Source organism: Bos javanicus, chromosome 13 (genome assembly GCF_032452875.1).
Source record: "Bos javanicus breed banteng chromosome 13, ARS-OSU_banteng_1.0, whole genome shotgun sequence".
NCBI lineage: Eukaryota > Metazoa > Chordata > Mammalia > Artiodactyla > Bovidae > Bos > Bos javanicus.
The window spans coordinates 24,659,775-24,731,863 of record NC_083880.1 but is presented as its reverse complement, the minus strand read 5'-3'; the positions used below and the strand labels follow the sequence as shown (position 1 = coordinate 24,731,863).

The window sequence follows — 72,089 nt, the reverse complement described above, 5'->3', positions numbered from 1 at the left end:
CTACTGGCATCAAGTATTGTGGAACCTCCAACTGTCAATGACATAAATACTTTACAACCTGCTTGGCGAGCCAGCTTAGAAATTATATAATTCAAATGATTTTAAAATTTGGTATATTTGACTTTTTCAAATTTTACATATAAAGTGAGATTCTGCTAATATATACTAACATTTGAGTCATACTTTTTAAAAGTATATGAATTTTAAATTCACATAGTTTAACATTCATAAAATTTGACAGTGTGGTGTATTTTTAGATGCTTTCAAAAAAATTTTCAACATGTGGGCCATATCGCCAAACTTCATGTTTGTTGTTGTTTAGTCACTAAGTCATGTCTGATTCTTTGTGACCCCAGGGACTATAGCCTGCCAGGATCCTATGCCCATGGAATTCTCCAGGCAAGAATACTCTGGGATGGGTTGCCATTTCCTTCTCTAGGGGATCTATCTTCCCAACCCAGGGATTGAACCCGGGTCTCCTGCATGGGCGAGCAGGTTCTTTACCACTGAGCCACCTGGGAAGCTCTAAACTTTATGTTGCAGAAGTGAAAAAAGACAAATGGCAAAAGAATGGAGAGGGCATGAAGGAAAAGACAGAACACAACTGTGATGGAACTGGGCTAGCCGCAGACCACAGCTGTGTCCTCTTCCCGCTGGGCACTAAGCTGAACCCATCTCAATCTTCTCTCATGTGACTGAACTGTGCCTAAGAAGACGTGAGTCAGAGCAATGCGTGCCATGGTCCTTAAACATAATCAATCCTTCATGCCCTTTCTCCTTTCATGGTTTCTTGGAAACTTTGTATCAGAAATGCCAAAGCCACAAAATGAAAGAAAGCCAGTTCCAAATCATTCCTGGAAGAATGCCACTCACTAATTAGGAACACACATTATGCGACCAAGAAATAAACTTCTCTTGTGTTGAGCCCTTGAGATTTTTCAAGTGTATCTGTTGTACAGAGGCCAGGGTTATCATATACAATATAAATTCCATAAAATATAATCAAGAAGCACCAGTATCTTGATTGGATTGGAGTAATATGTTTGAGGGGATTTGGTGGCAAAAAAACATACTTTTTCATTTCTATCTTACTCATGTTAATATTAAAAATTTGCCTGCATTTTCTAAATCAAAACCTATGGCACAAGGAAGTGATTCAAAAGTGTACCGTATGAGGAGGAAAAAACTAATATTCACTGCAGGAACTCCAAGTTGGGTGATTTATATTGGGAGAGAGAGCTTCATTCAACCTGAACCCCGTAGGAAACAAAGCCATGTCTCTGGAAACCATCTCTGCAGTGGCTCCAACCCCACCACAAGAAACACCATAACCAAACCTGGTGGCATCGTTTCAATGCTAGTTCTGATCTTACAAAGGACACTTCTTTAGAATTTCCTAGCACATGAAGGCTTCTATCAAGGTGACAAAAGGGGAGAAGAGTTGATTACAGAAAGAGTGCCAGGTTAAAAACATGCTACATTATGTTGTCACATTGAGGGGTGCCTCACACCTGACCAGATGTACCTTGAATGTACGGCACTACTATTACCCATCATAAAAAGGTGACTTGTATTCTGTATGCAATATATTACTTAACCCCATCAGGCTTCCCACTTCATAGAGTTTCCTGATACTGGAAAAACAGATGGGCTCTTGGGAGCCCCTGGAGATCCACAGTGGTCAATGTGTACACAGGACCTACCCCTGTGTCCTGCTTACTTTGGGGACACTGGGAAGATCTGGTACATCACGAAGACACCAGAGGACCAGACTGACTCAGGGGTGAATAAGAGCAAAACTAATATCACTCCTCAAAAATAAAATGGGAACTAATATAATAGTTACCACTGGCTATAGTATAATAAGTTGTGTCACAGAGTCTTCTCCATCCTTGGGGGCCAAGGTAGCAACATTTTGCTTTTGCTTTTGAAGTAGTAGGGCACAAATTCCTGTTTTACTTTTCTGTCACCACTAAACACAGTGAACTTTATCTACCAGTGAGGAGTTCATGAAAAGTGAGCTTAGGTTGAAAGTATCTTTTAACCAATAATAGATAATGTGCAACTAAACTACATAGATGCAACTCTACTGAAGCCTAAACAAGACATACAGCAAGAATCAGGGTTCATCCAGTGTGTAGCCACTTGAGAAATAGCATTTTCATTTTTTAGTACAGCCTCTAGCACAGAAGACATGAAAACCACTAAGCCAAACAGGAGAGGGCTGGAAGCACAGTGAGAGATATGGGCACATGCCCACCATACATCATTACCAAGAGGAGAAACCACATCCCCAGGTATGATGTCAGAATGGTTCACTCCAGCCTCCCAAGGGCTTCTAATCTTCTCAGATCCAAAACTATCTTACTTACTACTGTACACGGGGAAGGATAGGGAAAGAAAAGCAGCATTGATTGATTACCAGTTAATTAGGTCTGATTACCCATTTGGTTGCTGGAAATATAAATGCCTATAATTAATTTTGAGTTTAAAGGGAGCCAGTTCCCATGGCAGGCACTGATTGCACATGTCGAAGCCAAATGCGCTCCAGTGTTGGGAATAGAGCTTCTAAGACGCTAAGGTCGTTACAGCAAAGCCAATGAGAGATGAGGGGATGAAAGAATGGTGTAGCAGCAATCAATCCCACTTCTTTGATAAAGCACATTTGCTATCTCACCTCCTTCTGCATTACAAGAAGTCCTCACTAGACCTGAAATTCTGTGGGAATGAGGGCTGTGCACCATACGGATGAGGACTCCTGAGCCCCCAACAGTGGGAATAGCACAGTATAGGGATCAATGCTGACTTATGTGTCTGGGGTGGTTCTGGAAGGATGTCTGCTGGAGATCTGTGAGGCTCCACAAGACCCTGGCAAGCCTACACCACCCTTAGCTGCTTAGCTCCAAGCACCCTCATGAAGCAAGCTAAGTCCAAGATCCTTGAATTAACCCATTCCTGGGCTGCACTAAATGGTAAAGAACCACCTCTAGGGACTTGAGAGCACCTCATCTCTTGTAATAAAGAAATGATGTCCCTGCCCCCACTGTTCCACTGCCTCACTGTTTCTTCCCCAAAGGAAAAGCTACAAATCTTATTGGTCAGCTCTTGAAACATTCATGGAGCCCCATGTTAAGAACGGATGAGGTGACTGTTCTTTGGCGACAGAATGGGACTTCACCCACTTTGTTGTCGTTTGCTAATTCAGAGGTTACTTTTCTCCACAGTCTTGCCTTTCCAGAGGAAGAACTCTGGAGCAGGAACCAGCTTTGGATGGGGAAGGGGGCAAAAAACCCCCTCCTTCTGGCCTCCTGAGTTAGAGATCCTGGCATCTGCCTCCCAGGAGCAAAGGAGAAAGCGTGCTTGGATTCCTGGATTTAAGCCTCTCTGGGCTTGCTTTGTGGGGCAGGATGCTTGCCTGATTATCACTAAAGCAGTCTTTCTGTCTCAATAGTTTTTCTTACATATACACTTCTGCGCTAGGAAACTATGGAGGGGAAAGGGGCATTAAAATTCTGCCTTCCCAGGACTTCCCTGGTGGTCCAGGGATTAAGATGCTCCCTTCCAATGTAGGAGATGCACGTTTGATCGATCCCTGGTCAGGGAACTAAGTTCTCACATGCCGTGGGATGTGGCCAAAAAAAAATTTTTTTTTTCATCTTCTATCCCTGCCCTTTGTTTTCTTGGTGAGTGGCATCTCCCAACTGAACATCAACTGCCCAAGCTGAGTGGTCCTAGCGTCTTCCTTCTCCCTTATCCATGGTCAGCTACTTTGACTTTTCAATTATTTTTTTGGTTTATTTCCATCCCATTAGAATCTTTGTCTACATGAGAGCTGGCATTTATCATAGGCTTGCTCAGACCAATGTAGGATCTTCAGGTTCAAATGATTGCTAATTACTCCTGGCTGTTCTTACTCTAAAAAAAGATTTGAGCAGGAAAACTGTCCTTCCCATGTCTGCTTCCTCAGCGGGGGTTCCAGCAGCTCTCACTCGGAGTGTTAGAAGCTCCAGCAGCCGTCCTTCCTCCAGCCCAGCCCACCTCCAGTCCTCAGTCCACACTGATCTCTAAATGAAAACTTTATTACATTACTCTCCTGCTTGAAATTCTGTCTCCCCAAAGCTTCCAGAGCAAAGCCCAGCTCCTCCACGACACACACCTCTAGTCTCAGCTCCTCCCACCCTCAAGTGTACTTTTCAGTGTGTACTACACACCGTTCATCTCTCTACATCATCATACTCATTCCCTTGATTGTGTGTCTTTGTGGAAACCATTTCTGACCACCCTCTCCAACTACTTACCTAATTATTCACTGTTCCTATGTTTCCATAGCACCCTGAATAACCCCAGTGTCTCCCAGCTAATCCATGGGGCCCCCAGGAGGGAGGGCTCTGTGTTCCTATCTCTGTTTCTCTTGGGCTTAGTGCAAGAGATGAATATTTGCTGAATGAATAACTAAACAGAGGCCAGAGTAAGAATGCCATGTTCCCGAAGAAGCAATTTGAGCATATAGTGATAACCACAGCTCTGGAGTCAAATGGCTTCTGTGAATCTAAATGTTGGTTGAATGAACTTCCAGTTAACACTGGGGTTGAAGAATAAATGATTGTTCTTTGCTGTTAAGTGGTGCCTAGAGGAAACTATATGGTGATAAACTTGATCAAACTATTAGCTGTTTATTTATACGTCAAGATCATTCAAGAATAAAAGCTACCATTTAAATATCACAAAAGCAAAATCAATATTTGCTACATTCACTCTTTCACACCACTAGTTACAACTGCCAGGCATGAAACCACACTTGATTTAAAAGCCAGAAAAATCTCTTCAGGAAGGACCCAGTTTTCTTTTAGAATACATGATTTTCAATTTGTCATCTGACTCAAACTCCTACAGAGTAAAAGAATACTGAAATCATTGCTAATTAAAGAAATTTAACCACTGTCTACCTTCTTATCAGCCACATTTTCCTCTGCAAGTCACCTTCAAATTACTCCTTACTGTGATAATACAAAAAAATTAAAATTACCAAGTAAACCTGATAAGACTTGGAAATTGGAAAGCAGCAAGTATTAGGTAGGATAGCAAATGAACACTTTTTCCTTGATGTTTCATACATGTTGCTGGGGTAGGAAAAGGGTGGTAAAGAAGAGAAGGAAAAGGAAAAACAAAGGAAAGAGTTGTCCGTCCAACTGTCCTACAGTGTTTATCGTAACTAACACTGTGTTTAATTTAAATGCCCAGTTAATTTTTTTTTAATCAATATTTAAGATTTAGTGACTGAATTTGGGACTAGACAAGCCTTTGAGTGGATACTCATTCAACTCTCTGAACTCTTTTAATAGCTGGTAAACTGTGCCACCTCAAGCGAAGAGTTGACTCACTGGAAAAGCCTCTGATGCTGGGAGGGATTGGGGGCAGGAGGAGAAGGGGACGACAGAGGATGAGATGGCTGGATGGCATCACCGACTCGATGGACATGAGTTTGGGTGAACTCCGGGAGTTGGTGATGGACAGGGAGGCCTGGCGTGCTGCGATTCATGGGGTCACAAAGAGTCGGACATGACTGAGCAACTGAACTGAACTGAACTGAACTGAAACTGTCTCAACATAAGCATTTCCAGAACCTTGGTCTTATTAACCTTTTGACTTTTTTTCATCCTCCCATGCTGCTACCTCCTTTTGCCTTTACTGTTATTCTCCTTGTTATTGGTAAAAGGTTAAAAAAAGTTTAGGGTGCTAATAGAGATGCCCCATTGTGACTGCTAGAATTCAACTTCTGTCCCATTGTCCATTCCAGACCCTTCTGCTTTGCTTATTCCTAAATGTTTCCATTTCAGTGTGTACTGATGCAACCTTATTTTTTAAAAAAGTATATTTATTTATTTGGCTGCATTGGGTCTTAGTCACAGTGTGCAGGCTGCTGGCAACATGTGGGATCTTAGTTCCCAACTAGGGATCAAACCATGTCCCCTGCATTAGAAGGAGGATTCTTAACCACTGGGCCACCAGGGAAGTCCCCTGATGCCATTTTATAATGCAAATACTTGACTAACTTCACTTTCAGTCGTATTCAGACGGAGTGGTAACATCAAGGACTAGCCAATTAGCAGCCCAGTGAAAAGAGTTACTTTCATCTGCCTTGGTCATGCACTGTAGTGAGTACAGCACTGTGACCAGCGCCTCACACACTCCTCACACTCCATGCTGGCGCAAAAGGGAGCTGACAGGGCTTAGCAAGTACATGATGGGAAGGGCGCACACGGAGTGGTAAGGGAAAAAGGGGACACCCGGGTCAGCCAGATCAACCTTGGAGACCAATGGGTGACAGATGTCACAGCCCAATCGCCCTCACATCCAAATGGTGGGGTGCACCTCCAGCTCTGAGAACTTAAATGCTGGTTGAATGGACTTCCAGTTAACACTGGGGTTGAAGAATAAATGACCGTTCCCTATGTGCATGTATAATTCGAGGTGAATGGAAGAAGTGAGCTAAGTGGGGATACAGTATTAAGGAAATCCTTTCTCCCTCTACCGCAAAGAATACAGAAAAGTAGTGTACTCTTCATACACACAATGCAGGTGTGGACACAAATGCACTTGAAATTTTTAAAGCATGCATACAACTTTCTGAGGGCAATTTCACGGACAGGAAACTGGTGACTCATACAAGTGAAGCACCTTGTTCAAATCCAATAACCATAAAACTGAAGAGTTGTGAATCAGCCCAAGATCTTTTAGATATAATGATTTTCTCTCTACACCATCACCTGATCATTATGAGCATGGCTGTTGTTCCTGTCGTTGCCTTTTACACAATAAAACTACCTATCCTGAAATCAGGCCTTTAGAAAAACTATAGTTTAAAAATTAAACACTGATATACCTCAACAAAATAAAAGAAATATATGAAAACCCACAGCATGCATCACACTAATGGGGACAGACAGAAAACTTTCCTCTAAGATCAAGAGTAAGACAAGGATGCCCACTGTTGCCACTTCTAGTCAATATAGTAGTGATGTTTTGTTATTGAGTTGTATAAATTCTTCATTTGACTATTACCCCCTTATCAGATATATGGTTTGCAAATATTTTTCCCACTCCTTAGGTATTCTTTTCACTCTGTTGATTGTTTCTTTGGCTGTGCAGAGGCTTTCTTTGTTTGCTGTAGCCCCACTTGTCTATTTTTAACTTTGTTGTTTGTGCTTTTGGTGTTAAGTTCACATGTCAAGGAGCTTTTTTTCCTATGTTTTCCTCCAGGAGTCTCATGGGTTCAGGTCTTAAATTTCAGTCTTTAATCCATTTTGAGTTAATTTCTGTGAGTGGAAAAGGTATAAAACTCCAGTTATAAATAACTCCAAGGTATATAATGTATAACACAATGACTATAAATAACCGTATGATATATAAGAAAGCTGTTAAGAGAGGAGAGCCTAAGAATTCTCATCACAAGAAGACATTTTTTTCTTTTCTTTTTATTGTATTTGTATGAGATGATAAATATTAACTAACCCTATTGTCATCATTTCACAATATATGTAAATCAAACCATCCTGTTTACATCTTAAATATACAGTGGCATGGGGGCTTCTCTGGTGGCTCTGTGGTAAAGAATCTGGCTGCTAATGCAGGAGACATGGGTTTGATTCCTGGGTGGGGAAGATCGCCTGGAGAAGGAAATGGCAGCCTACTCCAGAATTCTTGCCTGGGAAATCCCATGGACAGAGGAGCCTGGTGGTCTGTAGTTCATGGGGTTGCAAAGAGTAGGACACAGCTTAGTGATATATCAATTATTTCTCAATAAAACTGGGAGTAAAAGGAATAAAACATAGTACTGGAAGTCCTATCAGACAAATTAGGCAAGAAAAGAAAATAAAAGGTATCCAAATTAGAAAGGAAGCAGTGAAAAAAACCTCTATTCACAGATGATGTGATGTTATATGTGCATGCTAAGTCACTTCAGTCATGTCTGACTCTTTGCAACCCTATGGACTATAGCCCTCCAAGCTCCTCTGTCTGTGGGATTCTCCAGGCAAGAATACTGGGGTGGGTTGCCATGCCTTCCTCCAGGGGATCTTCCCAAACAAGGGATTGAACTCACATCTCTTACATCTCCTGCATTGGCAGGTGGATTCTTTACCACTAGCCCCACCTGGGAAGACCTAAAAATTCCATACGAAAATCTGTTATAACTTATAACTCAGCAAAGTAGCAGGATACAAAGTCAACACACAAAAATCAACTGAATTTCTAATCACTAACAATGAACAATCCAAAAGAAAAATTAAGTAAACAATTTCCATTTACAATAGCATCAAAAAGAATAAAACACTTAGGAATTAACTTGGCAAAGGAGGTGAAAGACTTGGTTCAATAAAAACTATAAAACATTTGTTAAAGAAAGTAATGGAAACATAAATCAATGGAAAAGTATCCCATGTACATGGATTAGAAGACTTAGTACTGTTAAGATATCAACACTATCCAAAGCAATCCATACATTTGGTATAATACTTATCAAAATCTCGGTGATACTTTTTTATAGAAATGGGAAAATCCACCCTAAACATCATATGGAATCTTGAGGAACCCAAAAAAGTCAAAACAATTCTGAAAGAACAAAACCAGAGTTCACACACTTTCTGATTTTATAAGTTAACTACAAAACTAGTTTGGAGAACTCCTAAAGTTCAACAACAACAAAACAAATAACCTGATTCAAAAATTACCAAAGAATTTGAAAAGACATTTCTCAAAAAACACAAACAGGAAACAAGCACATAAAAAGATGCTCAACATTACTAATGACTAGGGAAATGCAAACAAACCCACAATGAGAAACCACCTTACACCCAGTAGAATGGATATTATTTAAAAACAAAAACAAAAACACCAAACAAGTGAAAAAAACAAGTTTTGGCAAATGTGAAGAAATTAGAATCCTTATGCACTATTGAATAATTCTATTTAAAACTGAATTACCATATGAGCCAGCAATTCCACTTCTGGATATATACCAAAAAATGGAAAGCAGGCTTTTGCATCCATGTTCAATGTTGCATTCTTCACAATAGTTAAAATGTGGAAGTAACTCAAGTGTCCACTGATGGATCAATGGATAACCAAAATGTATATATGCATACAAAGAAATTCTATTCAGCCTTTAAAAAGAAGGAAATTCTGCTAAATGTTACAATATCAATGAAGCTTTAGGACATTATGCTTAGTGAAATAAGCCAGTTTTGTTTTTTTTTTTAAAGACAAATACTGTATGACTCCACTTATGTACTTGGTGGTGGTGGTGGTTGAGTTGCTAAGTTGTGTCCAACTCTTGCAACCCCATGGACTGTAGCCCCCCTATGCTCCTCTGTCCATGGGATTTCCCAGGGAAGAATACTGGAGTGGGTTGTCATTTTCTTCTCCAGGGGATCTTTTCAACCCAGGGATTGAACGTGAGTCTCCTGCATTGCAGGCAGATTCTTTACTGCTGAGTCATAGGGGAAGCCTGAAATGGGACTAACCCAAGATTCTCTGGATCTTGGCAAAAGATCTGGAATAACAGTATATACTAATTTTTTTTTTTTCCTTTGGGTTCCTAGGATTTTATCAAGATTTTAACTTCTCCTAGTAAGCTCCAAGGGTCTGAGCTATCTTCTCTACCAAACTTTTTCCTCTGTTTGCTCTACAGCTCAGGAAAGAATCTGGGCCACAGCCAGAGGCAGCTGAGCCCAGAAGAGTCAGCCGGGGTGGTACAGCTGCAGAACTCTGGATCAGGAGTGCCAGCCCTGATGGCTACACAGTCTGTGATTTGCCTACGTATTTGTACAATGAGGATAAAATTCAGTTTTTATTTAATTATTGTTTTGATAATTTGGTGGTTTTAAATCATCTGCCGATGGTATTTTAAAATTCCTTTTCTTTTGATTTTATCTTTCCTCTTAATGTAGCTATTAAATACCACTGATTAAGGCTCACAAATGGAAAAAATTAGCAATGCTTTAAAAAAAAAATACATTGTAGAAAATGGTACAATGGACGTAACAGCTCCTTCTCTCAGAAGATGCCCAGAGATGAAGGAGACATGAGAAAGCAAAAAAAGAGAGGCACATTTAGGAATTTCACAAGGTGCATGTCAAGAGTCAAGGGCCCCAAAGAGAAGCTGGAGGGCGTAACCAGAAGGGGGACACTTTCTGCTTGAGAGCAGGGGACATTAAGGATGAAAGGGGTAGAGAGCAGTGGAAAATGATATGGAGGCAGCAGCTATGACAGTTTTGTTAGTGTTTTTTTTGTTTTGTTTTGTTTTTAAGCAAACACTGCTTCCCAGGTAGCCCTAGTGGTAAAGAACCCACCTGCTTATGCAGGAGACATAAGAGAAGAGGGTTCTTCCAGCCGAGAAGATCCCTTGGAGAAGGGCATGGCAACCCACTCCAGTATTCTTGCCTGGAGAATTCTATGGACAGAGGAGCCTGGTGGGCTACAGTCCATAGGGTCACAAAGAGTTGGACATGACTGAAGTGACTTAGCATGCACACACAAGGATGAATCAGTCCACTCCTCCCTACGCTCTTGCAGCTCAGAGGACAGCCACAGAGAGGAGAGTCAGTAAGGTCAGCTATAATGGTGTACAGGAGACACAGGGGAGGGTTTAACTCTGATAGGCGCAGGGAAGAGGAACAGTGAGCAAGCAGTTAGGAGAGAATTTATAGATCAGGGCACTTTTGAGCTGGGTCTTACAAGTAAAAAACAAGTTTGTCAGAGAGACAAGAAGGATTAGAATAATTAAGCTGCAAAGGTGGAGTTGAGATGGAAAGTCTGAAAGTTTTAGATTTATGATTTCCTTTCTGTTGTTAAAAAAAAAAAAAGTAGATGGTTTAAAACTCAGATGGGTTGGTACATCAAAAGCCCTAATGATTTTTCATTGATTAACTGTTGAGATTAGTATGGATTTTGAACAAATGGTATTTTCAATCGTTAAAAAAGATTACTTGGCTTATTATGGAATATACTCCCATTCTGTTCTCTAAAATTCTTCCAGAATCTGGAAGTCCAGATAATGTTTGGTTCAATCAGAAGATTCCTGTTCCCAAATGTTCTCAGAGAGTGGGGTCAACCCAGTTACATGCAAGCTGCCAATTTCCAAATCCAAGTCCTAGCTTGAATCCTAAATTTTCCAAAATTATTATAGCTACTTCAACCAAAAAAAAAGGTGGGTGGCTACTGACTTTTGATTATGTTCACAAGCAGAACATAGAGATGAAGCAGGCATAACAGAAATAGCATGTTACAATACAGAACTCTCAAATTATTTCTATTAACAATTGTGAGCTTAGCAGGCAAGCTTCCTGGGGTGCAAATGGTCCCCTAATCCTTGTACTGAGAATGTTATCTTTTCATTCTATAAGGCTTCCAGAGTGTCCTCAGGGACACTCTAACTCTAACCCGAGCTGCTGGTGTTAGCCAGTTTTTCCTCTGTCTTTGTTAGACATCTATTAATACTTCATTGGCTCCACTGTCTATCAAATCTGGAATCTTTTTTCAACTAAGCACAGAATATTTTCTATGTAAAGACTGGAGCTCTCATTAAAAAAAGAAAATAAGAGGCATTAGACTGCAGAATCATTGTGCAGAGCATCTAATTTCAAAGATCTACAATCCTACATCCACCAACTGTTATTTATGTGGACCTGGGTTAAGGACTCAAATTTGTGCCTTAGCTTCCTTCTATGTAAAACTGGAGACATTAGGGGTCTTCTCTTCCCTTTTCCACTTTTCAGTGGTAAAGAATCTACCTTGCAATGTGGGGGACATAAGTTCAATCCCTGATCAGGGAACTAAGATCCCAAATGCCACAGAGCAACCAAGCCCACATGCCGAAACTAGAGAGTCTGTGGGATGCATCAAAAGATCCCACATAATGCAGTGATCACCTGTGCTGAAACTAATACCCAATGCAGCCAAAAGAAAAAATAATTTTTTTAAAAGCTGGAGATAATACTTTGTAGGACTCATATAGTTTAATTCAAGAACATATATAACACATGGTGCTGCAGTGCTCAGTCACTCAGTCATGTCCAACTCTTTGCAACCCCATGGATTGTAGCCATCAGGCTCCTCTGTCCATGGGATCCTCCAGGTGAGAATGTTGGAGTGAGTTGTCATACTCTCCTCCAGGGGATCTTCTCGACGCAGGGATAGAACTTGTGTCTCTTGCATCTCCTGCATTGGCAGGCGGATCCTTTACCACTGTGTCACCTGGGGAGTCTCTATATAACACATGCTGCTGTTGCTGTTGCTGCTGCTAAGTCACTTCAGTCGTGTCCAACTCTGTGTGACCCCACAGACGGCAGCCCACCAGGCTCCCCCGTCCCTGGGATTCTCCAGGCAAGAACACTGGAGTGGGCTATATAACACATAGCTTATTGCAAACCTGACCCATAGGAGACACTCAGTAAATGCCTATTTACTTTGGCTCATGATAGAACTTTTTAAAAAGCCAACCATCTAAAGACATGGAGTAAAATAATGCTAGGATTTAATTAAAATGTCTTTCCTTTATGCTTACATTCATTAGCAGGAAATCAGAACTAATGCTTTTGATACAAGAGAGAAAAGTCATTTCTAAATAAATATAATTAAATATAAAATACCTAAGGGAAATAGAAAAAGTACTAGATTGTGTGAATAGTGGAAAATTATATTTATAACATGCTTCTTAATTCTGAGTTAATGAAAATAAAAGTGAATGTCACAGGTGGCTATTTTAATGATATGGGAGCCTATATCAAGGTTGTTAAAAACAATCAAATTTTCAGAAACAATTCTTCTGCATTCAATTAACATTTGGATCAAAGTACAATTTTTTCCCATGCAACTCATGGCAATAAAATCAACCTATCTTAGGATCAAAGAAAGTTTTGTTCACTGACTTCCACTCTAAAAAAATGTTTGCTTAAACCCACTGTAAATGCCTTCGGAACCCAAAGAAAGGCAAAGTTACTACTGTTTCAGTTCATTAACTTGCTCCTGACACATAACACAACATGTCCACCTGCAAATTAATGACATTCTGAGATTATAGGAATTGATGAAAATGTTTACAGTGGAATTCAATCTGTTTCCTTATGAAAACTATTTTGGGCTTCACGTGCAACACAGGATAATTGAACAAAGACAGACACTGGTGTCCAACTGGCTCTACCCAAAACCGCTGTCTTCCCTGCAACCTAAGGGTGAATTTCAAAGGATGTGAGATACAGAATCCGCTGTCGGAAGCAAAACAAATGACAACACACCAGACCCACTCTGTGCCTCTAAAAACAATTTTCCAAGAAATGTATTTTAAAAGTAGACATCATGAAAGATGCCTGCTGATGTGCCCTCATTCCAATGTTTCTCAAAACCTATACTTGAACCACCTCTCCTCTAGGTTCAATTGCCCATAAATAGTTGCAAATATTTTCAAGACACATAATCTGACAAAGAGCCCGTGAAGATGTCTCAGAATACAGGAAAGGAAGCCATGAAGTTAAAACTTTCTCTTCACATTTTTTTTCTTCCACCAGATTTGCTAAACCACAGAAACTATTTTGATTTGCAAGACCATTAGCCACACAAACAAATTAAGTTCATCCATCATGGTAAAACGAGACAAAATTGAATGTTTTTTCGTATTGAGAGTAAATTCCAGGGCACAAAGGAAGAGATGGAGAAATGGGGTCCTAGCATCTGAAGGGGGCTTCCCTGGGGGCTCAGTGGTAAAGAATCTGCCTGCCAAGCAGGAGACACAGGTTCAATCTCTGGGTCAGGAAGATGTCCCCAGAGAAGGAAAAAGCAACCCACTCCAGTATTCTTGCCTGCAAAATCCCACAGACAGAGGAGCCTGGTGGGCTACAGTCCATGAGGTCACAAAGAGTCAGACATGATTTAGCAACTAACCAACAATACCCGAAGGACATTTTACCTCCTGTAAGGACTTCATGACTCATAATGGAGAAGTGAAAACTAGGAGACCCATTTTCAGCATAGATTTCAAAATGCTTCAGCACACATAACTCTCATTGGTTTCAATTATTAAAATCTAAGAATGAGTAAGCCTCCCAAACACATCTGTTCTTGGGTCCAGGATGTGAGACAGCATTCAGCCTATAATGAGTAGGAATGACAAGATGCATGCCTGCCAATGGACTATTAAAACTTCATCTCTTTCTAAACTAAGAAAGGACTTGAATATACTGATGACAATGCAAGACAGGACCAACAACTTCATTCTGCCAAGATGCTGCTACTGCAATTCTTCATTTATGTCAGCCTTAGTCGCAGACTCTCATTCAAACTCTTAAATTAGTCATTTATTAATTCAACAGTATATTCTGAGATAGAGACTGTCCTGGGCAGGGGAGAAGTGAAGCATGAACGTGATTTGAGAGGCTGCAGTCAAAGAGCACTCCATCTAGTGATGGAGACAAGAAAAGGAAACGGCAAATGTGACACACAGGGGCAATGCAGTGAGAGCAGATGCGCCAGGGCCACTGAGATGGGGAGCGTATGTAAGTGGAAACAAGACGAGGTTGGAAGAGAAGCAAAAGGAGGGCTGTTATCAGGCAACTGAAACAGACATGAATGAAACAGAGACCCACTCTTGCATTCTCAGGGCTGCCAACCACCCAGCAGGGCTGTAAGTTAGGGCTGAGTTGAGAAAGGAGTGGCTAGAAACCAAGCAGAAGAGGTGAGCCTGGGTTGGGCTTTTGAAGGGCTGTAGATGTCATGCCAAAAAAGTTTATAGACTTTCCTTAAGGGCAGTGTGGAAAAATTGAAGACTTTTGAGAGATAAAATGACATGAGCAGATTTTTATGTTATAAAGATGACAGTTTGAATCTGACACTGGATGGAGTTAGGAGTGGACAGCTGGAAAGCCGTTTAAAGAAAGGACTGCAATAACCCAGGCAATAAATGACAATGGCCAGAATAAAGCTGTGGGAGTGAAGTTGGAGAGTGTGAAAGAGCATCAAGATACATGTGGAAGGTTACAAAACAAAATAAAAGAAATTCAGGGGACAAAGCAAATTTGGAGAGATGGTTTGGAAACTACATTTTCAATTTATAACAGGCTGTATTTGAGGTCAACATTAGTTCTTTATGTATAATTAATCACTGCACAGCAGTGAGGTATCCACCTGGACCCCAAAGCTGGTGTGAGGAAGGTCTAAAGTTGGAGGAATCTCCAGCACAAGGAGTGGCCAAGACAGCACAGGTAGAATGCACAGAATTAAGAGGAAAAAGAGCAGAAGACAAAACACTAAGAACACCAACATTTTAGAAATGGGCATCAACGGAGGAGCATAAAGAAAGATGACCAAGGAGAGGCAGGAAGAAACTAAGAGAGTAACAGGAAGCCAAGGACAAACATTTCAAGAAGGCAGTTGTCTTCACAATTCGCAAATGCCGCCAAACTGTTAACTGAAACAAAGATAGGGAAATGCAGTGGATTTTTTTTTAAAGAGAGATGGATAGTAGATAAGCGGGATTCCTGGTTGTACAAATGCTTGACTGGACTGAGTTAGGGAGCACCTAGGAGATGAGGAATTGGAGATAAAAATGTAAAGAACATTTTCATGAACTCTGAAAGTCTGCTTCTGGAAATTTACATCCATGGGGAAAAAAAATGTTGGACATGACATCACTCCAAGTGGCAATGAGTTTCAGGATGAATCCAGGAGCACAGACAATTGCAGAAAAGTGAAGATGAGGGTCACTGGTATTGAAGAGGTCAAGGAACCAAAAAGCTAGAGTGCTGGGTGCATCATCTTTGTGGACACTGAAGTCACTCCAGACTTGGCATGGCAGAGAGGCAGGAGCCAGAGAGCAAAGCCTTAAGGACAAGGGAGACAGAAGTGAGGACAGCTGCTGGCAGTGATAGGGTAGTGGGTTTTAATCAGGTAGCATGAGCCTCAAAGTTAGTGGCACTGATAAGTGGAGGAAGAATCGTTATCTGTAAGATACTCAGGGGAACAAAAGGGTCTCAACACCAACTCCTGACTGACAACACAGGCTGTGGCAAATGAGCAAATCCTTCATTCACTCATCTCTTCATTGATTCAAGGATTTCTTGAGTACCTGAGGGCTGTGCTAGGTACTTGGAAGATTCCTGTGTGCTTCCTGCTCTCACAGAATCTACAGTAGGGAGGCTGTTGGAAATGTGGAAGCCTCGAGATGGAGGAGGTGTCACTGGAGAGCTAGGGGGGAAGACAACTTTCACTGAAGGGGAAGATAGGGGAAGGGACTGTTGTCCAGGAAGGAACCAGTATACCATAAGGCACAGAACACAGGTTTTGGAGAAAGGGCATGGCAGAGGCAGAGTCAGATGAGGAAGTACAGAGCAGGCTGGGCTCACAGAAGAGGGAACTCACCCTGAAAGCCTCATTGTGAGAAGCAGCTGATAATGTCAGGGGCCTGAAGCCTGGAGGAGCTAACTAATTAACAAGCCTTGAGGTTTCCAGGGGTATCAGGTCATCATTAATTGGGCTTCTCAGGGAATCCAAGCATAGGACACAGCAGAAGGTTCTGGGACCTAGCTCTCATTACGAAACCAGCTTAAGCCTGGTTAGACTGTGGACCCAGGGAATCTAAAAGCAGGACCATGGGAGGCCTGAGAATGTACTTTCCGATGTCAGTTACAGAAGCAGCCCCTAATGCTCAGGGAGAAAGCTGGACCTTTTGCAAAGGAGCCTGTCAGTTCTAGACCATGCTTTGGGAGGAATTCACTTCTGATCTAGGTCATCTGTGTCTTTCTAACCTTTGTATCTTCTTTGAATGCTCATCTTCATCATTTCCCTCACCACATGTGCATCTGCCTCTGAAATCTAGTCCCCATTTCTTTTCAGTAAGAAATAAGATGATTTCTGCCTTAATTATCTTGTTTACCATAGTCCTGCTGGGCTTCCCTGGTGGCTCAGATGGTAAAGAATCTGCCTGCAATGTGGGAGACCTGGGTTCGATCCCTGGGTTGGGAAGATCTTCTGGAGAAGGAAATGGTAACCCACTCCAGTATTCTTGCCTGAAGAATCCCATGGACAGAGGAGCCTGGCAGGCAACAGCCCATGGGGTCACAAAGAGTCAGACACGGCTGAGTGACTGACACACACACGGTCCTGATAGTCACTCCATCCAGATGTGTTTTGACCCAACCCAAGATGTTCACTTGCAGTTGTCTTGGCAATGTATTTTTCTGAACTCTTGGTTTTTTTTTTTTTGCCTGGACATACACTAAAGACCAGTCTTTATCTTCTGAAACCTACCACCATACTCATCTTCATAAAGACTCTGAGAACCCCGTTAGCCATCCAAGGTCAGAACACCAAGAAATAAACGGTACATCACCTTCTTGATCCAAATTCTAGAAGAAATAAAATGCCATGCTTCCTCCAACATCTTCATTACCTTCATTTACCTCTTATTCCTTAAGACAGACCTCTGGCTTTGCTGTCTCCTCATCAGCCTTCTTGGTTCTAGTAATTTCCTCTCCAGAGACTCAAAGAGGTCTTTTTTTCTTGCCAAATATTTGAGTCATGTTGTGTTCCTGTGAGCAAAGTGCTACACACAATACAAAGTGCTTTTCAGATGAGACATGCTCATGAGTCAGGATGGTCCTCTGGGTCTCACAGTCTCAGCTTCCTTCCTGGTGGTTTCAAGGCCTTCTGCCAGCCTTCTTGATTCCGTCTTTACCTCCTGAAATCTTTTATGTTCCCTCATTCCAACCAAACAAATATTCTTTTGCACCCCTCCCTTTTTTTTTTTTTCCCCCGTAAGTCTTAAGTTTTTAAAGAAAAAACTTTGGGAACCGGAAGTTTGTAAAACATCTTATAATATTTCCCCCTACCTGCCCATGATTTACTTTTTTTTTGGTGTGGATTTGTTCCCATAGGGTTTCCCTGGGGGCTCAGATGGTAAAGAATCTGCCTGCAGTGGGGGAGACCTGGGTTCCACCCTTGGAGGAGGGGAAATCCCCTGGAGGAGGAAGTGGCAACCCACTCCAGTATTCTTGCTTGGGAAATCCCCATGGACAGAGGAGCCTGATGGGCTACAGTCCATGGGGTTGCAAAGAGTTGGACATGACTGGTCGACAAACAGTGTTCCTATAGAGTTAATTAAAATTTTGATATGTTCACATTTATCATTATTTCCCCTAATGATTATGGTTTTTGTGCTGTCCTTAGAAATCTTTCCCACCCTAAGGTTATAATATTCTTTACTCATACATGTTCTTAATTCTTTTCTTTAAATGTTTTAATTTTGATTCATCTGGAAGGGTAAGAGGGAAACCAGTTTTGTTTTTCTCCAAATATACCCAGTTACATCAACAGTTTTTATTGAGTACATTTTTTCGGCAATGAATTCGAAATGCCCTCTTTATAATACAGTCCCATCTTGTTTTGTGTGTTTCTACCTTGGCACTTGGCACTTTATTTAATCCTTCTCTTCGCATCCCCATATCCCCTTCCCCACCACAGCTAGCAAAGAAAGACTCTTATCACTCATCACCATGGCCCCTCTGTTTCCTCATGTAAGTTCTTGCTCACATTCTAACTCACGCAAATGATTTTGCAGACTAGATAGAAAGGATGAACATGCCTCTGCCCCAAACATCTATCTGGGATGTAGGTTAATAGAGGGCAGGGAAGCTGCTGAATGAATGTTCACTGCAATCCACAGAATAATTTTTAAAAATTCAATGTTTACAAAGGGTGCAAAATTATCAGAAAAACCTGAACCATCAGAGACACAGAAGCATGGATTTATCATCTCTTCATTTGCTTGCTCTGATGTGCACCCACTGCCTGATGAACTTCCTTACACCAGTGCCGTCTCCCAGTGGTGAACCATCCATTCACTGGGCTGCATCTTATCACTCATTTTTCTGTGGGCTCTGGGCGAGCTTCCTTCACACTTGCCTCTCCTGTTTTCCAAGGCTACAAATTATCTGTGGGCTAAGTACGGTTACAAATAGCCTTCCCAAGTTTTGCTGGTAAAGAAAATAGATCATCTCTCTTTGTGTTTCAAAGCACTTGTGTTTATTTATATATATGCTTGTGCAGAGTCACTTCAGTTGTGTCTGACTCTTTGCGACCCCATGGACTGTAGCCTGCCGGGCTCCTCTGTCCATGGGGTTTCTCAGGCAAGAATACTGGAGTGGGTTGCCATTTCCTTCTTCAGGGAATTGTCCTAACTCAGGAATTGAACCCTCATCTCCTGCATCTCCTGCATTGGAGGCAGATTCTTTACCCACTGAGTCATCTGGGAAGCCCATTTAATATATTTACATATATTAAATATCTCCAAAACAGCTTCCCTGGTGGCTCAGAGGTTAAAGCATCTGCCTGTAATGGGGGAGACCTGGGTTCGATCCCTGGGTCAGGAAGATCCCCTGGAGGAGGAAATGGCAATCCACTCCAGTATTCTTGCCTGGAGAATCCCATGGATGGAGGAGCCTGGTGGGCTACAGTCCACGAGGTCACAAAGAGTTGGACACGACTGAGCAAGCAACTGAACTTAACTTAAATATATATATAATATATATGTAAATATATTATATGTATTATATATATATTTTTTATACAAATATTATATATCTCCAAAGCAGCTACAATTATTCAGACCATTCATTAGAGGTTCTCAGTAGGCCGAGAGGTGCTCATCAGGGCATGCTGAACCGTGATGCACTGAACTCTATTCCCAACACCTCCACAGTAATTGGCAATATGAAAAATTTAACAACCAATTTCCAAAGATGCCTAATTTCTGCTGGGAAGGCTCAGAAGCTCCAGCCAGATATACTGAGTGACTCAATGTAAACATGTTCTGTTAGCAAGCACTCTGGCCAGGATGGAAATAACTGGAGTGTCGGATGTGTTTCCAAATAATTAAAATCAAATATTTATTCTCTTTTCATTCATTTATACAACACTTCTTGAGCAACTACTACATGCCAGTTAATAGTATTGGTACTGAGGATATAGCAATATGGATAAAACAATCAAAAACCTTTGATGCTTTGTTGGCAAAAAGACAATGAACAGATATAGAATTCTAATTAGAGAATCTTTCTTCTACCTCAGTCTTTGGAGGTTGTGATGGTTAGTTTTATGTGCCAAACTGGCTGGGTAACAGTGCTTATACATGTTTAGTCAAACATTATTCTGGATGTTTTTGTGAGGGTGTTTACTAACATTTAAATTGCTGGGCTTTGAGGAAAGCAGATTATGCTTCATGATGTGGTGGGCCTTATCTAATCAGTTGAAGGTCTTAACAGAACAGACTTATCTCCCCTGGGCAATAAAAAATTCTACCTGTGATTAGCCTTTAGACTTGAACTGAACCGTACTACAGGCTCTCCCCTGGGTCTCCAGCCTGATATCCCACCCTGTGTGTGCATGTGTATCTATATTTGTATCTATCTATCTATCCATATGGGGAGTGAGTCACATGATGGACTCTGAGCATGGCTCCAACTGGGTTAACAGTATCAAAGAAAGCCTACTCCTTGAAAGCCCTCCCTTTGGCACCTTCCACTGGCATACCCCCAACTTCACTTGTTCTGGTATGTTCTCTGAGAAATCACCCAGTTCAGCTGGCTTTAGTCCATTTTCAGGTCGTAGCAACACCAGTTTGGATCTTCTGCTAGCATCGTGCCCATGTCAAAAGCAGCAAGAAAGTACCAGGTAAGAAATGGCAGTCAACCAGTAGGAATGTAAATAGGTGTAGCCACTAGGAAAAACAGTATGGAAGTTCCTCAAAAAGCAAAAAACAGAACTACTATATGATCAAGCAATCCCACTCCTGTGCATATGACCCAGAGGGATGGGATGGGGAGGGAGGTGGGAAGGGGGTTCAGAATGGGGAACACATATACACCCATGGATGATTTATGTCAATGTATGGCAAAAACCACTACAATATTATAAAGTAATTAGCCTCCAATTAAAATAAATTTAAAAAAAACTATAATTCAAAAAGATGCATGCACCCCTGTGTTCACAGCAGAACTATTCACAATAGCCAAGACATGGAAAAAACCTAAATGTTCATGGATAAAGAAAATGTGGTTTATATATACAATGGAATACTACTCAGCCATAAAAGTGAATGAAATAATGCCATTTGCACCAACATGGTTACAACTGAGACCACCACACTAAGTGAAGTAAGTGAGAAAGAGAAAGACAAATACCATATGATATCACTTCTATGCAGAATCTAAAATATGGCACAAATGAACATATTATAAATAGAAACAGACTCAAAACATAGGGGAAAGACTTGAGGTTGCCAAGGGGGAAGGGATTGGAGGAAGGAGGAATAGTTTGGGAGTTTGGGGTTAGCAGACGCAAACGATAACATTTCTGATGGATAAATGACAAGGTCATTCTACATAGCACAGGGAACTGTACTCAATATCCTGTAATGAACTATAATGGAAAAGAGTGTGTGTGTGTGTTTATATATATATATTTAACTGAATCACTTTGCTGTATAGAGAAATTAACACAACACTGTAAACCAACTAAACTTCAAAAAAAAAGGTTTTTAAGTGGCAAACTTCCCCAGGGACAACAGACCACCTAGTGGCTCATGCACTTGCTAACTGGAAACTTTATACATGGAAAAGTTCTACTCTTGTTTTGAAAGTCCTTAATTCAAGGTCATCCTCTTCCCATTGGATTCAACCTGGACTCAAGCACATCAGGCAGTTCCACTTGGTCTTGCCTTTGCTCATGCTCTCCCTCTGCATGGAATGCTTACTTCCCTTCTTCTACCAGAAAACTGTTCATCCTTGCAGCCTTGCCTCAAAAGTTACATTTTTTCTGGTGTTTCCTGACCCCAGCTAGAAAAAAATTAATTACTCTTTTAACAGTGTTCCTAGAAACATCTGTATGACTTCTGAAGATTAAAAAGGACACACAGAAACATGGTCATATTAGCCAAACATTCAAATACCAGCTCAATGAAAACTGTTCTAGAAAACTAGTCTAAATATGAGATGGTACAAGTTTTACTAGTTTTCTTCTGCTTGCATTTCCACGCTTTACAAATGCAATCTGTAAACAGAGCTTCACAGCACTGAATAACTCCAAACAACAGGATGCTTTTTAGAGATTATTTAACTCATAAATCAGACATAATCCTCAAATACAAGAACTTCCAGTTAGAAAAACTTATTGGTGCAGTGTTGGTGAGGTGGGTGCTGTGGGGGCTGGTCATTCTTCTCAAGACAGGAGGGTGTGCGCTCCATAATTAAATAGAGTATATTATTATCAAGTTAATTACTTCTCTGCTTTAGATCCTTCATCCATGAAAGTGAGTGGAATTGTACTGTCTTGAAACCAGCTCAAGCAGCTATCACTTTATTCCAGTGGAATGTCCGAATAAAATGTCCCCTCTTGCTGGGAATTTTCAAAACTAACACAGGTCAGATCCATTTAAATGCCAGAGAAGTTGTCCTCCCTCAGGCTGCTTTTAGCACATATCATGTGCTCAACTTAGAGGTGATTTGCACAAGAAATCATAAAACTGAGCTCATTCTGGAAAGAGATGCCCAATGGGATTACCAATAGGCTGTGGTAAGAACTACCATAAACACTGATTTTTGTAAAGCTCATCTGTTGCCTGAAACCCCCAGGGGACAGTTTCAGTTTTGCACATATTTTTAACTTTCAGGTTTCCTGTGCAGGTCATGTTCCAATATATCATAAAGGTGATTAAATAATCTTAAACTTACTGAAACTCCTGGCAATCTGTGTTTTCCTCCACCATATGTTAATGGTGCCATTTTGGCTTTTATTCCAAGTACCCAACTCATCACTTGATATTTCTGCAGAGGCAGGACTGGATTTGGGCAACTTTTGTGCATTCTGCTTTCTTTTACTGGCTAGTACATCAAAACAACTGCCCCTCCCACACTTGGTCAAGAATTAATTCCTAACTAGAGCCTCCTCCATCTCTCCAAACCCTGGCCTTGATTTACAAAGACGATGGCAAAGTCAACAATCATCTCTCACTCTCTGTTGTACCTGGATGCTCAGCAGTGTTTTATACAGTCAACATCCCTCTTCCTGTGGTCCCCACACTCCTCTAGTCTTCTGCTTTGAGGCAGCCCCCCCTACTCCAGTCCAGCACTTCATGGCAAATATATGGGGAAACAATGGAAACAGTGACAGATTTTATTTTCTTGGGCTCCAGAATCACTGTAGATGGTAACTGCAGCCATGAAATTAAAAGATGCTTGCTCCTTGGAAGAAAACTATGACAAACCTAGACAGCATATTAAAAAGCAGAGACACTGCTTTGCCAACAAAGGTCCGTATAGTCAAAGCTATGGTTTTTCCAGTAGTCATATATGTATGTGAGAGTTGGACCATAAAGAAGGCTGAGCATCAAAGAATTAATGCTTTTGAACTGTGGTGCTGAAGAAGACTCTTGAGAGTGCCTTGGACTGCAAGGAGATCAAACCAGTCAATCCTAAAGGAAATCAGTCCTGAATATTCATTGGAAGGACTGATGCTGAAGCTCCATTGGCCACCTGATGCAAAAAGCCAACTCATTAGTAAAGGCCCTGATTCTGAGAAAGATTGAAGGCAGGAGGAGAAGGGGATGACAGAGGATGAGATGGTTGGAAGGCATCTCTGACTCAATGGTCATGAGTTTGAGCAAGCTCTGGGAGATCATGAAGGACAAGGAAGCCTGGTGTGCTGTAGTCCATGGGGTTGCAAAGAGTCGGACACAACTGAGTGACTGAACAACAACTCCCAAATCCAACTCTCCTAGAAACTTCTTCTAGATCTTCTCATAGCTCAGGCCTCTAACTTCTCTTCTTTGCTCTCCACAAACACACACCCCAGGACCTCTCATCCCATCTGGTGGCCTTAAATCCATCTACTTGTCACTGATGTCTTCATGTGTATTCCATCCCTGGCCTGTTCTCAGACAAACCCACAGAGCAGACATCTCCTCCTGGATGGACAGTGGCATCGAAACACAACAGCTCTCCAATAGAACTTTTTCAGTCCTCTTCCAAAATCTACCCCTCACACTTTCCCATCAGTTCAATTCAGTCACTCAGTCGTGTCCGACTCTTTGTGACCCCATGGACTGCAGCACGCCAGGCCTCCCTATCCATCACCAACTCCCAGAGCTTACTCAAACTCATGTGCATCAAGTCGGTGATACCATCCAACCATCTCATCCTCTGTCGTCCCCTTCTCCTCCCACCTTCAATCTTTCCCAGCATCAGGTTTTTTTTTTCAAATGAGTCAGTTATTCACATCAGATGGCCAAAGTATTGGAGTTTCAGCTTAAACATCAGTCCTTCCAATGAATATTAGTATACTAACAGCATGACCAACCTAGATAGCATATTGAAAAGAAGAGACATTATTTTGCCAACAAAGGTCCGTCTAGTCGAGGCTATGGTTTTTCCAGTGGTCATGTATGGATGTGAGAGTTGGACTGTGAAGAAAGCTGAGTGCCAAAGAATTGATGCTTTTGAACTGTGGTGTCCGAGAAGACTCTTGAAAGTCCCTTGGACTGCAAGGAGATCCAACCAGTCCATTCTGAAGGAGATCAGCCCTGGGATTTCTTTGGAAGGAATGATGCTAAAGCTGAAACTCCAGTACTTTAGCCACCTCACGCAAAGAGTTGACTCATTGGAAAAGACTCTGATGCTGGGAGGGATTGGGGGCAGGAGGAGAAGGGGACAACAGAGGATGAGATGGCTGGATGGCATCACCGACTCGATGGACATGAGTCTGAGTGAACTCCGGGAGTTGGTGATGGACAGGGAGGCCTGGCGTGCTGCGATTCATGGGGTCACAAAGAGTTGGACACGACTGAGCGACTGAACTGAACTGAACTGAACTGAACAGCACGGTGATGCATTTATTCAGGTCAAAACCTTACACACAATACTTGATGTCTTTTATTACTGTTTGTGCTATACACGTTGTGTCATGTTCTCACAACGACTCCATCAGCAAATCCCATCACCTTTATCTTCCAATTTCTGTCTCTCTATTACCACCACTCTGGTCCAAATCACCCTATATTCTCACCTGGACCATTACATCAGCCCCTAACTGGTCTCCAAGGTGCCCCTACAGTAAGTGATCCACAGAACATTTACCATGGTCTTAAAACATAAATCAAACCACATCACTTCCCTGCTCAAAGCTACTCAAAAGCCCCGTGTTACAACTAAGAAGCTATCTTTCCTTTTGGATGGGGGAGGGGCAGCGAGTTAGAGTTTTATTTTTGCAGTTGACAATCTCAAATGTATTTTCAGGGGGAAAAATAACAAAGAGATTTCTACTATTTTACCCTTCCTTCCCAAAGACAGAAAACAACATGGTTATCAAAGGGAAAAGGTGGAGGGCGGGATACATTAGGTGTTTGGGATTAACATACACAAGCTACTATATATAGAATACATGACCAACAAGGACCTACTGGATAGCACAGGGAACTAATACTCAACATTTTGCAATTAGGGAACAAAATCTGAAAAATAATAGATATGTATGTATAACTAAATCACTTTGCTATACACCTGAAACAAGCACAACACTGTAAATCAGCTATACTTCATTTTTTAAAAAAATCACTGACTGAGCATAATGGGTTTGAGTCAAGTTAAAAAAAATAATAATACTCCACTATTCTGGTTCCAAGTACTGTATTGCAATGAAGATCCAACTAAGTCATATGGCAGCTTATGACAGTCATATGGCACCCTCCTATGGCTCCTCACTGCTCTTGAAAAAAACACCAAAATCCCAGATGGGCCTGCAGACCCTGGTCCACTCGCCCAGGCTGGAGAGTGGCAGAAAGAGGCTTGGATGGCGGCGGCGGGAGGTGGGGGGGAGGGGGGGGGTGGTGGGAAGAGACCAGGCTGTCATTTGTGACCCAGAAGGATTCCCACCTCCCTAGCCCTGCCCAACACACAGAACATTCCAAATCTTAGCCCTCAGGCCCCAAGGCTGCACAGGACCTGGTTCTGGTACAACCCTGACTGCTACTCTTTCCATCCTTCACTCGTTCCCCCATCCCAGTTTTCCAACAGTTACTCAAACACACAGGCTCATTCCTCCTCAGGGTCTTTACTGCCTCCTCTGCCTGGACTTCATTCCGCCAGACCCTCATACGTTCAGGCACTTACTCTGCTCTTGCGTCATTCAAAGTTCACCTCCGTTGACTGGCATTTCCTCTCCAGTCTGCCTGGCACTCAATATCCAAGAGACATCTCAATCCTGGGATGTACAAAGCGGAAACCCTCACCCTTCCCCAGATCTGATTCCCTCTCAGTCTTCTGCTCAGAGGAGAAGTCTACTCCGTTTCACTTCTAGGTAAACAGCCTTGAACCTATCCCTAATTGTTCTCTCACCTGCTAACCAATGCTTCAGCCAATCACAGTAGCTCTGCTTCAAAATATACCCGTGGGCAATTTCTCCACTGCGACCACCTGGGTCACTGGAGCAGCCTCCCAACTCTACTCTGGACTCACAGCAGCCCTGGCAATCCTATTAGAAAAAAAAAAAAAAAGTCACGCCTATGTTCCCAATCCTCTTTTGCCTTCCCACCTCAGGCAGTAAAAAGTGGAAGATAAGCACTGAGCCTGTGGTACCCGTGTCTCTGATGGCACTGCTGCTACTTGGCATGCTCCAAGTCGTAGTCTTGTGGTTCCTTGTACACACGAGGCGTGCTCCTGTTAACTGTTACTGGGCTAACAGTTTCTTCCACCTGGAATCCCCTTCCTCGGATATCTTTACCTTCCTAGATTAAAAGCAGTCCACACAACCCCATGCAACATTTCCTCTCTTCTTTCCAGATGTCATTTTTCTCTAGAGCACATCTGTCCACCTGATGTACAACTGCCTTCTTTATTTATTTGTTTATCCCCTGTGTCTCCCCAGCAGACTATAATCGCTGGAGTCGGGATTTGGGGGAGGGGCTGTTTTGTTTACGGCTACCTCCCCACTGCCTGGAATTGTATCTGGCACCTGGTAGGTTTTTCAGTAAACACATGTTGAATTAATAAATCAACTATCTCTTCATAAATTTCTCCGGTCCAAGAAAAGAAAGTATAATGGCTTAAAGGTAAATCTTATTGCCTTCTCACCATCCTCCCCCTCCCACAGATTTTAAGAAACAGAACATTGTTATCTACTTTTTCAGCCCAATATGCTAAAAGAATGTATTAAACAAGAACTCAGTGAAATAAGATACAAGTGTAGAAAAATGAAATTATGACTGGAATAAAATCAGTAAATAATAGAGAAAACCCATTCATAATTATAAACTTGAGAAGAAAGGCCAAATGGATAAAGCTGTGGAAATGTGCACAAAGCGAATGGCAAACTGGAAGAACAAATCTTAGAAAACCCTGCAGTAAAAGAACAGGCATCCAGATGAGAAGCAATAATATGAAGTGGGAGAAAAATAAGGATTCCAGACCTAAAAAAGCAAATTTGAGATTAGAAATAAATACTTGAACATCTTTCAGAGAAACTTAATGGCAGATATAAATATTCTGACAGTTTCACATAAAGTTTCAACTGAAAGAATTTTTCAAGAGTCCTAAAATCAACTGAGGGACAAAAAAAATCAACTAGTGTCTTTTCCAGTATCGCCTCTATAACAACAGACACCAGAAAACAAGGCAGTTTATAGCACACAGAGCAGAAAAGCTTGTGAGTCAAAGATTTTATAAATATCCATGTGCTTTTCATATGCCACAACAACATATGTTAAATAACGACACCTGCAAATGAAGAATGCTATAAGGAAAATCAGCTCGGAGATGAAAAACTCTGATGAATTTACCACCCAATGAGTTTTCTATAAAAGTTGACTGAATAGATTCCAGACCACCAACAGGTTAATGAAACTATAATTTCCAAAAAATGGAGACATGTAATAGAAAATAACCACCAGTAGGCATCGAAACTGGTTAACTGCTTATCATAATTCAATAAATATATTGGTTTTTACTTAAAAAATAATGTACTCTAACAAATATAATTTTAGTTATTACAATTACAGTACCTAGAACAGAATACAAAACATACATTTATTGAAAAAGAGGACATTTTGCTTAAAAGATTTGTTCATTAAATTTCAGGTGAAACTGATGCAAGAGTGATAAATCTGTGCGCAGTGAGGGGAGAGGTGATGGAAGTAAAAATTGGAAAAGCAAGAGACTAAACTCCTCTTAAAGCACTAATGTAAGTATTGGTGGAATTTAAGAAACTGTCTCCCTTCAGCATATGAAATTGGAATAAATCTAACAAGTGATATGTAAGACACTCGTGGAAACATTTATAAGAACTCTTGAAAAACTTTAAAGAAAAATTAATGGAAAGAAATGCCATGTTCATGGATCAGAATACTCAATTTTGTAAAGATTTCAATTCTTCTCAAAGTGATCTTTGAATTAAATGCAGTTTAATCAAAATCCTAGAAATGTTTTTTATGGAACTTGGCACATTGATTCTAAAATGTATATGAAAGAACAAAGGGCAAGAATAGCTAAGAAACTTGCAAGGAAAAAGTGAAGAGATTTACACAGTCAGATCTTAAGACCTATTATAAAACTGCAGTGATTAATTACCATAGTGTGGCACTGACTCAGAAAATACATGAACAAAACAGAATAGAGGTATCACCTGAAGCCTTTCACATATGGAAATATGATGGATGGCAGGGTGGCATTGAAGATCAGAAGAGAAAGGACAGATATTTGATATGTGGCATTTAGACAACTGTCCACATGGAAAAAATAAAATTAGGTTCCACATCACACCACACTCACCACTACAAAGAATTAAGAATTTGAAAGTAAAAGTCAAAACCTAAAATACTTAAACATATAGGAGAACATCATTATGGAATCATGTAGGGAAGAACTGACATACCATTAAAAAAAGAGGTAATGAAATAAATGATTAATGTTTAACTTCCTTAAAATTAAGAACTTCCTTTCACACAAAGATAGCATGGAAAAAACACGAGTACACCATAGATTTATAAAAATTTTAGAGCCTCACAGTATAAAGTGTAGGCTATGTTGCAGGTCAGTAGGAACTCATACATAACACTGGAGAAAGTTAAAATGGTATCCCATGCCACTTCAAAACACAATGCAGCCATATACATTAAAATTGAACCCCATAATTCTGTTCTCGGGAACACACATTAAAGAATTCCTGTGTACCTCACTAGACACCAACAGCAACGTTCATAGCAGCATTATTTATAACAACAACAAACTGGAAAAACTTCAAATGCTCATTAAGGAGGGACAAGATGAATATATTGTGGTATATTCTCTCAACAGAATATTTATCCAGGTAAATATGGATTATATCTAAATGCGACAACACAGATGATTCATAGAAATATCATGCTAGAGAAGTAGCAATTTGTCGAGAGTAGGAAACAATATTTAAAAACCATTTTAAACTAAAGTTAATCAAAATGTTGCTCAGGAATACAAACATATGTAATAAAAATTTAAAAATAACTTCAAAGAGAACAATAAATCCCAAAATTAGACTAGTGCTTACCAAAGAAAGGAGAGCTAGGAAGAACACACAAGTGAAGGGGTTGGTTGGGTTAGAGTCTAATATTAAGTTAGGTGCTGATGTTCTGGTTAAGCTGAGTTCCAGTCAATTTGCCTGGTTCTAGTTAAGGAGGTAATATAAGAATATAGATTTATTGTTATAATTTACACATCTGCTTCACCATCAAGTGCTACATGATTAAAAAACATTTTACCATGTATTATAGAAACAAAAATGCTACTTCTTAGTAGGACATGTGCTTAGTCCCTCAGTCCGTCAGGCTGTGCTGTCTGTGGGGATTCTCCAGGCAAGAATACTGAAGTGAGAAGCCCTTCCCTTCTCCACGGAATCTTCCCAACACAGAGATCGACCCCAGGTCTCCCATATTGCAGGTGGATTCTTTACCATCTGAGCCCTCAGTGAAGCCCAAAGAGTAGTAAGTAATATATAAATATATAAGGAAAATATTTGAAACGCAGCAGATAAATTGTCAGGTAACTTACAAAGGACAAGGCACAACTGGAAAATAAACATGGAAAAATACTTGATCTTAACTAACAATCAAATAATTGCCAGTTAATTAATTAAGGTGTTAAGTCAATTAGCACCTTTAAAAAGATACATATCAACTCTTATATAGTTAAATTTGTATCACTTTAAAATCCTGAAGTAGCACATGCTGGGATACTTTGGGAAAGTGAACTGTCAAAACATTTTAGCAGTCTACAAACACATAGTTGAGACTTGAATAATGCAGGGGTTAGGAAACTGACCCGGAGAAGGCAATGGCACCCCACTCCAGTACTCTTGCTTGGAAAATCCCATGGACGGAGGAGCCTGGTAGGCCGCAGTCCATGGGGTCGCTAAGAGTCGGACACGGCTGAGCGACTTCACTTCACTTTTCACTTTCATGCATTGGAGAAGGAAATGGCAACCCACTCCAGTGTTCTTGCCTGGAGAATCCCAGGGACAGCGGAGCCTGGTGGGCTGCCGTCTATGGGGTCACACAGAGTCTGACACGACTGAAGTGACTTAGCAGCAGCAGCAGCAGCAGGAGACTGACCATCCAGGCAGTTGAAAATCAGCATATAACTTATGGTCCTCCACATCTGAGGCTCCTCCATGTCTGTGGTTCCAGATCCACAGAATCAACCAACCTGGATTGTGTGGCACTGTAGTATTTACCCAGAGAAGGCGATGGCACCCCACTCCAGTACTCTTGCCTGGAGAATCCCAGGGATGGGGGAGCCTGGTGGGCTGCCATCTATCGGGTCGCACAGAGTTGGACACGACTGAAGCGACTTAGCAACAGCAGCAGCAGCAGTAGTATTTACCATTGGAAAAAATCCACACGTAAGCGGACCCATGCAGTTCCCTGGGTTCCATGCAGACCCATGCAGACACAGTCAGTTCAGTTCAGTCGCTGAGCTGTGTCCGACTCTTTGCAAACCATGGACTGCAGCGTGCCAGGGTTCCCTGTACATCACTAACTACCAGAGCTTGCTCAAACTCATGTCCACTGAGTCGGTGATGCCACTCAACCATCTTTTCCTCTGCCGTCCCCTTCTCCTCCTGCCTTCAATCTTTCCCAGCATCAGGGTCTTTTCAAATGAGTCAGTTCTTTGCATCAGGTGGCCAAGTATTGGAGTTTCAGCTTCAGCATCGGTCCTTCCAATGAATATTCAGGACTGATTTCCTTTAGGATTGACTGACTGGATCTCCTTGTGCTCCAAGGGACTCTCAAGAGTCTTCTCCAATACCACAGTTCAAAAGCATCAATTCTTCAGCACTCAGCTTTCTTTATAGTCCAACTCTCACGTCCATACATGATTACTGGAAAAACCATAGCTTGGACCTTTATTGGCAAAGTAATGTCTCTTGCTTTTTAATATGCTGCTTAGGTTGGTCATAGCTTTTCTTTCAACCATCTTTTAATTTTATGGCTGCAGTCACCATCTGCACTGATTTTAGAGCCCTCCCCCCAAAATAAAGTCTGTCATTGTTTCCATTGCTTCCCCATCTATTTGTCATGAAGTGATGGGACCAGATGCCATGATCTTAGTTTTTTGAATGCTGAATTTTAAAGCAACTTCTTCACTCTCCTCTTTCACTGTCATCAAGAGGTTCTTTAGTTCTTCTTTACTTTCTCTCATAAGGGGGGTATCATCTGGGTATCCAAGGTTATTGAATTTCTCCCAGTGATCTTGTTTCCAGCTTGTGCTTCTTCCAGCCCAGCATTTTGTATGATGTACTCTGCATATAAGTTAAATAAGCAGGGTGACACTATACAGCCTTGACGTACTCCTTTCCCAATTTGGAAAGTGTCTGTTGTTTCATGTCCAGTTCTAACTACTGCTTCTGAGCCTGAATACAGATTTCTCAGAAGGCAGGTCAGGTGGTCTGGTATTCCCATCTCTTTAAGAATTTTCCAGAGTTTGTTTGATCCACATGGTCAAAGGCTTTGGCATAATCAATAAAGCAGAAATAGATGTTTTTCTGGAACTCTCTTGCTTTTTCGATGATCCAACGGATGTTGGCAATTTGATCTCTGGTTCCTCTGCCTTTTCTAAATCCAGCTTGAACATCTGGAAGTTCACAGTTCACGAACTGTTGAAGCCTGGCTTGGAGAATTTTGAGCATTAGTTTACTAGCGTGTGAGATGAGTCTATTTGTGCAGTAGTTTGAGCATTCTTTGGCATTGCCTTTCTTTGGGGTTGGAATGAAAACTGACCTTTTCCAGTCCTGTGGCCACTGCTGAGTTTTCCAAATGTGCTGGAATATTGAGTGCAGCACTTTCACAGCATCATCTTTTAGGTTTTGAAATAGCTCAACTGGAATTCTATCACCTTCACCAGCTTTGTTTGTAGTGATGCTTCCTAAGGCCCACTTGACTTCACACTCCAGGATGTCTGGCTCTAGATGAGTGATCACACCATCGTGATTATCTGGGCCATTAAGATCTTTTTTGTACAGTTCTTCTGTGTATTCTTGCCACCTCTTCTTAATATCTTCTGCTTTTGTTAGGTCCATACCATTTCTGTCCTTTACTGTGCCCAACTTTGCATGAAATGTTCTCTTGGTATCTCTAATTTTCTTGAAGAGATCTCTAGTCATTCCAATTCTATTGGATAACCTACTGTGAAAAATCCTTGTTTTTGTACTTTATTTATAACTGTGAAAAGTAGTGTTCAACAGTATAAAAAATATTGTAAATCATATGTCACCTCAAAGGGATATTTATAGGCATTAAAGTGGATAGTTGTAGAGATTATATAAAAACCACAACAAAATGTTAATAAACATTAGATGAAAAAGAATACAAAGATGTATGTACATCACAATGACAACTATAGTTTTTTTTTTTTAATGCCTATAAAAAGGAATAGAATTAAATACAGCTGGCTCTCCATGACTGAGGATCAAATTTTTTTGATCTGGTTGGCTGAATTCATAGATATGGAACTGAGAATTCAGAGGGCCAATGGAATTACCCATTTTAGGGATATGAGCATCTGCAGAGTTTGGTATGAACATAGGAGAGCTGAGCTGTCTTGGAACCAACCCCACAGGGGATTGCTGTAATACAAAATTATAATAGTGGTTCTGTGGTGTTGATAAGACTATACTACAAGCCTTATCAACCCAGGTCTCCAACCCAGGCAGATTCTTTACCATCTGAGCCACCAGGGAAGCCCAAACACTAAGACCACAAGTAACTCTTTTCTCTATGCCAACATTTTTGCATGTAAATTACATTTCTTTTATAACTTAAGAAACTCAACAAGAAAAGGAACAACTAATGCTCAAATATTAAGCTTAGGTTTTCAAAACAAATTAGTTTTCCCTTCCCCCATATCCTAGGAACATTACCAGGTTGGTACAAAAGAAAGCAAGCAATTTGAAAACATAAAATGAATTTAAACCCTATAAGAATTTTAAAAAGAGAAAGCTAAATTTAGCTGAAACTTTGGATTAAATTAATATAGAAATATTTGCTTGGATTCAAATAAAAGGATAATGTAAACCAAAAAAATTGTAAAAACCTTTTTTTATCCAGATTGGGTTTTGTTTTGTTTTGTTTTGTTTTGCGTGAGCAAAGAACACCAAACCCTAAAGCACGTTTTTCAAATGAGGAATTACATCCATTTAAACTTGATTTTGGGGGCACAGACATTTTAAAACAACAGGACACAAAGGTGGGGAGTTGGTGTGCTTATCTATTAGCAGACAGCTGCTTATAATTTTGGTTTAGAGTTGGAACACTATTCTTGGAAAAACCAATTGTGTTCAATTTATAACAGATGTAACCAAGTGTTTATTACAGTAAAATGCTAGTTTCCACAAGTCAAAAGTTCAATGAATAAACAAGTCCTGTATGTCAGCAGAATGACATTTATTGTTCCAAACCAAAGAATTCACTCTAATCAGTGGTGGACACTAATTATTCCATTAACTACAGTGCTCTGATTTTATCCCACTTGGAAGAAAGAGGACCAGGGCAACTAGCTCATTTGCCATGTTATATTTAATTATGCTTATTCTCATAGATCCCAAACATGATTACAATCATAAAGTTAAACCTAGAAAAATACCTAAACATGTCACATGAATCAACATTTCACCCATACAACAATCTTTAAAGAGAAACAAAGACAGAATTCAAGACCTTTCTGTACTCTTTACATTGAACATCAAATCATGCCAGGCTTCCTGCCGAAACAGCTTTCTATGTGCCTTTAATGGGTGTTCCCTAACACTGCAGTTCTCCATTTAAACCATTTACACAGACCACTCTCAGGGCAAGTTTCCACAAAGACTAGTGTATCAGTCACACTAGGGCATAAAAACCTTCAGTTTTCATAGCAGAGGCTCCTCAAAAAACTAAAAGCAGAATTGCCATATGATCCAACAATCCCACTCCTCGGTGTATATTCAGACAAAACTATAATTTGAAAAACATACATGCCCCTGCTTTGTCCACAGCCACACTATTTATAATAGCCAAACCATGGAAACAACCTAAATGTCTATGGACTGAAGAATGGATAACGAAGATGGTACATATCTACAAGGGAATACTACTTAGCCATAAAAAAGAGTGAAATAATGCCATTTGCGGCAACACAGATGGAACTAGAGATTATCCTACTGAGTGTCATAAGTCAGAAACAGAAAGACAAATAGCACATGATATCATCTCTATGTGTAATCTAAAATATGATGCAAATGAACTTATTTATGAAACAGAAACACACTCACAGACACACGGAACAGACTTGTGGTTGCCGAGGGAGAGCGTGGGTGGAGGAGGGATGGACTGGGAGTTTGAGATTAGCAGATGCAAACTATTATATATATTTCAGGAAAACTGAATTATTTGGCTATACACCAGAAATGAACACAACACTGTAAATCAACTGTACTTCAATAAAATAAATGTTAACAATGAAATTGAAAAAAAAACTTCAGATTTCAGTCTCGCTCCATGGAATGGGCTGAACCAGGGTGCTGACAATGGGTAGCAAGATCCAAATTTGGTTTCAAAAGGGGAAAAAATGCCAGGAACATTTTATAGTTGAAGATATATGAGGGAAAGGAAACTGTGAGGTCAACAGCACTTTGGAAGAAAGATTTTTGTAAAATACCGTATATCGGGAGGCTCTCTGGTGTAGGACTGAGGCAGACCCAATGGCTTCAAGTACTTGGAAGTATGAACTTGGAGTGCTTCATATGCACAAGGTTATGATTAGATATGCAAGTCCTCCTGGGCATGGGACAGACTGAAGGCACAAGTCATCAGATAAACATGGCATATCTCCTGGTGCATCAATTAACTTCATGACAAGTAATTAGAGCATAATTCATATTAAAATAATTACATACATTATGGTGGGGAATACAAAATTTTCATGAAGTTTTAAATTGCAACACAAAAGCTGAGATACATTTTGGTGGGCTTTTGAAACTATTTAGGGCTCACCACCCAAGTTATGAAGGGAAGCCGGTGGCTCAGAGGTAAAAGAATCCGCCTGCAATGCAGGAGACACTAGAGATGCCAGAGATGCCAGTTCGATCCCTGCGTCGGGAAGATCCCCTGGAGAAGGAAATGGCAACCCACTCCAGTATTCTTGCTCAGAAAATGCCATGGAAGGAGAAGCCTGGTGGGCTACAGTCCTTAGGGTTGCAAAGAGTCGTACACAACTGAGCGACTGAACATACCCAAATTATGAGATTATGCCTTCATTCTCTTCCACCTTTAGGGTTACTTAGGGATAAAACTTGAGAGAATCTGCTATGTTATCCAGCCTGGCAATCAAAATCTTACACAATCAGCTCCTTGTCCACCTTTCAACCTTACCTTCCACTATTGATAAGTCAAAAAATCACAGAAAAATAGCTTGGACAGCATCTTAAGAATGCTAAAATTCTAATTCTACTAATTTCATAATAACTTTGAAAAACATAGACGTACTATATAGTCTTATGTATAAGTTCAAATATTCACAATTAAAAGTTACTTATAAGCCAGTCTCAGTAATCAAGAAACTTGAGAACCAGTAAATGTACAAAAATAAATCTGAACAATGAAAAGGGATGATACAAGTTGCATGCATTAAAACTTGTGCATTTGTTTTTTCCCCCCTTAGGAGAGACAACCATGCCATTACTATTAGTCTCTCTTTAGATTTTTATATAAAAGCCTAATAAAGTAATATGTTTTCATATTCCCAGGTCATAGCAGCTAGGAAGCATATAATCAAATAATCTGAGGAGGAATGGGCATACTGTTGGTAGCAAACATGCTAATAGAAACTGGAAATAGCAGTTTACAGGGACAGCAAACGTTAGAAACTGTAATAAGCCAGATACAATCATGCAGGAAGCACAGAAGCATATGGCTATTCAGAAACAGATTGAAAACATTAAAAGTCCTATGAAAGTGGCATGGGACATGAGAATCAGACAGACTAAAATAGCCACTTGACTCCAAATTATGATTTAAGTTCATCATTTTCTACTGGCTAGCCTAGGAATGGGCACATGAACTAATTCAGGCCAATGAGGTGTGTGCTCAAGTCAATGGAAAGGCTGCCTGGTGACACTCAACAATTATTTTTACCATTTGTCAGTCCGAGAATGGGGCCAACACCAAGTAGGGCAGAATTAAGGGGGGAATGCAGGAACAGCAAGACCCAAGATTCATGACCCCAAACCTGCCCGTCAGGAACTGGAATATGTGAATTATATTATCTCCTGTGGATGCCAGTTTCCATTGGGATTTCTGTTATAGGCAGTCAGTCCAAAGCTTCTTATTACACAGACTAAGCTCAACTCCTGGCTTTGATATGGGGTAACTTGGAATAAGGCACTTTATTTCTTGGAGCCTCCATTTCCTCACTGTAAGGATCTAATGAGAAAACAGAGGTAAAGCATACTGCATCACTGTGTTCTGTTACTCCAAAGGATGGCTCATCCTGAAAACCAAGACTACACATAGACCATATTTAAGAACCTAGATAGATTCAGAAAAGATTTTTCCCAGAATTATCTGATTTTTTTTTCTTTCTTTTTTTTTTTTTTAATTTTTAAAATTAAAAAAATTTCAGGTATACACGTGTTCCCCATCCTGAACCCTCCTCCCTCGCCCTTCCCCATACCATCCCCCTGGGCCGTCCCAGCGCACCAGCCCCAAGCATCCAGCATCGTGCACTGAACCTGGACTGGCATCTCGTTTCATACATGACATTTCACATGTTTCAATGCCATTCTCCCAAATCTTCCCACCCTCTCCCTCTCCCACAGAGTCCATAAGACTGTTCTATACATCAGTGTCTCTTTTGCTGTCTCGTATACAGGGTTATCGTTACCATCTTTCTAAATTCCATATATATGCGTTAGTATACTGTATTTATGTTTTTCCTTCTGGCTTACTTCACTCTGTATAATAGGCTCCAGTTTCATCCACCTCATTAGAACTGATTCAAATGTATTCTTTTTAATGGCTGAGTAATACTCCATTGTGTATGATTTTTAAAAATAATTAGTTAAAAAATACTGGCCAAATGTTTTACTTTAGCATGACAATATTTGTCCTCATCCAAGAGCTAATGGTAGGCTTTACAGAAAAGTGCTAACATTATTTACATATGACATATATATATATATATATATATACAGACAATTTTAATTATGGTAAAGTTCACATAAAATTTATGAGTTTAGCCATTTTTAAGTGTACAGTTCTGTGGCATTAAGTACATTCACACTGTTACGCATCCATCACCACCATCCATCGCCAGAATATTTTCATCTTCCTCGACTGAAACTCTGTGCCCACTAAACACTAACTCCATACTCCCCTTACTCCCCAGCTCCCAGCAACCACCATTCTACTTCTCTCTGTATGAATCTGACTACTGTTAAGTACCTCATATAAGTGGAATCACACAGTATTTGGGTTTTTTTGTAGCTGGCATCTTTCACTTAGAACAATGTCCTCAAGGTTCATGCATGTTGCAGCATGTATCAGAATTTCCTTCTTTTCAAAAACTGAGTAATATTTAATTGCATATATATATATATATATATATATAGCCTTTCAATTTATCCATTCATCTGTTTATCAATACTTGGGTTGTAACAGAAAAATATTTTTAAGGTAAATCTGAATAGAAACAAGTATATTAAAAGAAGATAAAATATGGGAAACCTCTGTGCCTGATTTCATGGAAAAGCAAAATTTCAAAATGTTATTAAAAGTACCCACTATATGTGTTAGGGCTTATTTCTTTTAAACTCTTGAACAGGTGGGTTTTTGTTCATTTCTTCTATCAGAAGGCAAATAGTCTGATTCCTAAATGAGGAAGATTTTTCTGGAAAATCTGAACAATGTATTTATACTGAAGGTAAACATACTCATAGAACATTTTTATACCCCTTTTAGTCTGAATTGGTTTAGGTAACCAAGAGCATGGATTATTTATTTACTTATACTTCTGTACACATTGAAAAAGAATAGCCTATATCAACAGTTAAAGCAATAGCAGCAGTTAACCATATTTTTTAAAGGAATAAAAGATGTTATTTATAACAGTAACCCTGACTCCCATAGATGATAATGCTTTACCTATTATTTTACCCACACGCTGTGCAAAGCATGGGGTTTGTCAAAACCAGTCAGGTGAAAGGTGACAGCTCTAAGACATTAAATTAAAATAATCCTGGGGAGAGGAGGCTCTAACCCACTTTCCAATGTGCCTACTGGTTGTACTTTTTGCACAGAGTGATCAGAATGGGATGATGGCAATTTGGAATTCCCAAAGACACTTTGGAAGTTCCATCTGACTTAAGGGTACTCTCAGGGAAACTGGCTAATTTCCCAGATGTTTTATGAAGTTCTCACATATTTCATTCTAAAAATGGTTTTTTTAATGGGCCGAGAAAAAATAGTACCTAAAGAAGACAAAAGCCTATACAAAATTGGGTGCATAGAAGCTATTATTAATGCCCTGAATCCAAAAGTATTCGTTGGGTCTTCAATAAGTTAAAAAGGTGTCAGTAGGATTCCTACCTTTTCATTTTAATTTTCCAGGCAAAACCTAGACTCACAGATTTTTTTTATTCCTTAGAGAACATGAGCCATTTCCATATAGATGTCCTGTGCATGTTCATGGAATAATTCTAGGCTTAAAGCAGTTAATATACTTACATTGAATTTTTATCTATAAAATTTAGGAGGGATTTTCCTATCTGAGAACAGAGCGTTCTTAGAGTAGTTTCAAGATAAACTCTAATATTCTTTTTTTGTTTAATCAAACAGAAAATTGAAAGCAAAGGGAGTACTCAACACAAGTGAAAAGCAAAATGGAGAAGAAGTAACCAATTTTTGGATTCCAAATACCTTCTACTGTATCTTTGGGGACGTTCTTTCTATGATGCTTTGGTCCAGTCCCTCTGCACTGCTCAGCCTGTGTTTTCCACCTCCGCATTCACTTCATTAATCTAGTCAACTTAGCCTTGAAATCCAGCTCAAAACTCATTTCCCAAAAGATATTTCTTTAAATAACCCTCAATATTCTAAAGGTTTTTACTCAACATTGCTCCAGGGTTTAAACTAACACAACATTGCAAATCAACTATACTTCAATGAAAAATTTTTTTATTTCTCCAGGATTTAGGTATTTCATTATTCTTTACTGATACTATTATAAAATCTTGGTAAGCAAACACTTTTTAAATTTTTTTAATTAATTTCATCAAGCAAAAAAAAAAACATAGTTTAGCAGGTTAAACACTATTGCAAAGTTTAAAACAAAACTACTATGACACTGTCCCATCTCTCCACAAGCCCCCCGGAGGCAAAGCTTTTTGAATTTTTTGAATGTTTAATCTCACATGTATGTATTTATATCCCCATCATATGTAAATAGGGCTATTTCTTAATTTATTGAGGTGAAATTTAGATAGCATAGGTTAACCATTTTAAAGTGAATAGTTTAATGGCATCAGTATATTTACAATGGAGTACCATCACCACCTCTATGTAGTTGCAAAGCATTTCTATCATCCCATCACTACCACCTATTACACAGTGGCTCCCCATTTATCCTTCCCCCTGTCCCTAGCAACCATGAGCCTGCATTTGGTATCTGTGGATTTACCTACTCTGAATATTTCACTTAAATGGAACCATACAATACGTAACCTTTGGGCTCTGGCTTCTTTCACTGACCATTACATTTTGGAGGTTCATCCATGCTGTAGCAGATATCATCACTGCACTCCTTATTATGGCTGAATAACATTCTATAGCAAGGAGAGATAAGAAAGCCTTCTTCAGCAATCAATGCAAATAAATAGAGGAAAACAATAGAATGGGAAAGACTGGAGATCTCTTCAAGAAAATTCGAGATATCAAGGGAACATTTCATGCCAAGATGGGCACAATAAAGGGCAGAAATGGTATGGACCTATGGTTTAGAAAAGGCAGAGGAACCAGAAATCAAATTGCCAACAACTGTTGGATCATCAAAAAAGCAAGAGAGTTCCAGAAAAACATCTACTTCTGCTTTATTGACTGTGCCAAAGCCTTTGACTGTGTGGATCACAACAAGCTGTGGAAAATTCTGAAAGAGATGGGAATACCAGACCACCTGACCTGCCTCTTCAGAAATCGGTATTCAGGTCAGGAAGCAACAGTTAGAACTGGACATGGAACAACAGACTGGCTCAAAATTAGGAAAGGAGTATGTCAAGGTTGTATATTGTCACCCTGCTTATTTAACTTATATGCAGAGTGCTGCTGCTGCTGCTAAGTCGCTTCAGTTGTGTCCTACTCTGTGCGACCCCATAGACAGCAGCCCACCAGGCTCCCCCATCCCTGGGATTCTCCAGGCAAGAACACTGGAGTGGGTTGCCATTTCCTTCTCCAATTATATGCAGAGTACATCATATGAAATGCCAGGCTGGATGCAGCACAAGCTGGAACCAAGATCACTGGGAGAAATATCAATAACCTTAGATACCCAGACAACATGTCTCTTATGGCAGAAAGTGAAGAAGAACTAAAGAGCCTCTTGATGAAAGTGAAAGAGGAGAGTGAAGAATTAGGTTTAAAATTCAGCATTCAAAAAACTAAGATCATGGCATCTGGTCCAATTACTTCATGACAAATAGATGGGGAAGCAATGGAAACAGTGACAGACTTTATTTTTGGGGGGGCTCTAAAATCACTGCAGATGGTGACTGCAGCCATGAAATTAAAAGACGGTTGCTCCTTGGAAGAAAAGCTATGACCAACCTAAGCAGCATATTAAAAGGCAGAGACATTGCCAACAAAGGTCCGTCTAGTCAAAGCTATGATTGTTCCAGTAGTCATGTACAGATGTGAGAGTTGGACTATAAAGAAAGCTGAGCGCTGAAGAATTGATGCTTTTGAACTGTGGTGTTGTCGAAGACTCTTGAGAGTCCCTGGGAGCGCAAGGAGATCCAGTCAGTCCATCCTAAAGGAAATCAGTCCTGAATATTCATTGGAAGGACTGATGCTGAAGCTGAAACTCCAATACTTTGGCCACCTGATGTGAAGAACCAACTCACTGGAAAACACCTTGATGCTGGGAAAGACTGAAAGAGGGTGGAGAAGGGGTGACGGAGGATGAGATGGTTGGACGGCATCACCGACTCAATGGACAGGAGTTTGAGTAAACTCTGGGAATTGGCGATAGACAGGGAGGCCTGGCATGCTGCAGTCCATAGGGTCGAAAAGAGTCAAACATGACTGAGTGACTGAACTGAACATTCTATGGTACATATACCCCATGATTGTGTATCCACACATCCACTGATAGGCATTTGGGCTGTTTCTACCTTTTGCCTACTGTGAATACTACTGCTATGAATGTGTGTACATGTATTTATTTGAATATGTTTTCAGTTCTTTTGGGTATATACCTAGGGGTGGGGTCACATGATAATTCTTTGTTCAGGTTTTTGAGGAACCAACAAACACAGCATTGTTTTGCATGCATATTCTATTTAACTAAATAAGCTTCTGAAAGGGAAGGAAGTCCTTGTCTTTCCTTCCTTCCTTCCCTCTCTCTCTGTCTGTATCTCTCTCTCCAAGTTATATGGCTACTGATATATTTTTCTCTAGGCTCCAAAACTATTTATTAAATAATTACCTCATCTAGGCAGACCTTGAGATTGCTATAATAAAATATTGTAAGGAACAAAATTCTTTTTAACAAAAAGAAACCCTATCATTTATCTTCTTTCACTAAACAGATTTTGGTTAAAAAAAAAAAAAAGTATAGATAGGAACTTCCATCTCTACAAATTTATTTCAGATGAGGCCAGTCTTGATGCTCTTCCACCCACATACTCTTCTCTCCAGATAAAGGGTTTATCAGTAACTAAAATAATGCAATTTAAAAACTGTTTTAAGCTTATGATGAATAATAAAGCAAGTAAAAAATTATTTAAACATGGAAAAAAGAGTTGGGACAAATCCTGAATCATAAAAGATTTCCCCATGACACAAAAAATAAATGACTCTTAGGAATATTTCTGCTATCTTGTAAACCACATTTAAATAGTTTGAAAAAGAAAAATGAGAAATAAAACTGTTCTTAAGAGGCCTAAGATATTTAACAGATGAAGGGCCATACCAGAGGCAGTCACTGATTTTAACTCCTGGCACCACACTTTGTATTAGGTATATAAGGTGGGAACAGAGAAGAAACTCATATTTATTCTGCCTCTACTGAATCATTCAATGGTAGGCTAACATGGAAATAAACGGGATTTCAGTTCAGTTCAGTTCAGTCGCTCAGTTGTGTCTGACTCTTTGAGACCTCATGAATCGCAGCTCGCCAGGCCTCCCTGTACATCACCTATTCCCCGGAGTTCACCCAGACTCACATCCATCGAGTCCGTGATGCCATCCAGCTATCTCATCCTCTGTCATCTCCTTCTCGTACTGCCCCCAATCCGTCCCAGCATCAGAGTCTTTTCCAATGAGTCAACTCGTCGCATAAGGTGGCCAAAGTACTGGAGTTTCAGCTTTAGCATCAGTCCTTCCAAAGAACACCCAGGACTGATCTCCTTTAGAATGGACTGGTTGGATCTCCTTGCAGTCCAAGGGACTCTCAAGAGTCTTCTTCAACACACAGTTCAAAAGCATCAATTCTTCAGTGCTCAGCTTTCTTCACAGTCCAACTCTCACATCCATACATGACCACTGGACAAACCATAGCCTTGACTAGACAGACCTTTGTTGGCAAAGTAATGTCTCTGCTTTTGAATATGCTATCTGCGTTGGTCATAACTTTCCTTCCAAGGAGTAAGCGTCTTTTAATTTCATGGCTGCAATCACCATCTGCAGTGATTTTGGAGCCCCCAAAAATAAAGTCTAACACTGTTTCCACTGTTTCCCCCAATTCCCCATCTATTTGCCATGAAGTGATGGGACCAGATGCCATGATCTTCGTTTTCTGAATGCTGAGCTTTAAGCCAACTTTTTCACTCTCCTCTTTCACTTTCATCAAGAGGCTTTTTAGTTCCTCTTCACTTTCTGCCATAAGGGTGGTGTCATCTACATATCTGAGGTTATTGATATTTCTCCCGGAAATCTTGATTCCAGCTTGTGTTTCTTCCAGTCCAGCGTTTCTCATGATGTACTCTGTATATAAGTTAAATAAGCAGGGTGACAATATACAGCCTCAGTGTACTCCTTTTCTGATTTGGAACCAGTCTTTGGTTCCACGTCCAGTTCTAACTGTTGCTTCCTGACCTGCATACAGGTTTCTCAAGAGGCAGGTCAGGTGGTCTGGTATTCCCACCTCTTTCAGAATTTTCCACAGTTTATTGCGATCCACACAGTCAAAGGCTTTGGCATAGTCAATAAAGTAGAAACAGATGTTTTTCTGGAACTCTCTTGCTTTTTTGATGATACAGTAGATGTTGGCAATTTGATCTCTGGTTCCTCTGCCTTTTCTAAAACCAGCTTGAACATCTGGAAGTTCACAGTTCACGCATTGCTGAAGCCTGGCTTGGAGATTTAGGATAACCAATAAAAAAGCCTGATCATAATGGCTTTAGACACTAAAACACAGCTCCAGAAAGCCAGAAAACCTATGTGAAAATTTTTTTGAAAAGAAACACATATTTTAAGGGGATTTATATGTAATTCTCTGTGATCATTGCTATGAAGGTCTGGATCTCATTATCAGAATAAGCTGCACTTTTCCTGAAGAGCTGTTTTGTTTTCAGATTGTAAACAGAGTGAATGACATCAGTGATGACGTATTTATCTCTGCATTGGCTGCAAGTGAGCTCAGAACCCGATCTGATTTTCTGATTCACATCTCCAAGGGTAGAAGAGTTCATAGCATATGTTTTATATACTAATCTCATCATAGGTTCTTTTTCTTTTTCTCTTATCCCTATTTCTACTTTGTATCTTCCCTCTGACTTAAAATCTATTAGCAACCATGTAAGAATAAAGAGGGAGGAGCAACCCCACGCCCGAGGCCAGGAGCGGTGGCCGGGAGGACCAACCCCACGTCCAAGGAGCCGTGGCTGCGTGGGGGCAAGAGGGCCTAGAGGAGCTATCCCAAGTTGAAGGTTAGGAAGGGCGGCAGTGAGGAGATACCCCTCGTCCAAGGTAAGGAGCAGCGGCTGCGCTTTGCTGGAGTAGCCGTGAAGAGATACACCATGCCCAAGGTAAGAGAAACCCAAGTAAGACGGTAGGTGTTGCAAGAGGGCATCAGAGGGCAGACACACTGAAACCATACTCACAGAAAACTAGTCAATCTAATCACACTAGGACCACAGCCTTATCTAACTCAATGAAACTAAGCCATGCCTGTGGGGCAACCCAAGATGGGTGGGTCATGGTGGAGAGATCTGACAGAATGTAGTCCACTGGAGAAGGGAATGGCAAACCACTTCAGTATTCTTGCCTTGAGAACCCCATGAACAGTATGAAAAGGCAAAATGATAGGATACTGAAAGAGGAACTCCCCAGGTCATTAGGGGCCCAATGTGCTACTGGAGATCAGTGGAGAAATAACTCCAGAGAGAATGAAGGGATGGAGCCAAAGCAAAAAGAATACCCAGCTGTGGATGTGACTGGTGATAGAAGCAAGGTCTGATGCTGTAAAGAGCAATATTGCATAGGAACCTGGAATGTCAGGTCCATGAATCAAGGCAAATTGGAAGTGGTCAAACAAGAGATGGCAAGAGTGAATGTCAACATTCTAGGAATCAGAGAACTGAAATGGACTGGAATGGGTGAATTTAACTCAGATGACCATTATATCTACTACTGCGGGCAGAAATCCCTCAGAAGAAATGGAGTGGCCATCATGGTCAACAAAAGAGTCTGAAATGCAGTACTTGGATGCAATCTCAAAAATGACAGAATGATCTCTGTTCATTTCCAAGGCAAACCATTCAATATCACAGTAATCTATGTCTACGCCCCAACCAGTAACACTGAAGAAGCTGAAGTTGAACAGTTCTATGAAGACCTATAAGACCTTTTAGAACTAACACCCAAAAAAGATGTCCTTTTCGTTATAGGGGACTGGAATGCAAAAGTAAGAAGTCAAGAAACACCTGGAGTAACAGGCAAATTTGGCCTTGGAATATGGAATGAAGCAGGGCAAAGACTAATAGAGTTTTGCCAAGAAAATGCACTGATCATAACAAACACCCTCTTCCAACAACACAAGAGAAGACTCTACACGTGGACATCACCTGATGGTCAACACTGAAATCAGATTGATTATATTCTTTGCAGCCAAATATGGAGAAGCTCTATACAGTTAGCAAAAACAAGACCAGGAGCCAACTGTGGCTCAGATCATGAACTCCTTATTGCCAAATTCAGACTTAAATTGAAGAAAGTAAGGAAAACCACTAGACCATTCAGGTATGACCTAAATCAAATCGCTTATGATTATACAGTGGAAGTGAGAAATAGATTTAAGGGCCTAGATCTGATAGATAGAGTGCCTGATGAACTATGGAATGAGGTTCGTGACACTGTACAGGAGACAGGGATCAAGACCATCCCCGTGGAAAAGAAATGCAAAAAAGCAAAACGGCTGCCTGAGGAGGCCTTACAAATAGCTGTGAAAAGAAGAGAAGTGAAAAGCAAAGGAGAAAAGGAAAGATATAAGCATGTGAATGCAGAGTTCCAAAGAATAGCAAGAAGAGATAAGAAAGCCTTCCTCGGCGATCAATGCAAAGAAACAGAGGAAAACAACAGAATGGGAAAGACTAGAGATCTCTTCAAGAAAATTAGAGATACCAAGGGAACATTTCATGCAAAGATGGGCTGATTAAAAGACAGAAATGGTATGGACCTAACAAAAGCAGAAGATATTAAGAAGAGATGGCAAGAATACACAGAAGAACTGTACAAAAAAGATCTTCATGACCCAGATAATCATGATGGTGTGATCACTGACCTAGAGCCAGACATCCTGGAATGTGAAGACAAGTGGGCCTTAGAAAGCATCACTACGAACAAAGCTAGTGGAGGTGATGGAATTCCAGTTGAGCTATTTCAAATCCTGAAAGATGATGCTGTGAAAGTGCTGCACTCAATATGCCAGCAAATTTGGAAAACTCAGCAGTGGCCACAGGACTGGAAAAGGTCAGTTTTCATTTCAATCCCAAAGAAAGGCAATGCCAAAGAATGCTCAAACTACCGCACAATTGCACTTATGTCATACGCTAGTAAAGTAATGCTCAAAATTCTCCAAGCCAGGCTTCAGCAATATGTGAACCGTGAATTTCCGGATGTTCAAGCTGGTTTTAGAAAAGGCAGAGGAACCAGATCAAATTGCCAACATCTGCTGGATCATCGAAAAAGCAAGAAGAGCTCCAGAAAAACATCTATTTCTGCTTTATTAACTATGCCAAAGCCTTTGACTGTGTGGATCACAATAAACTGTGGAAAATTCTGAAAGAGATGGGAATACCAGACCACCTGATCTGCCTCTTGAGAAATTTGTATGCAGGTCAGGAAGCAACAGTTAGAACTGGACATGGAACAACAGACTGGTTCCGAACAGGAAAAGAAGTACGTCAAGGCTGTATATTGTCACCCTGCTTATTTAACTTATATGCAGAGTACATCATGAGAAACGCTGGACTGGAAGAAACACAAGCTGGAATCAAGATTTCTGGGAGAAATATCAATAACCTCAGATATGCAGATGACACCACCCTTATGGCAGAAAGTGAAGAGGAACTAAAAAGCCTCTTGATGAAAGTGAAAGAGGAGAGTGAAAAAGTTGGCTTAAAGCTCAACATTCGGAAAATGAAGATCATGGCATCTGGTCCCATCACTTCATGACAAATAGATGGGGAAACAGTGGAAACAGGGTCAGACTTTATTTTTGGGGGCTCCAAAATCACTGCAGATAGTGACTGCAGCCATGAAATTAAAAGACGCTTACTCCTTGGAAGGAAAGTTATGACCAACCTGGATAGCATATTCAAAAGCAGAAACATTACTTTGCCAACAAAGGTTCGTCTAGTCAAAGCTATGGTTTTTCCTGTGGTCATGTATGGATGTGAGAGTTGGACTGTGAAGAAGGCTGAGCGCCGAAGAATTGATGCTTTTGAACTGTGGTGTTGGAGAAGACTCTTGAGAGTCCCTTGGACTGCAAGGAGATCCAACCAGTCCATTCTGAAGGAGATCAGCCCTGGGATTTCTTTGGAAGGACTGATGCTAAAGCTGAAACTCCAGTACTTTGGCCACCTCATGCGACGAGTTGACTCATTGGAAAAGACTCTGATGCTGGGAGGGATTGGGGGCAGGAGGAGAGGGGGACGACAGAGGATGAGATGGCTGGATGGCATCACTGACTCGATGACGTGAGTCTGGGTGAACTCCAGGAATAGGTGATGGACAGGGACGCCTGGCGAGCTGCGATTCATGGGGTCTCAAAGAGTCGGACACGACTGAGTGACTGAACTGAAGAATAAAGAAATCGGCCTCTTTAGACATCCCACTCCCAAGTGGACCTCTTTTTCTAGGACTCTATTCTTAGTTGGCACGTTTGCAGAAATCCATAATTATTCAAAAAGTTGGGATGATCTGAGGATGACCTGTATTATCATGCTTAAGACCATAGGCACAACTTACATACTTCATTTTCCTTAGTTATCACTGGACAAACTTCTTACCTCCTCATGGGGTTGTGGAACATAACTTAGATAATTCATGTAAAGAGTTTAGTACACTTCCTGGACCATAGTAAAGGCCCAATTAAAATCAACTCTTATTAGCTACTGTGTCCTCCCATAAGCTTAATTTAGAACAAATGTTTACATATGCATAAGTCAAGAAACTTTATTTTATAATGAACCAGCAGAGGTAACTAAGTATTTGTTAACACTAACATGCATTTTCGAAGAAGGTACTGGCGACCCACTCCAGTACTCTTGCCTGGAAAATCCCATGGACAGAGGAGCCTGGTGGGCTGCAGTCCATGGGGTCGCTAAGAGTTGGACACGACTAAGCGACTTCACTTTCACTTTTCACTTTCATGCACTGGATAAGGAAATGGCAACCCACTCCAGTGTCCTTGCCTGGAGAACCCCAGAGACGGAGGAACCTGGTGGGCTGCCGTCTATGGGGTCGCACAGAGTCGGACACGACTGACGTGACTTAGCAGTAGCAGCAGCAACACGCATTTTAAGTTTACCAACCTAGCGGTGAAGATGAGGTAAAAAAGTAAAGATAACCAGTGCAGGCAATGCTTCTAAAAGACAGGTTGTGAGGACAAGGCGAACACTAGATATGAGGTTTAGTATCGAAGGAGAATTTAGTTTATGTGTATGGTTTTGTTTATTTGGTTGTTTAATGTATGTTTGTCATGAAGGCTGAGAACCAAAGAATTGGTGTTTTTGAACTGTGGTGCTGGAGAAGGCTCTTGAGAGCCCCTTGGACAGCAAGGAGATCAAACCAGTCAATCCTAAAGGAAATCAACCCTGAATATTCATTGAAAGGACTGATGCTGAAGGTGAAGCTCCAATACTTTGACCACCTGATGTGAAGAGCTGACTCACTGGAAAAGACCCTGATGCTGGGAAAGACTTAAGGCAGAAGGAGAAGGGGTGACGGAGGATGAGATGGTTGGATGACATCACCGACTCAATGGACATGAGTTTGAGCAAACTCTGGGAGATAGCGAAGGACAGAGAAGACTGGTGTGCTGCAGTCCCTGGGTTAGCAAAGAGTCAGACATGACTTAGCTACTGAACAATAACAATTTATGTTTGTGAATATGGTTGTTTTAAGATTAGTAAAACATGAACATACACTATGCAGAGACATGCATGATGACAAATAAATACACACAAATGTGTACATACTTCTTATATATAAGAAGTTAAAAATGTGAGAAAAATGAAATATTAAGACCTAAAAGAATTACGGATGATGTCAAAGATAAAAATATTTTGTAGTAAACTGGGATCTACTTTATAAGTTTATCATTCACAATCTGCTTGTCTTTAAAAAAAAGGACTTTTAGGGGCTTCCCTGGCAGTCCAATGGTTAAGATTCTGTTTTCCAATGCAGGGGACAGGGGTTTCGGGTTCAATCCCTGCTCAGGAAACTAAGATCCCATGTGCCACATGGTGTGGCCAAAATTTTTTTAAAAATAAAGAAAACTTGGGTTTCCCTGGTAACTTAGTTGATAAAGAATCTGACTACAATGCAGGAGACCCTTGTCTTCCCCAGGTCGGGAAGATCCACTAGAGAAGGGAAAGGCTACTCACTCCATTATACTGGCCTGGAGAATACCATGGACTGGATAAGTCCATGGGGTCGCAAAGAGTCAGACATGACTGAGCGACTTTCACTTCACTTCACTTTATAAGTTTAGTCAAATAAATGTTCCTTTGTTGTTATGTGCATACAAACAAATTTTATACAATAGATGCAGACTTAAAAAGCTGCTCCTAGTAAACTAGATCAGCTTTCCGCATTGACTTACAGCATCAAATCACAGAGTCTTCTGTGTGTTCAATACTGGACCAGACTGGAGGGGTGAGTGGGGAGCATCTGCAGATGGAGACGTTGTTATACATGTAACACTTGGAAAGGTCCAACCACTTTCATTGTATTCAGGGAAAGACAAAGCAGGTTTACCCTGTAATGGCAAGAAAAGCCTGACTGTATATATTGATGAATCTTTAATTTATAATCTGAAGTTTTTCCATATTGCGTTGATTTAGCACAAGGAGCACTTAGCACAAAATGGCCTTACCTATTTGGAACTGCTACTAAATGTATGCATAAGAATCCAAACCAAGGGGATTCAATGATCCCAAACTAAGCCCTATACTGTAAATCAGAGTTTTATTTCGGATGGATTTAAAGAAAGGTATTGCTCATCCATTTCATAAGGAAAAGCTTTCCAAATGCCCTGAGCATATTCTGTTTCATTTTGTGTGCACAGAGTCTACTATGTTCATATATTTTATTGACATATTCTCATCTAATGGAGATATGAGCATAAGTTCCCTATATTCAGCATTAGTCAGAATGCTTCCATAAAAGCTTATTTAAGGCATAAAAAGAACAATAATGTCTTTCAAAATTGAAACACATTTGTATCTTTTGTGTCACAGTTTCTGCTTTCTTATCACCATTAATAAGGCCAAAATGCAAACATTAACTTGAAAATTGGGGCAAAGTGCTCCCCTTTAAAACAAAGCCCTTTCTTTGGTAAAGATTCTGACTTTCAAAGGTCATTTCAGTAGACTGAGTAATGACATTAATCCTTTAAATGAAGTGTTGTAAAAGTTAAGGGGTCATATAAGCTTTGCCTTTTTCTTCCACAGGCAAGTTTAATTGTTGAAATTTGGGTAACGTGACTACTTCTTTGGAATCAGTTCTACCTTATTTTTAAGAAGATAATACTTGTAGATGAGACAAAGTGAATATATGTTTTGACATTGAGACTCCCAAAGTTACATGTTAGTCATCTGTTTAATGCTCATTTTAAATCTCTCTGGTATATATTTGAAACTTCATGTTGTTAGTCAGAAAATAAATGTAAATTCTTACAGCTAAAATGAAGAAACTCTAAAATTGATACAACTTTTATCATTCAGTCACATAATACTCAAGAGTAAAGAAGATAAAATAAGAATCTCCTTGTTATGAAATCACTGTTTTTTTATAAAAATAATAAAAATTTAAAAGCTACTGAGTCATAGAATTTAAAATAAAATAAGAGTCTAAGCCTCCTATTTTTCAAACGAACATTTTGAAACAGTGGTTAATTATTTTGGAAAAATAATCAGTTTTTTAAAAACAGATCCTTTAATAGTGATTGTATCAAGAAATTTGGGGACCTATAGGAAGGGGATCAAGATGGCAGAGTAAGAAGACATGGCACTCACCTCCTCCAACCAAAAAAGAAAAGATAAAATGGGAGTGGCAGTCTCAACAAAATAACTTATTTAGGAAGTAATACAGACAAAATCTGGTCACAGTACTTTCATCCAATTTAGTTACTCTTTCACTCACTTCACTGACTTAACAAATATGAGGCTAGCCACCAAAGGGATGGGGCTTCACTGGTGACTCAGTGGTAAAGAACCCACCTGCCAATGAAGGAGACGAGGGTTCCATCCCTGTGTTGAAAAGATCTCCTGGAGAAGGAAATGGCACCTACTCCAGTATTCTTGCCCAGGAAATACCATGGACAAAAAAGCCTGGCAGGCTACAGTCCATGGAGTTTCAGAAGAGCCGGACACAACTTAAGACAATAAACAAAAACCAACAACCAAAGGGATAAAATGAAAAGTCTCTCTCCTCCACCATCAAAAGGGAGAGACAGTAATGCAAATAGCAGTTGTAATACAAAAAATAACTGTTACAATCAAAGTGGGTACCTAGTGCTGCGGAGCATAGGCAATAAAAGCTATTGAGTAAGAGGGACCACCCAATCCTGAAGTGACAGGTCTTAGCAACTAATTGCATATGGAGGTGAAGTTAAAGAAGACATCAAAGATAAGTTCAGACACCTTGGGACAATCTCTGAGTTAGGAAATATAGAAAGGGGAGCAGATCTGGAGAAGTGATGATTTCTGACTGTTCCGATTAAGCGTGAGATGCCTATGAAACAACTGGTGCTGTGCTGTGCTGTGCTAAGTCGCTTCAGTTGTGTCCAACTCTTTGCAATCCTATGGACTGTAGCCGCCAGGCTCCTCTGTCCATGGGATTCTCCAGGCAAGAATACTGGAATAGGTTGCCATACTGTCCTCCAGGGGATTTTCCCCGACGCAGGAATCGAAGCTCCATCTCTTAGGTTTCCTGCACTGGTAAGCAGGTTCCTTACCACTAGCACCACACGGGAAGCCCATGAAACAGCAGGACCAGGTACCTAAAAATCAGCATAGATGCAAGTCTGCATTCAGAAGGAATTCCTCTTTTTTTTTTTTATTGAAGTATAGTTGATTTACAGTGTTCTTAATTCCTGTTGTACAGCAAAGTGATTTTGTTACACACACATATATATACATTCTTTTCTTAATATTCTTCTCTATAATGATTTTCCATAGGATAGCTTTTAAATTGAAGGATAATTGCTTTACAAAGTTGTGTTAGTTTATGCTGTAGAACAACATGAATCAACTATAAGAATACATATATCCCCTCCCTCTTGAGCCTCCCTGCCACCCCATGCCCCATCCCACCCCTCGAGATCAACACAGAGCACCAAGCTGAACTCCAGAAGGGAGTTTTGAGCTGAATAGATTTGAGAGTGGGTTTGAAGTCAAGGATACAAAGAAAATTGCCTAGAGGTACCCAGAAATAGGAGACCATGAAGCACTAATTTTGCTGAGGAATAGAGTAAACTAAATTGACTAGTTTTTAGAATGTCTTCAACTCCAGAATCACATCACATATCACATAGTCTAGTGGGGATTAAAGCCAAACTTTATGAGAAATACTAAAGAGTTTTAGTGGGTGTCTTGTGAAAGAATAACTACTACTAATAATGATAATAATATCACCATGCAAATCAACACAGATTACTAGATAGAGAGAAATCAGACAGAACCTTAAAAATGGGAATGTATAGGGACTTCCCCAGTGGTCCAGTGGGTAAGACTCAGTGCTTTCACTGCTGGGTCCAGGCTCAATCCCTGGTCAATCCCTGGCTTAGTTCCTGGTCCAGGAACTAAGATCCCAGCAAGCCGGGTAGTCCAGCCAAAAAAGAAAAAGAGGAAAAAAAAAAAAAGCAAGAGGACCACATAAGTGCAAAATATTAACTGAAAATATGATCTGCACAGTGGTCACTACCATTGAAACTGTCATTCCTATGAGGCTGGCAAACATGCAGAGGACTTTAAAATGCTTGCTAACTGATGCATTTTTACAGAAGAACAGTATTTAGACCTGCAGTTCATGGGGTCGCAAAGAGTTGGACACGACTTAGCAACTGAAAAACAACAAGTATTTAAACATACGTTCTGTTCCATGGTAATCTGCCTGGACAGGAGTCAGACTAATCTGTTAAAAGGACAAAAACAAAATTGCAAATGATAAAATAATGCTGAAATGATTAGTGACTATAAACAGAAACCAACAGCTCTTGATATTGACCTTGAGGTCTTAGAAACTGAGAAATACTCAGCGTGATAACCTAGAGGCAAAGAGCCAAATGAACACAGGTTTATGAACCAGAACGTGTCCTGGATGGGCTCACAAACGCCACCTCAGGGGACTTCCTTGGTGGTCCAGTGGTTAAGACTCTGCACTTCCAATGCAGGGGGTGCAGGTTTGATCCCTGGTTGGGGAACTAGGCTCCCACATGTCCCATGGTGCAGCCAACAAAAATAAAAGTCTCCCCAGGTACTAGAACAGCCCAAAGCTGTTCAAACTGCTCAAACATTCAGTGATGCTCTAGCAACTTGCTCTCAACTTCTATGCTGCCTCAATTAATCCATGACACATCCCTCTCTCACTACTTTTCAAACTCTTAGCTCATGGTTAGAAACTTTGGCTTTTTCTGACTCCCTCTTCACTCAATTTATAGAGATACCTACTGACCCCCTGTTGTTAACTTTGGCTGTTCTCCACCTTCATAATCTGGGATTACATACAGACCCAAATACCTGGCTACCACATGCCACCCTAACCACTCCAACCTCTTTTCTGCTTTTAGCAGAACTGAAGCAATTTTGTACTCCTAAGAGACAATTACGGAGAAGGCAATGGCACTCCACTCCAGTACTCTTGCCTGGAAAATCCCATGGATGGAGGAGCCTGGTGCACTGCAGTCCATGGGGTCGCAAAGAGTCGGACACGACTGAGAGACTTCACTTTCACTTTTCACTTTCACGCACTGGAGAAGGAAATGGCAACCCACTCCAGTATTCTTGCCTGGAGAATCCCAGGGACGGGGGAGCCTGGTGGGCTGCCGTCTCTGGGGTCGCACAGAGTCGGACACGACTGAAGCAACTTAGCAGCAGCAGCAAGAGGTAATTAAAGACTGAACTAACAGGTAACATGAAAATCTTCTGCAAACTCTTGATTGAGAGCAATAAGAAATGAGGCATGCTGAGTTTATTCCTGCATTATTTAATTAAATGGTATTTATAACAATAATTAGATAACAATTACCTGCACAACTTTATCAAATTTTAAAAAGTAGAAATCACAGCATGATAACATTTTATCTCTCTCAGTAAACACAGAAGTTCAAAGGCCCTATGAAAATAAAATTCAACTGTTTCTGACATTTGCAATGAATATTAATTTGGCTTAAATTATTTGTTAAAAGCTTCAAAGAAAAATGTCCTTGAAATAATGGTGGTTCAAAATAGATATCTGGTAAATTGTAGTTAAATAATAACTCAATCATTTCAAACTTATCCATTAATATTCAGTTCCACATCCATCTCTGATCTCTTGAGCACCAACTTCACTGCACACCTATGCAGTCTCTTAAAGAGTCTGCCAGTGTGTTCACTGACTGGGCCCATAAGGGAGGCTACAATCCCAAGGTCAAGAGAACAAAGGGACCAGGGGTCATAGGGAAAAACGTGTGTGCTCCTCTTCCCATGTTCTTCCGTCAAACTAGTGAGAAGCAAATTTGTGCCACTGTTTCCTCTTCACCCTCTGTGCCAGACATTGCCGATACCCTGTATACTTCACCCCATGCAAGGTCCTGAAACTACATTTCCCCCTTGCCTGCAGAGTTCCTCTGAGAGTTCAGCAGTGAGAGGGCCTCCTGTGAGATTTGGAAGTGAGTTTTCCGTTTGCTTGTTTTTGAGCAGAGAAAGGAATTGTAGGGCCATGCAAGAAGCCTGGGTGGCTCATGGCCCAAAAAACTCAAGCTCCCCAAAGGGTTTCAGCAAAGCACTTTGAAAAGCCAGGAAAGGGAGGAGATTGAAGGGTATGTGCTCAGCTCATGCACCATTCTCTGACTGGCTGATGGTGAGGGAATAGGGCATTATCACAGAAGTTAACATTATCAGTCCTTAGGCTCCAGGAGCCCTGGGGTGCTGTGTGCTCATGGTCATTAAGTAGTTAACATCTTCCATTTGGTAGGGGGCTTTCACAGTTTATATAATAACTCAGGAAATGTACAGAAAGTTTGTTTTGTTTTGATGGTGGCTGCAGGCAGGCTCACAGGTATCAGGCAGACAGCAGTAGCAAGGAATGTCCTATAGACATAGCGCCTTTCTGAGACTCCTGCTTCTGGAGTTCCTAAGGCTGGTCACCCTGTGCTTGTCTCTCTTACCTCCCCAAGGCTATGTAGGTCTCTGATCCTTGGCATTAAACTTCTCCCCACTGAGACTCCTTACTCAGCTTCTCTTTTCCCTCACTCACTCTTTTCTAGAAGAGAAGGGATGGTTGGTTGGTCTGCTGACGTTTGCCACTAACTGGACAATGGTTTACTAGCAGATAGACCTACTTCATCTTTCATTTTCTGGGATGGGACCCAGAGGGCTCTTTGTTTCTTGTTTCCTATTGGCAAACACATCTGAACAGGTCCCCAAACCTTCTGTATTTGTTTCCTACTGCTGCTATAACAAATACCACAGATGGAGTGGCTTAAAGCAACACAAGATTAAAAACAGTCACCATTTTGGGGAATTAGGATGCAGACAGTTTGGGGGAGGGTGGCCATTATTCTGCTTATGACACTTTCTGGAAGTTGCCTCCAGCCTTATCCATATTCAAGCAGTGGGTATTGGAGTCTGGTTCCTCTCTCCCTGTGCAAGCATACCTGAGTTTGTGGGGCCCAATCCTAGATAAAGAGTAGGAGTAAAAAGTTTCACTTTGCATAAGCCTAAAGCATATATTTTAATATAGATTTCACAAAACTCTGCACGGAAGATTCTATAGACAAGCGAAATCACTGTATTCTCCATCTGGCTAGCAATCTTGCTTGGCTGGTTTGCTTTATTGATCAGAACCTTTGAGAATAAGAAGAGTGGATGGTGACCCAGCCCCCTAGACTCATTACACCTACTCCACAGACATCTGATGAACTACCTGACGGTTCTTCTGTAACGGATTTTGTATTAGATATATTCTGCAATTTGAATCTTATACAACAAATGTTTAAAAGTCAAGGCATAGCTGTGTAAATATATATTTAAGTAAAAGTTCAACAGGACTTGAATCATCTGAAAAACATAATGAATTTTTCACAAATACCCTCACTACTTGACACTAAAATACAGTAAAATCATAGCACCCAATATTTTTCAATTTCGTATCAGCGCAGAACAAAAAGCCTTGTGAATGCCGATTAAGCTAGTCTACCCACATCAGATTAACAAGAATACACCATATTGTTCTCAGAGCTGGTTTCTTCAGCCAATACAATCCTCATTAGCTATAAATAAAGCTGTCTTCATCAAATTCATAATTGAATATTTAAATCAATATCAGATGCAGAAATGTCCTTGGTGACAACCAAGCAACTGTGTTTAAAGAACATAATACCTGCCAGTGCAGGAGCTTCATCATCTGTTTAACTCAGAAAAGTATTATTTGCTTAGAACACACTGAAAGATTAATGGAAATTTTTAAATCATATGATGGCAAAGCTAGAAATTTCACTGGCCTGAATTATAATGCATTTCACGGAGTCTCTGGCCTAGAAAAAGTGCTGCCTGCGTAAGGTGACAGAAAGCTCCATCCCACTTCTACCAGTTCATTTTCTTAGTCCCTTGGCCAGTCATTCATTCATTCATTCATGTTCGTTCTTTCCTTCACTCACTTATTCTGCATCTATCATGCACCCAGCACCGGAGATATGAAAATGAACAACATGCGGTCCCTGTCTTCAATATGCTCCCTCTTTGCCAGAGAAGAGAAACATTCATTTCACTCTTTGCACAATATAAAAAGAGCTACAACAGAGGTCATGGGAAGCAAGAGAAGGAGTCAGGCATTCTGTTTAGAGAGCTCCCAGCAAAAGGCAGCATAGCACAGTGGCCAAGCAGGGACACTGGAACCCTTTGTGACTTAACTTCTCTGTGCTTCCTATCATCATGTGCTCAACACAGAATTGAGGCAGAATAAGGGTTACCTAGTAATAAAGGCTAGAGAGACATAATAAATGCTATGTCAGTGTCTGAAATAAAGAACTTGAAAGTTTCACAAAAGAGGTAACATTTGAGACCGGCTTTGAAGAACATGTAAATATAAAGCAAAGAGGAACTGAAGAGCCTCTTGATGAAAGTGAAGAGGAGAGTGAAAAAGCTGGCTTAAAACTCAACATTCAAAAAACTAAGATCATGGCACAGTCCCATCACTTTATGGCAAATAGATGGAGAAACAATGGAAACAGTGACAGACTTTATTTTCTTGGGCTCCAAAATCGCTGCAGATGGTGACTGCAGCCATGAAATTAAAAGACGCTTGCTCCTTGGAAGAAAAGCTATGACAAACCTGGACAGTATATTAAAAAGCAGAGACATTACTTTGCCAACAAAGGTCCATCTAGTCAAAGCTATGCTTTTTCCAGTAGTCATGTATGGATGTGAGAGCTGGACTTTAAAGAAAGCTGAGCACCAAAGAATTGATGCTTTTGAACTGTGGTGTTGAAGAAGACTCTTGAGAGTGCCTTGGACTGCAAGAAGATCTAACCAGTCAATCTTAAAGGCAATCAGTCCTGAATATTCACTGGAAGGACTGATGCTGAAGCTGAAACTCCAGTACTGTGGCCATCTGATGCGAAGAGTTGACTCATTGGAAAAGACTCTGATGCTGGGAGGGATTTGGGGCAGGAGGAGAAGGGGACGACAGAGGATGAGATGGTTGGATGGCATCACTGACTCCATGGACATGAGTTTGAGCAAGCTCCGGGAGGTGGTGATAGAGAGGGAAGCCTGGCGTGCTTCAGTCCATGGGTTCACAAAGAGTCAGACACAACTGAGCAACAACAGCAACAATGTCCATCAGGAAACAAGAAAGGGCATTTCAGGTAGAAGGAAGTTTCTTTTCCTCCACAAATTTTCACCCATTGCTGGTGGGTGAGGCAACGTCTGGTCAAAACACCTAGAGAGCAAGTCAGGAACACCTTAACCAAAACCTTGCACTTCTTAATACATCTGCTTCCAGAGTAACCCAGCTTCCTAGGAGGGGATCCACACAGCCCCCTTTCTTGAGTCTAAACACACCCAACTTCCTCTTGGAATTCCTAGCAATGCTTTAAAGTCCTGTGGATTCTAACTCCAAACCAAATCTCTAGTCTGCCCACTTCTCCTCACCCATCTCACCTTCTGCAGGGTCATACCTGGACTCTCCACCTCAGCACAGGCCACACTTAATCTCTCCACAATGCAGCAAGTCATCTTCACAATACATAAAATCTTTTCAAGTTGCTCCTCCCGCCTTAAAACTGTCCACATTGTACTTGGAATAAATCCACACTCAGTACCAGCCCACAGGACTCTATGATGAAGCCCTCACCCAACTGTTCCCTCTCAGTTTTCACCTTCTTCTCACTCAGGGCTCCAACCACAGCCGCCATCTTGGAAGTCTCCATACTGGCTCTCTCCTGCCCCAAGGCCTCTATATATCAAGATCCTCTACCAGAAACCTCCTCCCTCTCATTTTTTAAATCTGATTGACTACTCCTTATCCTTCAGAGTTTAGCTTGAGGAATGGTGCTGACCAGTGGAAAGAGCCCTAAAAGGGAAGTGGGCAGGTCTGCCTGTGTACTGGCACTGCCATTCAAGGCTATGTGAGAAGGAAGTCACCCAGTGTTTCCAAGTCTGTGTGTCCACCTAGAAAATTAGGGGTAGGGACCAAAAGTGTGGTCACGTTCCTTCCAACCCCATCCTTCTTTTTCTACTGTAAACTTCATCTTGTTGCTCTCTTCCTCCATTCCTTCTCTCCATGAGCAGCCTAAAATCATTTTTTTCTACCCACACTCTATTCCATTTCTCCACTTTTGAGTTTCATAAAAGTAAAAAACTAAAATGGAAAGAGCAGAAATAATGAGTGATAGCACAATAGACATAGAAAAAGAGTTTCACAAAATCCAATACCATTTTGTGATAAAAACACTCAACAACCAAGAAGAAAATGGGAACTTCCTCAACCTGATAAAAGGCACCTTTGATAAAACTCACAGCTAACATTATACTTGATGGTGAAAGACTGAATTCTTTCCCCCCAAGATCAAGGACAAGACAAGGATGCTCACTCTCATCCCTTCAATTTGACCTTGTACTGCAGGTTCTAGACAGAGCATTTAGGAAGGAAGGAAAGGAAGAAATGCTAAATAATAATTTTTTTAAAAAATATGTAATACTTACACTCTTAAAATTATAAAATATTATTGAAAATATAAAGGAAGACCTCGGTAAATAAAAAGCCATTCCATGTTCATGTATCAGAAGAATATCAGAAGCATTAATATTGTTAAGATAGCATTACTCTCCAAACTGATCCACAGACTTAAAACAATTCCTTACCAAAATACCAGCTGGCTTTTTTTTTTTTTTTAGCAGAATTTAACAAACAAATCTTAAAGTTAATATGGAAATTTGAGAGGGCCAGATATCCAAAACAATCTTGAAAAATAAGAAGCAAGCTGGAGGACTCAGCAAGCTGGAGTCTTCTAATTTAAAGACTTAGTGCAAAGTCACAGAATCAAGACTATGCGCTACTGGCATGAGAAAAGACATTAGGATAGATCAACGGAGTAAAACTGAGAGTCAAGAAATAAATCCCACATTATAGTCAATTAATGTCAGCAAGCATGCCAAAACAAGTCAACCCTTTCCAACAAATGATGCTGGAACAACTGAACAATCACATGCAAAAGAATAAAACTGGACAGCTTCCTCACACTGTACACAAAAATTAACTCATAATGGATTAGACCTAAACTAAGCGAGCTACAATTACAAAATACTTAGCAGAAAACATAAGAATAAATCTTAATGAACTTGAATTTGTTACATAAGTGATAAAAGAAAAAAATAGATAAACTGTACTTCTTCGAAATATCAAAACTTTTGTGCTGCAAGCTAAACCATCAGAAAAGTGAAAAGACAACCCAAATAAGGGGAGAAAATATTTGCAAGTCATCTATCTGACAAGGGGCTTGTATTTAGACAACTTAGGAACCAATAATAAAAAGACAAAGAACTCCATTTAATAGTTCTCTGTGGTATACAATATCTTATAATAACCTATAATGGAAAATAATCTGAAAAACAATCTATGCATATATGTATAACTAAGTCACCTTGCTCTGCACCTGAAACACTGTAACTCAACTATATTTCAATAAAATATATATAGTAAGAAAACAAACAAAAATAAAAATGGACAATATATTTGCAGACATGTATTTTTCCAAAGAAGATATATAAATGCCCAATAAGCACATAAAAAGATGCCCAACATCATTAGTCAATGCTATGCTATGCTAAGTCACTTCAGTCGTGTCCGACTCTGTGCAATCCCATAGACAGCAGCCCACCAGGCTCCCCCGTCCCTGGGATTCTCCAGGCAAGAACACTGGAGTGGGTTGCCATTTCCTTCTCCAATGCATGAAAGTGAAAAGTGAAAGTGAAGTCGCTCAGTCATGTCCAACTCTTCTCGACCCCGTGGACTGCAGCCTACCAGGCTCCTCCGTCCATGGGATTTTCCAGGCAAGAGTACTGGAGTGGGGTGCCATTGCCTTCTCCGTCATTAGTCAATAAGGAAATGTAAATCAAAACGATGATGAGAAGATACCACTTCACATCATTAGAATGACTATAATCAAAAAAAGAGACAAGTGTTGGTAAGAATGTGGAGAATATAGAGCCCTCGTATACTGCTGGTGGGAATGTAAAATGATGCAGCCCCTCTGAAAACCAGTGTGGCAGTTCTGCAAAATGCTAAACATAAGAGTTATCATATCACATGATAATGCCACTCCTAGATATCTACCTAAGAGAAATAAAAACATAAATTCATATACAGAGGTATACATGACTTTCCATAACAGTATTACTCATATTAGCCAAAAATGAGAAACAACCCAGATATCTATCAACTGATGAATGGGTAAACAAAACGTGGTATATCCATACAAGACATTATTACTTGACAGTAAAAAGAAACGAAGTACTGATACATGCTGTAATGTGGATGAACCTTGAAAACATTGTTCTAAAGGAGAAGAGCCACTCACAAAGGAAAAACATTGCATTTATATGAAATGTCCAGAACAAGCAAATCCATAGTGACAGAAAGTAGCTTGGTGGCTTCCAAGGGCTGGAAGGTACAGAGGGAATGGTTATTGACTGGTAATTGTATGGGAATATATTTTAGAGGAGATTGAAATGTTCTAAAATTAGAATGTGGCAATTGTTGCACAATCCTATGAATACACTAAAAAAAATTGAACTGCGTACTTTAAATGGATGTATTTTATAATACATAAATTATATCTCAATAAAACTTTTTTATAAAAGAAAGAAGGGAAGAAAAGGATGCCCTAAGATCAGGCTTCTCCTTAGTCACCACTGAGATCATCCTTGGTGTCCCCACCTCCTCCACCCCCAACCCTGAGAGGCCTTATTCTTCTAACAGAGACCAAAGCTTGGGTCCTATGGTGAGATGCTCAGGATAACCTCACTCAGTCTGGGCTTTACCTTTGAAATATATATATATATATATATATATATATATATATATATATATATATATATATATATAATGTGCTCAGTCACTCAATCGTGTCCTACTCTTTGTGGCCCCATGGACTGTAGCCCACCAGGCTCCTCTGTCCATAGGGATTTTCCAGGCAAGAGTACTGGAGTGGGTTCCATGACCTCCTCCAGGGGATCCTCCCAACCTAAGGGTTGAATCCAGGTCTCCCACATTGCAGGTGGATTCTTTACCATCTGAGCCACCAGGGAAGCCCATTTATACATATATATATATATATATATATATATATATATATATACACACAGGAAAGTTATGACCAACCTAGATAGCACATTCAAAAGCAGAGATATTACTTTGCCAACAAAGGTCCGTCTAGTCAAGGCTATGGTTTTTCCATTGGTCAGGTATGGATGTGAGAGTTGGACTGTGAAGAAAGCTGATTGCCAAAGAATTGATGCTTTTGAACTGTTGTGTTGGAGAAGACTCTTGAGAGTCCCTTGGACTGCAAGGAGATCCAACCAGTCCATCCTAAAGGAGACCAGTCCTGGGTGTTCATTGGAGGGACTGATGCTGAAGCTGAAACTCCAATACTTTGGCCACCTCATGCGAAGAGCTGGAAACTCCAATACTTTTCCACCTCATGGAAAAGACTCTGATGCTCGGAGGTACTGGGGGCAGGAGAAGGGGACGACAGAGGATGAGATGGCTGGATGGCATCACCGACTCGATGGACATGAGTTTGGGTGAACTCCAGGAGTTGGGTGAACACCAGGAGTTGGTGATGGACAGGGAGGCCTGGCGTGCTGCGATTCATGGGGTCACAAAGAGTTGGCTATGACTGAGCGACTGAACTGAACTGAACTGAACTGAACACACACATACATATATATGTATATATAATTTGTATCACACAATTTATGTATATATAGAAATTTTAAATTATCAATTTCAAATTTCTGAAGTTTAAATTTCTAATCATCTGATCATCTATTCCAGGGGTCAACAGACCCAGAGGCCCTATCCAACCAACAGCCTATGTTTTATTTTTTGTTCTGCCCATTAGTTAGGAATAATTCTTTGAAAAAAACTAGGAACAGTTGTTTGAAAATAAAAAAAGAAGAATATGTGACGAAAATCAAATATGGACTGCAAAGTCTAATATATTAATTTAGTATCTGGGCCTTTATAAAACAAATTTGCTGACTCTAGGATCTATACATTTCGCGCCCTACTATTCACAGAGTTAAAAAGGCAAGGGTGTGGCTAGGAGAAAGAACAAGAGGAAAACTTGTATCTTTCCTCTTACCTTATTGCTTGTGACTTGAAGAGTAGAATAAGGAGGGTATTTTTGTACAGATTCATGAGAGTTAATTGAATTTCGAAGAGTTTTGGGAGCCAGTTGACATCATGCTGAAATCAGCTATGGAAGAAATATTTACAACACAGAAATCAACAAATGCAACAAATCAGAGCTTTTTTGTTCCACCAGGGATCCAACTCACCTCTAAATGAAACCTTCTGAAAATCTCACCTCTGTTGGTGGTTTTTTTTTTTTTTTTCCTTTCCTTCCTTTCACTTTCCTTCATGCTATGCTCAGTCATGTTCAACTCTTTTTCAGGTAAGAATACTGGAGCGGGTTCCCATTTCCCACTCTAGGGGATCTTCCCAACCCCAGGATCAAACCCCCATTTCTTGTGTCTCCTACATTGATAGGTGACTACTTTACCACTAGAACCACCTGGGAAGTCCTACTTTTCAGAAACCAGAGGGTATCAAAGAAGCTTTGAATTTGTTTTTGTGTCTGTAGGGAATGCATAGTTGGGACCCCATGGAACTAAGCTAGAACTGGATAGGGAAGTTCTCAGGGCAATGCACAAGGTCCTCCAAAGAAAAGAAACCACAGACTCTCACAGTGACTGTCTCTTATCCCCCTTCTCCCTCTCCCTCCTATGCTGGGACACCCATTCTCTGCACGAGTGACCAGGACAGTCTCCACTCCCAGGTCTCTGGAGATGGTTGTGAGGGGAAGAGCCAGCCCACTGCTAGGACTGTAGGTAAAACAAGCTCCTGATATTAACCAAGGTCATGGATTGCCAAGAGAGTAGAACTTAAATGTTCTCACCACACATACACACACAAAAGGCAAATACAACACAGGATAGAGGCATTAGCTAATCATATGGTGGTGATCATTTTTCAATATATGTGTATCAATGGATTGGCAATAGAGTAGAGCTTAAATGTTCTCACCACTAAAAAAATAAAAGGAAAGAAAAAAAGACAATTATATGATGTGATAGAGGTATTAACTAATGCTATAGTGGTAATCCGGAGAAGGCAATGGCACCCCACTCCAGTACTCTTGCCTGGAAAATCCCATGGACGGAGGAGCCTGGTGGGCTGAAGTCCATGGGGTCACTAAGAGTCAGACACGACTGAGCGACTTCACTTTCACTATTCACTTTAATGCATTGGAGAAGGAAATGGCAACCCACTCCAGTGTTCTTGCCTGGAGAATCCCAAGGACGGGGGAGCCTGGTGGGCTGCCGTCTATGGGGTCGCACAGAGTCGGACACGACTGAAGTGACTTAGCAGTAGCAGCATAGTGGTAATCATTTTTCAACATATAAGTGTATCAAATCAACACATTGTATACCTTAAATGAATCAATTTTATATGGCAATTATATCTCAATAATGTTGGGGGAAAAGGTAACAGAAGAGATTTCCTGATCACCACTAGAGGGAGGACGGGTCACATTTTGTGTAAAGGCATTTGAGGGATCTGAATGCTGGGGTTTAACGGGAAATGAGGCCAAAAGGAAGGAGAAAGGGTGAAGACTGTAGGAAGGACAGGAGGACAAAGCAGAAGGAAAAGGATCATTGTTTTGTGACCTCTACGGAAGGGGTATCAGATGCCAGCATCCAATCTCAGGGATCTGATGAGCAAAGGACACAGATACACTTGAGAAATGTGGGATCAGAACTCTCAGTGAGTTTCTAGCTATCAGAGCACCCTTCTGTGCAGATGTGGCCACAGCAGAGGCCTCAGGGCAGGTGGCTAGAGAGCTTCTTATTCCTCCCAAAGCCATGAATGACACTGATGGGTGGACAGAGCAACACTCTAAGATTTGCCTTGTACGAGACTTAACTCTCAAGGATCAGCGAGTTCAGTTCAGCCGCTCAGTCGTGTCTGACTCCTTGCAACCCCATGAACCGCAGCATGCCAGGCCTCCCTGTCTATCACCAACTCCTGGAGTCCACCCAAACTCATGTCCATTGAGTCAGTGATGCCATCTAACCATCGCATCCTCTGTCGTCCCCTTCTCCTCATGCCTTCACTCTTTCCCAACATCAGGGTCTTTTCCAATGAGTCAGCTCTTCGCATCAGGTGGCCAAAATAGTGAAGTTTCAGCTTCAACATCAGTCCTTCCAATGAACACCCAGGTCTTATTTCTTTTAGGATGGACTGGTTGGATCTCCTTGCAGTCCAAGGGGCTCTCAAGAGTCTTCTCCAACACCACAATTTAAAAGCATCAATTCTTCCGCACTCAGCTTTCTTCACAGTCCAACTCTCACATCCATACATGACCACTGGAAAAACCATAGCCTTGACTAGACGGACCTTTGTTGACAAAGTAATATCTCTGCTTTTTAATATGCTATCTAAGTTGTCATATCTTTCCTTCCAAGGAGTAAACGTCTTTTAATTTCATAGTTGCAGTCACCATCAGCAGTGATTTTGGAGCCAAAAATAAAGTCTGCCACTGTTTCCACTGTTTCCCCATCTATTTGCCATGTAGTGATGGGACCAAATGCCATGATACTCATTTTCTGAATGTTGAGCTTTAAGACAACTTTTTCTCTCTTCTCTTTCACTTTCATCAAGAGGCTCTTTAGTTCTTCACTTTCTGCCATAAGGGTGGTGTCACCTGCATATCTGAGGTTATTGATATTTCTCCCAGCAATCTTGATTCCAGCTTGTGCTTCCTCCAGCCCAGCATTTCTCATGATGTACTCTGCATATACGTTAAATAAGCAGGGTAACAGTATACAGCCTTGATGTACTCTTTTTCCTATTTGGAACCAGTCTGTTGTTCCATGTCCAGTTCTAACTCTTGCTTCCTGACCTGCATACAGGTTTCTCAAGAGGCAGGTCAGGTGGTCTGGTATTCCCATCTCTTTCAGAATTTTCCACAGTTTGTTGTGATCCACACAGTCAAAGGCTTTGGCATAGTCAATAAAGCAGAAATAGATGTTTTTCTGGAGCTCTTCTTGCTTTTTCGATGATCCAGCAAATGTTGGCAATTTGATCTCTGGTTCCTCTGCCTTTTCTAAAACCAGCTTGAACATCTGAAGTTCACAGTAAACCATTCAGTATCATGGTAATCCAAGTCTATCCCCTGACCAGTAACACTGAAGAAGCTGAAGTTGAAAGGTTCTATGAAGACCTAACCTTTGAAGACCTTTTAGAACTAACACCCAAAAAAGATGTCCTTTTCATTATAGGGGACTGGAATGCAAAAGTAGGAAGTCAAGAAATACCTGGAATAACAGGCAAATTTGGCCTTGGAGTATGGAATGAAGCAGGGCAAAGGCTAATAGAGCTTTGCCAAGAGAACACACTGGTCATAGCAAACACCCTCTTCCAACAACACAAGAGAAGACTCTACACATGGACATCACCAGATGGTCAACACTGAAATCAGATTGATTATATTCTTTGCAGCCAAAGATGGAGAAGCTCTATACAGTCAGCAAAAACAAGATCAGGAGCTGACTGTGGTTCAGATCATGAACTCCTTATTGCCAAATTCAGACTGAAATTGAAGAAAGTCAGGAAAACCACTAGACCATTCAGGTATGACCCAAATCAAATCCCTTGTGATTATACAGTGGAAGTGAGAAATAGATTTAAGGGACTAGATCTGATAGACAGAGTGCCTGGTGAACTATGGATGGAGGTTCATGACATTATACAGGAGACAGGGATCAAGACCATCCCCGTGGCAAAGAAATGCAAAAAAGCAAAATGGCTGCCTGAGGAGGCCTTACAAATAGCTGTGAAAAGAAGAGAAGTGAAAAACAAAAGAGAAAAGGAAACATATACCCATTTGAATGCAGAGTTCCAAAGAATAGCAAGGAGAGATAAAAGCCTTCCTCAGCAATCAATGCAAAGAAATAGAGGAAAACAACAGAATGGGAAAGACTAGAGATCTCTTCAAGAAAATTAGAGATACCAAGGGAACATTTCATGCAAAGATGGGCTCAATAAAGGACAGAAATGGTATGGACCTAACAGAAGCAGAAGATATTAAGAAGAGGTGGCCAGAATATACAGAAGAACTATATAAAAAAGATCTTCATGACCCAGATAACCATGATGGTGTGATCACTTACCTAGAGCCAGACATCCTGGAATGTGAAGTCAAGTGGGCCTTAGGAAGTATCATTACGAACAAAGCTAGTGGAGGTGATGGAATCCCAGTAGAGCTATTTCAAATCCTGAAGATGATGCTGCGAAAGTGCTGCACTCAATGTGTCTGCAAATTTGGAAAACTCAGCAGTGAGAGATCTGCTGCTGCTGCTGCTAAGTCACTTCAGTCGTGTCTGACTCTGTGTGACCCCACAGACGGCAGCCCATCAGGCTCCCCCGTCCCTGGGATTCTCCAGGCAAGAACACTGGAGTGGGTTGCCATTTCCTTCTCCAATACATGAAAGTGAAAAGTGAAAGTGAAGTCTCTCAGTCGTGTCCGACTCCTAGCGACCCCATGGATTGCAGCCTACCAGGCTCCTCCGTCCATGGGATTTTCCAGGCAAGAGTACTGGAGTGGGGTGCCATTGCCTTCTCTGAGTGAGAGATCACAGGACTGGAAAAGGTCAGTTTTCATTCCAATCCCAAAGACAGGCAATGCCAAAGAATGCTCAAACTATCGCACAATTGCACTCATCTCACACGCTGGTAAAGTAATGCTCAAAATTCTCCAAGCCAGACTTCAGCAATACATGAACCGTGAACTCTCAAGGATGTCTATGTAGTTAACATTGGTTATTTTTTTTTTCCATTTATTTATTTTTTATTAAGGTAACATGATTTTATAAATTGATTTTTAAAAGTTTGTAAATGCAGGAGATCCAATATTACCTGTATATTTAAAAGAAGGATATGTCTACTTACTTATTTTCTACATTACAGATATATACTATACATGATATGTAATATAATCTCTTGGTCTGCTGAATATACCAGTAAGAGTCAAGGGAGAGATTACTTACAAAAGTGCCAGCCTAGATCTTTTGGTTATAACAAAATGGAAATTAGAATTTTATTAATTAGAAATTAATACTGATTTTCTCATATGAAGAAGAAACCTACAGTATCATTTTTTAATGCTCAGCAATGAATTAAACAGATTTCTCCCAAGGCAGCTGGAAACCTAAATTCCACATGTAACATTGTTTCTAGGAGTAAGAAGTTTCCAAACAACCTACTTATTAAAAACATTTAGAACAAAGTGTGTTTGTAAACCAGGCACCAAAAAAAAAGAACACAAAAAACTGTGTAGACAGTTGTTTGGAAAGCTAAGTCACCCCCTCTTCCTTTACAGTGCTGGGATAGTTTGGGCCTCTATCCTAGAGTCTGTTATCTCCCCCTACACACAACACATATATATATACACACACAGTTTCTGTTGAAAAGTTGCTCCGGCTGCATCTCTTTCAGTTATAAGAAAACAGATTTCTAATGGCTATATTTCAAGGTTGTTGGCCCCATTTTTGCTGCTTTGGTAACTTTTCCCGGCTCCAGAAAAGCTACTCTAAAATAATGCAAATTGGACATGGTCACAGAGCATGCTAAGAACAGATCTGGTAACCTACAAGTACTAAACCCAAAGCTCTCCTTCTATTTCTAGAGCAAAACTGGGCACAACATAGCATTTTTTCTGTTAAGGCAAAACCATTATGAACACTCAGGATTGCAAATACTATCCATTGAGTAAACTCATAAAGTGTGACTGCTCTGAGCTAGCAGGAATTACGAGCTGTAGGGTTCACTTTCATGCATTGGAGAAGGAAATGGCAACCCACTCCAGTGTTCTTGCCTGGAGAATCCCAGAGATGGGGGAGCCTGGTGGGCTGCCATCTATGGGGTCACACAGAGTCAGACACGACTGAAGTGAGTTAGCAGCAGCAGCAGCAGGGTTTAGTATGTAATTTTATAGAAACGCAACAATGTACCCAAATTTAACACATAAGCACAATATCTGCTCACAACATCCTGGTAGAACCATAAAAAACATCCTAACAGCCCAGCCAACTGTGCATTTAAACAGGTACAGCCTATTCTTAAGCTGGATTTTTAGAATTAAGGAATACTGTTTACCACATAGGCTAGTCTAAGCCCTGGAGATAGCTATACAAGGCTCCACTTAAATTAATTATGATTTTCTTAATGTAGTACATCATTGGTTAATTGATATGGCCTTATAACTCCTCCTCAGCTAGAATCCATTGGACCAGGAGGCAACCAATGAGAATAGACATGTTAAGTCAAGCAAGAAGTAAACCCAACATTAAGAGACAGGAAAAGTAGTTAAAACCCAACCTGGGTGGCCAACTAGTGACCCATATAGTTTCTCTCTGTCCCTTCTCATGTTTCTGCTCTCAGTCTTGACTTGATTAGATGACTCAATTAAGAAATAACGTTCCAGAAACAGTTCTGTTGCCCAGCTTAGCTCTGATCTCCACTTTTACCCCCTCCCCCAGGATATCACTCTCCCCAGCCTTCCACTACCACTGCCATCTAAGAACTGCAGTGTGACCCAAGAGGGGAAGAAGACCCCCATTCCACTACAGGAGGGCCCACCCAGAGATCAGGACAGTCTTTGATGCTCTCACCCTGAAGATGAAACTTACAGCAGCCACCTTCCAGAAGCCCCAGGCCAGAGGTATTTTATGAAAAGAATTACACTGTATCTTAGAGAGTTAACTGTATTTATTTCCTAATTATTTCCAGCAGCACATATAAACAACTGTTGGGGCTTCTTCAAAGTCATTTCCAAAAATAACAGCTAAGAATCCTGGGAGAGCAGGGCCTCTGATCACAGTCCTGGTCAAAGGAGGGACAAAAAGTCTAGGAAACCAGAGAAGACACCACAGTAACTGTGTCTGATACTGACTAAGCACATACTGTGTGCCGCTGTGATGATCACTCCACATGCATTTTCATTTAATTTTAATAGGACCCTGTTTAGGTTACAGACACTATTTCATGTCCATGTACTTATTCGACAGGTATTTACTGAATACCTACTACGTGCCACATGTTGTTCTAGGCACTAGAAATACAGACGTGAACAAAGAAGGTAAAATCTCTACCTTCATGGAGCTTGCCTTCAAATGGGAGAGACACAAGATAGAGACAGAATTTATGGTCATAATAGTCACAAAGGCTAAAAGGACATTAGTGTAGGAAAGGCGGGGATAAAAATCTAGAGGAGTGTCATCTTCAACAGGGTAGCCAAAAGAGGCTTCACTGAGAAGGGGAATTTGAGAAAAGAGGGAGTGAAGTGAGTCAAGCAGGTGTCTGGGAAAGAGCATTCCAGAAAAAGGTTCAAATTGCTTAGTTCAAAACTGCTTAGGAGAGAGCCAATGTGATATGTTGTAGGAACAGAAAGGGGGTCAGTGCAGTGGAAGCACAATTATGGGTGGTCGGGGGAGTATAAGAAGCCAGAGAGAGTTACAAGTGGTGAGACAGTGTAGAGCCTTATTCATCTGATGTACTGGAAGGCCTTTTTCTTTTTCTCTGAGAAGAGACAGGAAGACACTGGAAAATGTAAGCAGAGGAGTCATATGAAGAGCCTCATGTGCTCATAGTATGGCTCAGGCTGGGTGCTGAACCTGGACTGTGGGGTGGGCCCAAGAGGGAAGCCTAGAGAGAAGTTAGAAGGCCACTGCAGTAAACCAGCTGGGAAATACTGGAGGCTCAGTCCAGGCTGGTAGCAAGGGAGATGGTGACAACTGGTCAGATTCGAAATGTCAATGCATCAGGAAGGCACAGCTGCAGGACTTGTAAATGAATTCCATGCTGGCTGTGAAGAAGCATGAAGGATAACTCCCAAGGTTTCCGACCCCAGTAACCAGAAAAATGGAGCTACCCCTTTCTGAGAGGAGTAAATGGGAGAAGCAGGTCTGGCGAAGGGGTGCATCAGGAGCTCATCTATCCAGAAAGGGATGTTGGCAAAGGGAACAGTATTTTAGACAGAGAATCTTTATAAGGTTTCGGCTCTCATACTAAGGATTCCAGTTCTACCTAAGAGATGTGTCCTTTACTCAATCATTATTTTATACTCACTCATTCATTCTTTTATTCAACAAATGTTTATTAGATATCCATTGTGTGCCCAACAGGTGCTAAGTCTCAGACATACAGTGAGCAAGAAATACTCAGTTCTTTTCCTTATAAAACTTACAATACAGAGGAGAAATAAACAATTGTGCAACTACATCTATCCCCATATATGGTAATTACCTATAAACAAAACAAAAACCTACTAAAAAATAAAAAGCAACTTGCCTATGTAGCTAGGGAGAGACAGGGTTGTAACATAAACACAAGTTATCTTCCTCCAACCCGCTGTTTAGCACAGGGAGCACAGCTAGGTGATTTGTGGTGACCAAGATGGATAGGATGGGGGTGGGGTGGGAGGAAGGTCCACGAGGGAGGGTATATATGTATACATATAGCTAATGAAGAAAGAGGGCATCCAAGGATATCAGACCTTTTAAGTTGCCCC

The 72,089-nt window shown here is 40.7% G+C and overlaps 1 non-coding gene across 1 annotated transcript; it reads left to right on the top strand.

Annotated features, from left to right (window-relative positions):
• Positions 1-53,878: 53,878 nt before the first annotated feature.
• Positions 53,879-53,951, top strand: TRNAG-UCC (transfer RNA glycine (anticodon UCC)). Its single transcript has one exon. It is a non-coding gene; the product is annotated as a tRNA-Gly (tRNA).
• The last annotated feature ends 18,138 nt before the right edge of the window (positions 53,952-72,089 follow it).